Source organism: Parasteatoda tepidariorum, chromosome 3 (assembly GCF_043381705.1).
Source record: "Parasteatoda tepidariorum isolate YZ-2023 chromosome 3, CAS_Ptep_4.0, whole genome shotgun sequence".
Classification (NCBI taxonomy): Eukaryota; Metazoa; Arthropoda; class Arachnida; order Araneae; family Theridiidae; genus Parasteatoda; species Parasteatoda tepidariorum.
In genome coordinates this window covers 46,688,302-46,760,390 of record NC_092206.1, presented here as the reverse complement: position 1 = coordinate 46,760,390, position 72,089 = coordinate 46,688,302, and the positions used below count along the sequence as shown (strand labels likewise).

Genomic DNA, 72,089 nt, shown 5'->3' with positions numbered 1-72,089 from the left:
TTACAGTCGGAAAATATAGTTTTGGAACACCCTATGCCCAAAATTGTAGCAATACATTTGCAACAATTGTTTTGTTTATTATATGTGATAAGGGGCCGTTCAAAAAGTACGTACACAAAAATTGAGAAATTTTAACCCCCTCCCCCCTTAGTACATAACCGATAGTACGTACATTTTATTAGTCTACCCCCTTTTTCATAAAAATTTAAATAATTATGTTTTAAATAAAATTAAATATTTATTTAATATAATTTATTAATTTAAATTATTTAAACAATAACACCCAACTTTATGTACGTACTTTGTATAATACCTCCCCCCTCCCCATCATACAAAACCGTACAAAATAGCAAATCCCCTCCCCCCCTTCGGGATGTACGTACTTTTTGAACAGCCCCTAATTCAGGGGTTGCCAAACTTTTTTGATCATCGACCCCTACATAATTTTTCGAAATCTCCATCGACCCCCATAAAAGTAATTTTCTGTTAATTAAAATAAAACTCTATTAGATACTGTGTTTGAGCATTTTTTTAATGATTTTGAGCATTTATTAAAGTAATAGTACAAAGTGTAACAATAGTTTTATGAAAAATATATTAATGTTGAAATATAAATACCTCAATATTTATGAAATAATAAGTAATTATAAGTAAGTAGAAATAATAAGTAAAGTAACTACGGATTTATTGCTTCTTAATCAATGACATGGGTGTGCCTGGTGTTTTTTTTCTGCAAGATTCGTTATATTGGGTTCAAAATTGGTCAATTTTAATCTTAAATCCCCTCGAAACTCCACATTTAATTTATTTCTGTTCTTAGTTAAGATTGAATTTACGTGACTGAAACCGGCTTCAACCATATAGGAACTTGGAAATGCTATCATAAATGGCTGAGCTATTTCGTAAAGTCTTACATATTTTTGCATTATATTTATATTTGTCCAAAATTTGCCTATTGTTAAATTTTTAAATTTCTAAAAATTTTTATTGCTAAATTTTTGCTTCAAATCCCCATAATAATTCAGCAAGCTCATCTTACAGGTTGATGTCCACGTTTTCAATTTGAGCAGAAAATGGCACAATAATCCAATCAGGGATGTCAATGTTTTCCAAATCAACAAAACGCAGTTTAAAATCGTCGCTCAATTTTTGAAGATTACCTGTATATATTTCCAAGTCTTCTTTTATTTCTAATTGTCACATATCTGAAAAATACTGATAATCCTTCGACCAATCGACCCTTCCGGTTCGGATCACCGACCCCCATTCGACCCTCTGACTCAGATCGACCCCCGCTTATGTTAAATAGACCCCTGGGGGTCTATATAGACCACTTTGGCGACCTNAAAATAGCAAATCCCCTCCCCCCTTCGGGATGTACGTACTTTTTGAACAGCCCCTAATTGCACAAAATTTCATAAACCTAATCTGCATATTTATGGAAATTTGGGCAGTTTTGTAAAAAAAATAATTTTTTTGTCTTATGATTTTTTTGTTATAACTTTAAAAATTTTCAATAAAATGAAAAAAATTTTTTAGAGTAATTTCAAATTAAAACTTGAAAAAAGTTTTTTAAAATTTGTGCAAGATATGAATAATTAAATTGTTTTTTCTATACTGTGCATGCAAGAGACAAATTAAAATTTGTTTTTTCTTAATTTTGTAGCAAATCATATTTGACAACTAATAAAACAAAGTCAGGTTTGAATATCTTAAAAATTAAAGAAGTTTCAAGCAATTTTCTAATTTCGTGCTTTTTAAAACGATATGGTGTGATTTCAAAATGATCAGGTGTTTTCTACAAATTTTGTTTTGCATTATTAAACTAGATTTATTAAAAATGATTCCAGCATTGTTGGGGATCATCCCCCATAAAAGTATGTTTTCGCATTTTTTCTTTCTTTATTCAATCATATTTCGGTGTATAAATGTTTATAGTAAGGTATTATCATTTGTTATTTAATTTTGTCTAGTGTTACAAAATAATATTTGTAACAAACCCCTTGTGATTTTGAATTTCTTTTAAAAAGTACAAAGACTACTTAGAAAATTGCTTGAAACTTTTTAAATTTTTAAGATATTCGAATTGGATTTTTTTATTGTTTGTCAAATATAATTCACTACAGAATTTTGAAAAAAAAGTCTTTTTTTTCATCGTGTGCGTCATATAAAAGAACAACTGTAATTACTTATATATTGCACAGTTTTCAGCAATTTTTTTTTAAAATTTTGATGCAAAAATTTTGTTAAATTTTATTGAATATTTTAGTTACAGTAAAAAAAAGAAAAAATGTTTTTACTAAACTGTCCAAATTTCCATAAATATTTAAGCTAGGCTTACGAAATATTGTGCAATCATTGCATATAATAACCAAAAAATTTTTTACAAATTTATTGCTACATTTTTTGGCATATGGTTTTCTAAAACACTATTTTCCATTTGTTATTTATTATTGGTCCTTCAAGCCTTTAGAAAAGCTTTAAACTTCATTGATAAGTATGAAAAATCACATTATCTAAACACTTCTAAAGTTATAGAATTATTATTGAAATGTTATTTTGTTCACCCCCTTTATGTATATACATATTTCGACCATCTTAAAGCGTGTAAATTTTTTGCCTTACCAATAGCTAAAAATATTAAGCTATTTCACTATTAAAATATCAATCATTCTCCTGTTACCTTCCTTTATCTTTGTAGAGAAAAAAAAAGAAAATGATACTGCTCATGTGAAATATTTCAGACAGCAGAATCTTTTGATCTTTTCATCTGGACAACACAGGTTATAAGACCCCCCCCCCGCCCCAAGTTGAAATGACACTTTAAATTTTAACAATTCCCACTAAAAATTCCATTCTATTTGACCCATGTATTTAACCAAATCTGTATTAACAATGACAATTTTACTGTGGAACGGAAGGTTTGATTGGACAGAATGCAATTAGCTCCCTAGAGGTTTCACTATTAATATACATTATTTTTAAAATTAAAAAATGTATGACCAATCTTTTTGTTTGTTCTTAATGAAGCAAATAAAAAGCCACTCATTCATGCTAAGTTATCTGAATAAACATAGAGGTCAGGTAAAAGAATTCAGTTGTGGAAATCAGATTTGTAAGTTAAAAAATCATAGCCAAGGTTCTAGCTAAATGTAGATTAACCGTGTGATTATGAGAAATGAACAATTTTGTTTTGTAACACTTGTGTTGATCATTAGTATATTTTATGTGTATGCATATTAACTTATACAATGTGTGAGTTCCACAATATGAAGCTTTTGGAGCTCAATTCTAATTCTTTCAACTTTTGAAAAGTACACAATCCTTTTACTGTTGACTTTTTGAATGATTCAGTTCACAGTTTTCACACATGGCATCATTACTCCAGAAAAAATAAATCATTTATCAATATTTTAATTAATTTTATAAATAAAATAAATTTTAATAAAATATTAAAAACATTCCCGATTTTAAGAAACATTCTTATTGAATCTGGTTTGACCCTTCTGCTTAAAATGCACCAATCGAAGTCTCAATTTCTAAATATTTATTTCATATTATTTTATTCACGTTTACTTCACGCGTAGCGTTTTTAAAAAGTGCTTATTTTCAATTTTCGTTTTTTAAAGGTCCTTAAAGGTGCTTTTTTCATTGGGTGTTTTTAAAAAGTGCTTAATTTTCCCTTTTCCAAATTTAGATTTTTCGTTTAGCATGTTGTATTTTGCTACGAATTATGCAGAAAGACACTGTTCTATTCAATGTTTTCACAATTAATTTAACCCCAATCAGTCCGTAGCGTATGAAAACGCCATTTGATTTACATGGTTCAAAAATTTTAACAATTATCGAAAACAATGCCGTAAGTTTTTTTTTTTGACATGACTCTTAAAACCGTCAATTATCAAAAACTTTCGAACCCTACCTAATTAAAGTGCTTAAAAATATTATTTGAGTGCTTATTTTTTGTTGAATAATTATTATTAAAATAAAAAGTTTGTTTTCAAAACAATTTAATGTAAAACTTTTTTTTCAAAATAACAATAAGAGAAGGATAGAATATCTTCATTCTTGTCTTAAGATTAAAATTTTTTTGTCTGTTTTCGAATGGCAGTGTCAGAACATCTTGGAGTGAGCTTCAAAAGCACCATATCAGGAAACTCACCCACTGTTTTATAGCATTTTATTTATTCATATTTCTTACTGTTTGTTTTCAGCAAAAAGTACTGCTAAAGAGAATAAAAAGAGCCGAAGACATAAAGGAGCTGAAAGTTATTTGGGAAAATCTAGATTTGTCTGCACAAAACTTGTTACTTCAAGCTGTGACTCCCGTAAAAATCAGACTCATTGATAAAATGTTTTTAAAAGCAAGGCGAAAAATATCTGTGCTGAAAAAGTCAAGTGTCACTGAAAGTGAAAAAAAGAGTGACAGGGATAATATAATTAATCTAACTCGCTTAAAATTTGCTACATTTCTTGGCCTACTTCATCAGCCAAAGGAAAAGGTTAAAAAGAATACTGCAATGGTGATAAAACCAGTGAAAACTGAAGAAGCTTTGATTGAGCTGTATAATACTATTTATTTTAAATTACAATCCGCTCAAAAGTATGATAAATGTGCAAAACTTAAAAAGATTTTCAAAAAGAGGAAAGCTGTTATGAAAATTTTAGAGGAAAGTGGAGAAGAAAAAGTTATAAAAAAATTAATACTGAAAACTTCAAAATTGTTTATTTCTGATTTTTTGTAATTAAAGTTTTTTGTTAATAATTTTTTAAGATATTTTTCTCTGAAACTTGTGCATAAAAGTGATTTAAACTAATTTTAGGTAAATAATTTTGTTAGATTTATAAGTTGCATTTTTTTTACATCAATATTTTGACTACAAATTTTTTTAAAATTCTGATTATTATTTAATTGTTACTTCAATTATTGTATGAATTTATGTTTTAATTTTAATATTAAATTCAACGAAAATTGTATCAAAAAATTTTCACTTTTCTTTTAGTTCTGTAAATAAACAATAATAAAAAAAGTATTTTGCCAATGTAGCTAGTTTTGTGATTTTTTCTACTAGATGTGTATGTTCCACATTTGACACTGTTTTACACAGCTTTTATGTCTAACTTTTTGTTATAATGAATAATATTTATCATATGGTTCCTTCACTAATGATTATAACCTATTGGCTTATTTAAACATGCATATAGCAAAAAGATAGTTTGCATGTTAAACTTCAGTACTGTTTAACTATGCTTACCATGGCAAACCTTGAGCATTTTTGCAAATCCTTTTATATTTTCTAAAAGCTTGTATTGTGCACAGTTTTGTATTAAAATAATTTTCCAGAAGTCATGGTCACTAATGTTGTGTAACATGCAGAATCTTGATCTTAAATAGTGTTCTCCAGTCCAACATTTTTAATTTTAAAATAAATCATTTTTGTGCAAAATTGTATGTTATTAAAAGTTGTATGTTAGGATATATGATTAAAAAAAAACCTATCCAACGTTATAGAATATTAAATTTATAATCTTATAACAAAATTAACAGTTAATGTAGATTAAAAAAACACATAATTTGAAGAGTCCAGTGTGTTGCATGCTATATGGCTCTGCATTTCCTCCAAATGTTTAAATTTTAGAGTTATTTTTTGATTCATTTAATTTCCAGAATTTTTTTTTTTCTGGAAAAATTCAGTTTTGTCTCACCATAAGATACGTTGACCCCCAAATGTTAGAATATGAAGATTTCATCTTCATAAACAATGAAAATAATTGAACAATAATATTCATACATATTTAACATAGCTAAAAAATTTTTATAATTTATCTTAAATCAAAACTTATTCTGAACAGAAGGTGTGAAATGGATTTTTTGTTTTTCTCATATTTAACGGTAGTCTTTACCTTGGTGTTTGCTAATAGGGGACTGAATATAGATTTAAAATATTCTAGATAACATTATTGGTTTTATAATTTGTACCTTCAAATTATCTTCATCAGTGCCGAGACATGAAATGAAGGGAAAAGAAGAAATTTTCCGGTGTAGGGGTGTTTTATCATGCAAACCATTATTACTTGTTCTCAACTTTTTGATCATGGGAATTTTTTTAAAAATAATTAACCTAGTGTATAGATCTATTACCGGTGTCTGAGACTGGGAACCCTTAGGTAAATATTTCCATCTTTTTCTACCAGTTTTTATACTACAGCTTCATTATTTTAGTTTCTTTTTTGTATGGTCTAAAGGAGGTTGAACAAAATATTTCCTGTGTAAAAAAGTGCTGTAAACTATTGATATTACTCATTTATATGTCATTTTCCTCCTGTTCAACACTCCTATCATTAATTCAATTTCAATGAATTTGATTCATCAGGCTCTACTTAATATTAATAGACAACTAAAGTAACTAATTAAATGTCTATTGGTATACATAGAAATTGATAATATAATGAAAGTTGCATTATATTTAAGATAAATTTTTTTTTAAAAACTGGTAAAGAATGTTTAGTTTTAAACTTTTGATTATAATTAGAAATATTTTTAATAAAAGTACTAAGGAAGAACTGTATTTCATAAATTTTTATATTAGAATTTCATTCATGTGTTCAGAAATTTATATTTTGTTTTGTGTTAGTTCTTTGAAATACCTATTAGAGGTTGAACAAAATAATGTGAATATTGCTATGTTAATTTTCAGGTACAGTATTTCTTCATAATGCAGCAGCTTCCAAAATAAATTTGTACATCAAAACTTGCACTAGCTAAAATATTTTCTAGCTTATGTGTCTTTATCAACGTTAAAATATATTTAAAAATTGGGTCCTTTTTTAATAATAGCCGTTGAGTAAAAATATTTATTGAATTCAAAATTAACAACTAAATAACCAAGTTTTCTAATTATGCAAATAAAGTGAGAACAATATGTATAGCATATTGTTTAAAAAAAGTTGCTCATTAGTTTTGAAATTTTTTTTAAACCTTTGAAAGCGAAGAAATCTTGGGTAAAATTTTACTGTCATGCATAACCTTTTCATAAAATAACTAACCACCTAAAATTTCGAAAAAATAAAAAAACATTCAGATGGTTACAACTGAAGTTTTAAATTGCTTTCATTAACTTACATTCAAATACTTCCATTTTACACAGCTTTGATTAGGATCTTTTAAATGTATGCAAAAAAATTTTATGGCATGAAAAAATACTATACAAGTATTTACACAGTTATATCCATCCTGTGAACAGCCCAAAAAATGTCAAGTTAATGAAATAAGGAGGCAAGACAAATTTATAGTGAATTTCTTCTATTGCTTTCTATAATACACTGCCACTTTAAGGAGACAGGCTCTTTTCTTATTTGTACAACAAAGATGACTGTGATGATGAAGCACTTGGTCATTAGTTAGGAAAAGAAGGCGAGCCTTATCACGCAACATACATACAAATAATTAGCATAAGATGATAGGCGCTCTCTTCACTCGAATGAGGGTGATTCAACTTTCATACAACTTCTACGAGACAAAAACTTGCTTTGAACAAATGCCAATTAAGTGTACATTCAGAGTACTTTGACAGTTATATGACAAAACTACAGTCACTTATCAACTATAGGATATCAAGTTTAAATAATGAATGCCTTTCTGTACTAGCTATTTTATCCCAGAGTCAAAATTAAGTGGTTAACATAGTTGTTAAAAGATTAAGAGTAGTCCCTCTATAAAATGAGGCTTAAGTGCTTGAAAAGAGTCGAGTGTGTTCATCCTTGAGTTTCATAGAATTTAACAAACAATGACAATATAAAGAATGTTATAGTTATAATTTTTTCCTTCAAATTAATTAGTTGCCGATCGTGGTTTTAAATAAGACATTTTGTGCAATTTAAGTGACATGAAATCTATAAATGATTTGTTAGAAGCATTAGGATAAATAAAAATTAGGTATTTTCTATTACGATAATTATTTTGTTTTGTAAAATTTTCTCATCTGTTAGCTTAATCGCAATAACATTTATTGTTAAGGTTTATGCTTAAAACTATTTTGATTTATTTTAAAATTCCATTCACATTTATTGAGGTTTACAGTTCCACCATGATGTATAATGATATCCATTTAATAATGTAATATGATATGAAAGCTACAAATTGCATCTAAATATAACAATGAATCTAGAATGAAAATTTAGGTGGCAAATGTAAATCTCTTTCTTTTATTTTGGAAATATTTACAAAAATTAATTTGCAAATAGTTTTAACTTATATGGCCTTCAGCAAGAATAAAATTTTTCGCAAAGATTATACTACAAATTGAATTATATATTACGATTTCATACTAACATAAAATAATCTCTAATTTATTAATGAAGTTTCATATATATGCAACAAATATTTTAAGTCTTTCTTCCTAAACACATTAATATTCACAAATATTATAATTAAAACATGTAAATAAATTGCGTTATGTTAAAAGGAAAAGAAAATCTTATTTCAACATTGACAATTCAGTTGTTAAAGAAATTAACTAATTTGCTAACCTTTGTTATACCTGATTTATCTCGATAGTTAAAATTTCCCAAAAATAATATGAGATTTTAATAGGAGCTATTTCTTCATTTGTAGAGAAAAGGGATTTTTTGATTTGAATATAGTCTATTATTATTTATCCCTTCTCGAAAAATATAGTGATACATTTTAGTTAACTTTTTCTAGATCTGAACATTATATATATATACACACACATAAATATGAATTCAATCCCATAAATTATATTTTATTTAGATTGATATTTTTTCTTTTATTCGAATGAGTTAAAGCTGGAATAAAAATTTTTTTGATTCAGCATCATAAATATCATTATTCATTTTACACTTAAACAACTTACAATTAATTGGCAAAGTGTGCAAAGCAAATTTCTTAACAGCAATCAAACTTTTAATATTACTAAAACTACTATTTCTCTTTTCAGATATAAAGGCAACAAACAGAGCATGATATGCATGAAATGAAGTTTGTGCAACACTTTTAACACATGGGAATGACAAGAAAAAGCACAGAGTTTTTCGATCCCTTGGGAATTGGGGAATGTGTGGTTTCTTTCAAATCTTTGCATTTCAATGCTCTTTTAAATATGAGATTTGGCAGTGGGTATATCTGTTTCAAAATCGCACATTAGTTCATCACAACAGTTCAAAAACAATGCAATATAAATATGAAAATTTAATGCACATATTAAACCAATACAATAAGAATTTGATAGTTGGTTATGAGATGAGTTACAACCCTCTGGTTGTACATAAACAATATTTTGAAACAAAATTCAACGTAGATTAATTTGCTATAACTAAAATAGAGTGTTATCAATATATAAAAGAAAAAGAATGGCTGTTAAATTACATTTTTCTTGGTTAACTGTTAATGTACAGAAGATTATATTTAGTGCTTATTTTTTCCAAGCTTATTAATTTAAAATAATTTGATTTACACTATCAACTTATTTAATTTACTACTATATGAATAAAACAATAAGCAACTGAAAAATTAATCTAAAAATAGTTATATTGTAGTCACTATGTTTGCTGTAGTCATAACATAGCTAAAATTACAACAATAATCTAATCTTCATTTGTAGTAAATTTTAGTATTAAGAGAGAGGAGAAATTTGTTTTTGAAGTAAAGAAATATTTATAACCTCTCATTGCATTAAAATGCTTAAAAATAAAAATTGACAAGAGTATAAAATAATGTAAAACCATAATAAAGACAATGTTAAGTTCCATACAGGAGCATGATCAAGTTTCATTTGAGTACATTCATTTATAGGGAATATTTGGAAGTTATTCATATTTAGAAGAGGTTTATTAAGAGGTCTTTGCAAATATTTGATCCATCAATAACAAGCTATGAACAAAAGTTGGTTTAAAATCAAAATCAAGTACAAAGTTATCTACTTGTCATGGTCCGCTTTACATTTGATTATTTTCAGAGAAAATTTTAAAGCTAAAGGATTTGATATTAATTAAATCATTAAAAAAATGCCTGCCAATGAAGCATCTTTATTTCTAATTCATTTATAAATATTTTGTAATTAGCCCGCTTTTTTAGTCTAGAAATTCAGGACTATATATTTTTGCAAATTTCCTGTATTGGCTACAACATGGTTTAACTATTCAAGACATAAAATTTAGATATAAAGCAATATATAATAGATATACAGTATATAATTATAAAAGACAAATACAGCTGGCGACTTGTTATTAAATTAATAAATCATCGATATTGGTCATCCCACTATCAATAAATGTAACAGAAAAAATTGATTACATTTTAAATTAACTTTTACAATGAGAGTTAATCTAATGTGCAGATAAGAATTCGGGTTATTAATTAATAAACCATCGATATTGGTCATCCCACTATCTATAAATGCAACAGAAAAAATTTATTACATTTTAAATTAACTTTTACAATGAGAGTTAATCTAATGTGCAGATAAGAATTCGGGTAGCGTTTGCTTAATATCACACACTTAGTAACATGATAAATCATATTTAAAAATTGACTATTTCATTAATGTTTATTTAATATTTTACAGTTGCACTATTTTCAATATGTAATTAGTATTGCAAATTTCTGTTCACAAATGCACAATTTCAGTTGCTTTTTTTTCATACAGCAAATTAAAGAAGAATTTCATTACTTAGCCAATAAATAAATTTTAAGCAGATATAAAAAATATACAATATCTATGATTTAATTGTTTATAACAGGAACAGTTTATACAATCAAAATATATATCATACTATAAAAAAATATCAAAAAACACTTTTTCACGATGGCAATTTTAATATAACAGGTTTTTATTAACAAGTAGGTTTTTGAGAGGCATTAATTTTAGCATAACAGTAAAAATAAAAAATTTGTTAAAAAAGAATTTTTTTTCCTCCCTAAATTGCTCAGATTAATATAAATTTAACCAACAAAGCATTTTAAGCTAATTTTATCTGTTTTGCATACTTCACCTTTCCATTATGACTAAACAAAAAAAGCTTTTAATCACTCATGATAAACAAACAGACTGCCATTATGTGTATGTCAGACACCTGGTGGTGTAATTTGTGTATGAAGCTTTAAATATCCTAATTTAATAATTTGGCTAATATGTGTGAAAATATGACTTTCTAATAAAGTAAAAAGAAAGGCAAAATATATTTTGTGACGAATAAGAGAATTATTTGCTATAAATAATTACTTCTTATAACAAATTTGATAGCATTCACTGTCAATGGGCTAAAATTACAAAGTTAAACAATTAGAAATAACTTTTGAAAAATTACATATTGAAATTTTCAAAATTCTTAAAGTATTAAAACATCACTGAAGAAATATGAAAACTGAAACAATTAGGAAAAAAACAGTAGCTTTCAGAAAATATTTACATATTGTGTTTTAATTTTATCATGATTTATTTTCTTTCTTTACTTTAAAGAGTAATTTAAATCTTTGAGTAAAGTCATTTATTTCTTCGTTTTTACACACATAATAAAAGTAATTAACCAGCTTCTTGAGCTAAGTTTGATAGATGCTTACTTTTTAATATGCAGTAAGTTTTGTGAATAAAAATGAATTTACAATTGTTAAAAAAAATCATATTAAGCTAGGCATACTTTGATTCTTTCAGAAGATTTTTTAAAAAAATATTATTCTATCTTTGATAAAACTATATGTATGATTTAATTTAATAAATCATAAAATCAAATTACAATAAGCTTAAATAAAACTGCAGCAGGTTAAACAAGTTTTTAGCATTTTTGTAAGAAAAAAAAGTGAAAATAAGATTTCACTAATTTTATTATACAACATTAGTTAAAAAAAGCCAATAAAAAAAAATTAATACTAAAATGAACATTTGACTTTTATTCCGAAAATACTAATTCAGTCAAAATAAAGCTTTAGCAAATGTACTTAGTATTTTCAATGAAAAACACTTATTTAGAATTATAAAATTTAGCAGTTTATTATTTGACTGAAGTCAAAGTGAAAAATAATTTTATAAATATTTAACAATTTCAAAATTATTAATGAGTTTTGCTAAGACAAAAACAAAAAAGCGAATTTTTAAAAAAGAGTGGGGTAAAAATAAATAATGAACCTCAAGAAATTAAGTTTTGTTTACTTTGCATGACCAAATAACATCTAAAATGAACTTTAATAGTAAAACATATTTACAATAAAGGTGAACTATGTTGATATAATTATCTAAAAAAACCTTTCATAACTGGGACACCTAGATTAAAGTAAATAGCTGTATTCAATTTGTTCCTTAAGAATAATGATGATGAGTAAGAAAAAGATTCATTAAAAATAATATGCACATTTGATACACAAATTTGTGAAATAATTAACTTTAATATATAGCTGCTTTTATTATAGGGTATAATACAGTACATATTAAAAATAATTTAAGTAACATACAAGTTGAGGGGATGCCAACATACATATTTTTGTCTGAAGGAGACAAAAGATTTTCATTGTTCGATTAATTAAAGTTTAACATAGTTTTTAAGGTGTTAAATCTTATCGAGCATTAAATTCGTGTTTATATAAATGAATACAACTATCTAAATTGACAAGTATTTGAAAAACTGATAAGATACTGTCATTAATATAATTATTTCCATACCTAATTGTGTAATTATTTATTTAAATAGAATTTTACCACTTTAAACATTCTGATTGACTATCATGTTGCTTTTTAAAAAAATTTAAACATAATTGATTTATTGTTAGATTTAATTTAAAATCAACTATTGTGCATACAAAATTGAGAAACGTTGAATTGAGTAAGCACACAAACTTTTTTGTATAAAAATTGGAAACCCTTGAAATCACAAGTTTTGTTGAATACTAAAACAAATTAACTCATATAGGGAACATACACACATGCTAAAATTTCAATGCTTACAATAAAACAACTATTTAAATAATATTTAGTTAGTCCAGTATACATAGAAAATATAAGACATAACAATATATGTAACAATGCTCTTTCTTAAGACTTTTCCCAGTGGAAAATGAAATTCCATTGTTACGGTAGAAAACAACTTAGTAGTTGCCATCCCCTTGATTCCGATCTTAATTATTTTTAGTTTTTTTTTTCTTTCTCCCATGCAAATACAATAATAAATAAAAAATCACATAAAGGGAACTTGGAAAACTTTCAGAGGTATCTTTTTGCCGTGTTCTTTGGTTTATCTTTTGGCATATCTTGGAGCTTCGATAGGCACCACAAATAAAAAACAAAATCTACAATCACTCCATGCTTTGAATGCCGGCACTCTACACGTTTAGGTAGAAATTGCACAGCCCTTGTGTTTCTGTCCGATTACACGGTAATGTCCTTTGTACATACATACATGCATTAGACATATAGCAGCCAGCTGCTCGAAATAACTGTTGACCAGAATATATTTTACAGTTTTTGAATTATCATTATTTATGTTCTTCTTCAAACAAGGCGATCACCTTGCACACTGTGATGTACTGCCACTGTATGGGTAGGGTGTTTGGCCGCCTGTAAATGGTAACAGTGCCGTCACATTGTTACATAATGATTGGAATTGAGGCACAATATGCATGCAGCAATAAATGCAGCCCAAAATGAGACAGCAACATCAAAGAGGTAATGGCTAAATATCAAGAATATGCAAGTTGTCTTTCCTAGAAATAAGAAAAGGATGCAAAGCCATGCAATAAAGAAATGAAAACAAACTACAACTTTAAATACATAGTTGCCAATGCTCTGAATGTTGATAAAATCACTATTGATTTTAGTACTGGTGATATGGTTGGGTGTTTGGTTCTTTAGAACTACTTGATGCAGCAATTATGGTTTTTCAAAGCAACATATTTATGCTTTTGCAACAGAAATTCTCAGTTGCCAACGCTCTGAATGTTGATAAAATTACTATTTTATTTATTGATTTTAGTAAGGGTGATATGGTTGGCTGTTTGGTTCTTTGGAACTACTTGATGCAGCAATTATGCTTTTTCAAAGCAACATATTTATGCTTTTGCAACAGAAATTCTCCCTCTTGAATTGTAATTAGAAATCAATGACACAAATTTAGCAATTATATTGGAAAAAAACTACATGTTTCAGAGTAAACTCGCATTAACGCTGTAACAATTTAAAAAAAAAAATCAATTTAGTACAGTTCAGAGCAGAGTTGCAACAGGTACAGAGAAAAAATATACTTTTCCGTCATGTAAAGATTCTTTAATGAATTTGGAGCACCAATCTGTGTGGTTTTGTTGATGGCAATTTGGCTAACATTGCTTCAGAATAGTTTTTAAAACCAACACATAGAATTTTTTGCAGAAATAATTTTTTAATATGATAAATAAATATGCACAAATATGCTGTGGTGTATGTGACAGTGTGGCATAACAAAACTCATGTATGCACAAAATCAACCGCAAATGAAATACTTGTTGGTCCGCACGTGCGTACACTGAGCTGGCTTTGGTCGGGAAGGTTTCTTGCACTCCCACGTGTAACCCTGCTGCATTTTGTAAGATATTCTCGATTTCAGGTTTCATTTCCTGCCCTCTGATTCTCCCTTAAAAATTTTTGCTGATCATGGGGACCAACTACCATTGCCAAATTTTTTCCCTTTTAGTCAAAAGAAAATTTTATTTCCCTTGTTACTTTCATTGCTTGGGAAGCAGTATCATCTTTGTTACTGACGGGCTAATGGCCTTCAGCTGTTTGATTTATAGATCAGTACCATAACCCTTGATTTTGATTAATTGAACTTAACATTTGGATCATTCAGTCATTACGTATTTTTCATGTTGGTTCAGAGCAGTCAACATTCACAAAGCGTAATCACCTCATTTAATTTAATAACAATAAGAATTGAAATTTTGAATCATAGGATTTTTAACTGAATAACTTTCCACCATTTGCATAAAAAATTTTAAAATTTTTAGTGAGAAGTTATTTTATTAAAAAAAAAGAAGTAATATTTGAAAGAAGTGATGTATTGAGTGATGATTTGAAAGAAGTGATGTAAGGAGTGAAAGAAGTGATTTAAAAGAAGTGATGTAAAAAATTCAATAATCTCAGATTTGTTAAATATTATACTTGTAGGATCCATATGATTATCATTTACTTCTAACAAAAATGTTAAGCTTCAATACTCTTTGTATTTACTTTATAGAATTATTTAATTTTTCTTAATCTATTCTTTTAAGAAATACTGAACCAAGCTACAAACACTTAAGAGACCAACTGAACTTGTTTGAAACTATTCAACTCCAATCTCTAGGTCATTCTAATTGCAAATTGTAAGATATGATAATTTTACTGCAAAAACTTAAAATAAAGAATATTGGCAACCATGTTGACTTAAAATGACAGAAGTTTGGTCTGTAAAAAGGAGGGAAAGGTTCTTATTTATTTAAAAAAAATTCTAAACATAAAACTACCACAGGAAAACATTCAACATCAAAAAAGATGAGAGCTATAGTTGTTAAAACATTTAAAATGCTCAAAGAAAAGATTATTGATAACATAAGCTAAATTTACAAGCATACAATATTTATAATTGGTAGAGGAAATAAAGCTTTCAATGATAAGCTAAACACATAACAGCCAACATTTAAGCAGATCTATAATCTTAAAACATAAATTAATCAATATATTATACCTCATCTGGTCTTCTTTCAGTGCCTTTTAACAAAAGGTTGTTGAATTCTCTTTGTAAAATTTGCCTAACCTAGAAATAATAAGTGATTAAAATGATCAAACATAAATGAAAAAGAGTATCTTTAATTTAAAAAAACAAAACACTATTTTTATCTTTAAAAAACCCCGTTTAAGATATTTAAGAAACCATGTTTTCGATGAATAAATTATTCTTTTATTACATTAAGAAATATTAAAGAAAAAAAATATTTCAAAATTCATGTAACCCTTTAAATTCTTCGAAACATTTTGCTATTTGTTGAATAATTAGTGTGTTAATAAGCCATCACTTTATACATCATATATAATTAATAGAACTGCTTAAAGTTTATAAATATATACATACATATGTTTTTAGCAATATGCTTACTAGATCTTAGAAATTATTCAGAGTTAGTACAATCAACTCTTGATATTTTTAACCCCGGCTATCATAGCTTAACTGAAACGATGGAACACTTTTAAGAAAGTAATTCCAAACGAAGACTGGATTGCCACTTATTGCATTTTGAAGATTACTAAGTTTTAACAAATGAATAAAACGGAAAATTGATTCTCCTTGAGAGTTATTGCACAATGAAGGTGGGCCATGCAGGGGAAAAATGGTTTCTGTCCATACGCAAACCAGAAAAATAAAAGTATAGTGAAAAAGATGATGGGAATATTAGTGAGGAAGCAATGTCTGGAGACCAATTTTGAGGAAGAATACAGTTTTTGTCCAACAAGATTTTCAAAATTAAAAATTGTAAAGTTTGTTTGTTAGGGGATATAAATAAATAATTGTAACATTTGTGTATACAGTAAGACCTCGATTATCCGAGCTAATTGGGACCGCTAATACCTTGGATATCGGAAATCTCGGTTAATAGGAACCATGTATAAAAACCCTCCGTGCTTGCGAATTTAACTACTTTTAGAATGTACAATGGAACAACGTACAATGGAACGTTTTTTAAATGATAAAAAAGTAAACATATATGAACTTATGTTTCACAGCTAAAAAGACTTATAAAGGAAATCAACTCTAGTAGTAAATTTTAAAAAGTAAAATGGAATTTTTTTTAACTATATTTAGTTAAATATCGAAAGACGCATTTTCAAAAATNAAAAAAGGTTGCAAGACAGAAAAATATTGCTCGCTAAAACCGGGTCTTGCTCGTTAAAAGCGACTTCTGTTCCATAGACTTAACATTGATCCAACCAAAAATTCTCATTTCCCTCGGTAAATCCGAGCTCGACTGTACTTTTATTTTTATGATTTCAATCAAATGCTTGCACCTGAAAAATCTTAACATTGAAATTAGTTTTCTCAAAATAAGCTTTTATGAGCTTAAACTGTTTCCCCCTCCCTTGATCTTCAAATATTAATTGATGTCTTTATTTTGTCAACTGAATTCTAGCAAATATTATTTTTGAATCTCAAGATATAAAAACATTATCATCGTTTAAATATAAATAAAATTTTTTCACAAATGAAAATAAATCTATGCTTTCTAATTTGTTGTGACAATAATAATTACAATTATTGACAATATTCAATCATGAAGCAAACAATTAAAAAAATTACTTTAGAACTTCATAATTTAATAACTTTTATCTAAAAAATTAATATAAGTCTCATTTATATTTGGATTCGACTCTGGCTAAACATAGAAAGTTCAGTGCAAATCACTAACTTGTGATAATTATATAAAATAAGTTAAAAAAGGAAAAACATGCAAAATATCTTATACACATATGCACAGCTTAAAATTGCCACTTATTAAATAGTTTATTCACATTTCAATTTTTAATTTACTATAAAGATTCATCTAGTAAAAACCTGAGTATTTTGAGTAGGTATCTGTAGTGCCAATCCCAAAGCTGCGTGGTCAAAACTTTCATCCAAGGCTATCACAGATCCATGAACCCCACTATCCATTAAATAAGCAGAATAGTCTCGAAGTCCAATACTATCAAGCCATTTTATAACTCTGTCATTAGACCAGACTAAAACATCTGAAATAGCGAACATTTAATTAAAGTGAACAAAAATTTATCAGTTGACAACAGATCTGAAAACAACGCAGCTCAAATATTTTAAACAAAGAAGAAAACAATGAAAAATATGGGGAAAAAAAATGAAAAATGTAATAATGTCAGCCAAAGTTGATGTAGTCAGGGGATATCAGCCCTGAAGTCAAAAGAAAAATAATTTTTAAAGAACCTACTTAAAAACATATTCCTTAGCCAAAACCAAAAGCACACCACATTCAGAAAATCACAAAGAAACATCAAGTCCCTACTTGATGCGCAGAAAGAAAAAAAGTAAAGCAAGAAAGTTGTTGCCATCTGTTAGTAGAAAAGCTTAACTGGGGCAACTCAGTTAAGTCTCGATCTAGCCCTTATTAAAAGAAAGAAAATAAAAACTAATAAATTTTAAACATTTCTTCAATCTTACCTTCAATATTCTAAAAATTAAGAGGAAAACCATTACTTTTAAAAAAATTACGAGTAGCCTCTTGAAAGTATTCAACATTATTGCAAATTTTATTAATTCTAGATAGTGGAGAAAAAAATAAATTTTTGAAAATATTACTACACAAATTTGAATCAAAATTATAGAAAAAAAATAACTCTAAAATTAAAAGCTTTCCTTTTATCATAAACACCAATTTCATTTTGATTATTAGCAATATTAATTTCAAAATCGAAATATTCAACATTTAAGCAATTATCATTAGTTTTCCTCAAAACAAACTTCAGGAAAAATATTAAAAATAAAATCATAATTTTCACAATTAAATCATCAAAATATTTAAAAGCTATAAAATCATTAAACTCAAGAAACTTTGCTTCAAAAAAAATATTAGCAAAAGCTCCTGAAAAAGAATTTCCGTATGGTATTCCTATTTTCTGTTTTTAAAAATCAATACCATTAAAAAGAACATCTTCAAAAAGATTTACAAATATCAATCCAATAACTTTTATCAACATTTTTATTAATTAAATATGTATCATAAATGCAACAACAAACAGAGTATTTGAGCATGAGGTATACTGGTATAAAGATTTTCAAAATCAAATGTATTAATATTAAAAACCTAATTTTTTTTTCAATAAAGTTCAAAACATCAATATTACTATTAACAACAATAATTTTCTCAGTTTCAATTTTAAGTAAAATAATTTTTAGAATATTAAATAATTTTTTAAATTGTAACTATTAGTACTATAAACCTGAATTTAACTGGATTTTTATGAAATTTAACTATTGGAAATAATTAAGGATAAGTAATTCGATTCAATTTAAATTTTTTAGTAAAAGCAATAATCATTTTACCAATTTGTTGTCATCCTTTAATTTATATTCCTTAATAATCAATTTTTAAAAAAAATATTTACACATAATACAGCTTAATAGAAGCTTTATCAATAACTGTAATAATTAGCTTATTTTAAAATTTTCTCAAACATATCATAATCAATAACTGTACCACTAGGATAAAAATAAAATTTGTTTAATTTATTTTTCACACTTTCAACAATCCTTGTTTTCCATTCTGTAAAACCTTCAATGGGCCAATGATATTTTCTGGAAACCATAGCAATAAAGCAATTTAGATTCCTTTTTAACTAATAAAATAAAAACCTCATTTTTCATTCTTAACCCTGTTCTAAATTTAGATTCGCTACTCAAAATTTTACTTTCAAGAGGCTAATAGTAATTTTTTAAATTATCTTGAAAGTAATGGTTTTCCTTTTAATCTTTACAATACTGAAGGTAAAATTAATTAAATGATTAAAAATTATTAGTTTTATTTTCTTTCAGATCGAGACTTAACTGAGTGGCTGAGTTAAGCTTTTTTACTAATAGATGGCAACAACATTCCTACTTTCCTCTTTTTCTTCTTTCTGTACACTAAATAGGGGTGTGATGTTTATTTGTGAATTTCAGTTTGGTTTGTGATTTTCTGAATGTGGTGTGTTTTTGGCTTTGGCTAAGGAATATGTTTTTAAGAAGGTTTCTTGAAGTTTTTTTTCCCTTTTGTAATTAGCTTATGTATTTTACTTTTGTATTCTCTTTACATTTGCCGTGCTCTGGATAGAAAAGTTTTAGCACTATTTTTATGACTTCCGGGGCAGTTACCCTCTGACGACGTCAACTTCGGTTGTTATCATTATATTTTTCATTGTTTTCTTCTTTGTTTACAATTTGCTATTGGTTTCAATTTTCTGCTGCATTGCACATAAAATAATGCCTTTATAGGTATAATTTCGTTATAAAATAATGTCTTAAAGAAAACTTTTCCTCTCTTCCACATAAATTCCAAGTTATTCACACTAATAATGCTAAAATCACTTTAATGGCACAAAATTTTGTTCTAAAATAATGTTTTTTAAACAGGAATTAAATTTTGAATAACTGTTCAACATTTTCACAATCTTTTCTTCACATGGAGAATTCTTAAGATAGTTAATCATAAATTGAGAAGCTCAACAGTGAAAAGACAGTTCAAAGTCATAATTTTATACAATTTTTTCTAATGAATATGATTAAAATTATTTTTACACATTCATATTTGGTACAAGGATATTGCAAACATAGATAAATTTTTTCAATTTCTTTTTAAACAATTATATAATAATTTCATGCTATACATGCAGAATAAGAACACAGTTTATTGAGTATAAAACACAGATTAAAAAAAATTTCCAACAGTGCAAAACACAAGATAAAACTACATTTAGATAATTTAAAACTTTTTTTTAGTCAAATACAGTAGAGCACTGATTATTTGGATTAAACCTGACCAGGATAACCAAAAAACTGGATAAGCACTTTAAAAAAAAAATAGTTATGAGAATATTTCTAAGTAACTTTCCTTCATAATTTTTTCAGGCTTAAGATTGGCGATTACAGTAGTACCTATTATAGCATATTACAAAGTTTAAAAGGTTTAATTTTATTAGAAACCTGCTCACTTGCTCCCTTATTAGAAACTTCTTGAAACCCACTTTGAAACTGGACCGAAAGAACGTGAGGATCTTTCAAAGAAAAAAAAAAGAAAGATTTTTTTTTTGGACCCCTTACAGATATTCTTTTTTTCTTCTGAAGAAGAAGGTGGGAAAAAATACACGGTCTTTGAACGAGCCGGATAATTGGACAATCAGGTAAATCAACATTCAGATAATTGGCGCTCTACTGTAAATTGTAAATGACAAAACTTGATCAAATAAATGAGCAATTAAGCAAATTCTAGTTTGCAAGGTTTAAGACTTCATATGCATAAAAAATTATATATTTTTAAAAGATAATTTCAATTATACTGGGGAAAAAATGCACATTTTACAGCTTGGTAGGCAAGTTTAACCATTACCTTTGATTTCATGCTCACTAAGTTTTCTTCTGTCTTCTAAAGCTTCTCTATTATAATTTAACCTTTTTAAGCAATTTATACCATATTGTAGACTTGTCCTAAAAGTGCAAAAGTAAACATTGTGTAGATTATGATAATAATAAAATAAGAAGATCAAAATAGTTAAAGCTTTTACCTATGAAAACCATCAACCATTTTTAAATGCTGACGTAAGTCTCGCTTTGTTAAGTGGTCTAACATTCTAGCATCAACAAGACATTCCATAAAAGTTGATCTATATTGTGCTAATCCTAAACTAGGTAACCATTCATTTCCAATCCATTCATGATTCATTTCCCCAAATGCTAAACTCTGAAAGAATTTTTAATGATTATTTTTAGGATATTAGAACAGTTTAAGATTTTTAAACAGTTAAGATTAGAACAGTTAAGATTTTTTTTAAAAAAATATCGATTAAAGATGTCAAAGTGATATTTTATCTATACACCGTTGTAGAACAACATATGTTAAATTACAATAAAAGGAAGGGTTTATATGCATGTGTCTATCTAATAACGGCTTGTGCAATTGAACTAAGGGTCAATTTTAGCTTGAACCCTAAAAATCGTTAATTTTTTAAAAATATGCCATGCTTAAAACGAATTTGTTTACATTGAAGAAACTTTATGAATTTTTCAATTATTTAAAAGATAACATCAGTAATGCTTGTTGGTTTACAACTTTACAGCTTTGTTTAATAAAAAAACCAGTTCCATTGGGACTTCATCGTATGTTCGTTTATAATTATTTATCTTTTATATAACGAAAGCATAAGTAATGCACTGAAAAACAGAGATTATAGTTAGCTGATGATCTCTAAATCTAAATAATGTAAAAATACTATTCTATAAATTCAAATAATAATAATAAAAAAATATTATTAATGTTTGTTGGTTTACAGCTTTGTTTAATAAAAAAACGAGTTCCATTGGGACTTCATTGTATGTTCGTTTATAATGATTTATTTTTTATATTACGAATGCATTAGTAATGCACTGAAAAACAGAGATTATAGTTAGCTGATTATACCATGATCTCTAAATCTAAATAATGTAAAAATACTATTCTATAAATCCAAATAATAATAAAAAATATTAGTAATGTTTGTTGGTTTACAGCTTTGTTTAATACTAAAAGGAGTTCCATTGGGACTTCATTGCATGTTCGTTTATAATTATTTATTTTTTATATTACGAAAGCATAAGTAATGCACTGAAAAACAGAGATTATAGTTACCTAATTATACCATGATCTCTAAATCTAAACAATGTAAAAATATTATTCCACAAATCCAAATAATAATAAAAAAAAAAGTTATGTAGTAAAATGCTAATTTATAAGGAAAATTGCTTGATTATGGTAAATGTTGACAATCATGCTTTAACAACCATCAATAACCAACAACATAAATTTTGGTAAGCATTCATTTCTAAATGATACTGAATATAGTTAATCTTTATTTTTACTTTAATGAGTTGCACTCCTAGTTTGATTATAAATACAATTTGGACAAGGATAACAAATATTTACATACGACATAACAACACTCGGAATTTGAATCACGCATTTGATCATTCAGTTTGACCATTTTTATGACTGATTTGTCGGTACTGTTATAGATCTCAACATATTTTTACAAAATCGGCTTTTGGTTTTTTATCATAATTTTCATGCTGCATCAACAGGGTTGCCACAGAAAAAAAATGAACAAAATAGTTGTTTTAAGTTGCCTAAAGCAGGAAAATAGTTGCCTTAATAAGAACAAAAATTCATCAAAAGTATGACTAAAATTTTGTTCATGACTTAATTGTCATATACCATGATCCATTCAGTCAAGTTGTTGGCAAATATGATAATTTTTATATAAACGTTAATGTTTATATACATATGAAAAGTTATTACTAAAATTTGAAATTCACGCATCGTAATATCATAATTAATTCCCCCTCCCCTCTTTTTTAAAATCATGAGGAATTTCATAGCAATAATCATTAAAAAGGCGATTGAGAAATGAAATAGACTCACAATGGAATCTGTGCAGATTGAACGAATAAAAAATATGCCTTAAAGAAGAAGAAAAAAACATTTCTAGGAGTACAGAAAAGTCTCCAAATAGTCTCCTTTTCCTGAAAATAGTTGCTTCTTTTAGACCTTTTCCGGTAAAAAAAAGTAGCCATAGTCGCCTCATGCCAAAAATAGTTGCATTTTAAATGCCTGTAGTAACCCTGCATCAATTTATGCTGTTAAATAAAAATACTATTTTCTGTTATACTAAAATAAGCACAAATAATTTCGTATGTAGATTTTTTTGATTCAGTTTGAATTACCTAAGTTTATGAGTGAAAACTTTAATTAGTATTTCTATATATTTTGAATTTTATTATTTTTAACACATGCATTATTTTATTCAAGAGTTGTGGAAAATAAAATAAATTTTTTCATTGCTTAAGAGATAATTATTATCAAAATATTTTGACAATATACAAACTTCTTTCTAAAGATAATTTGAAAAAGTTATAGTAAAAAAAAAAAAAAAAAAAAAAAAAAAAAAAAAAAAAAAAAAAACTCTACAATTTTGGGGAAAATTTCAAAATAAAAAAACTATATTCCGGGGAAATATTAGGCTCGGAGAAATTTCTGCACCTCTGGATTTTTATAACCTATTATATAAAATAAATACTTACTGTTCTAGAGGGTTTTGGAGCAGATGGACTAGTCAATGCAACCATTTCTTGGATTGCTAATCGTAGTTTCAGACGATGTAATGGATTACTTATTCCTATTTCCCTCTGTATTTCAGAATCTGATAAGGCAGACATAATGGCACCACTTTTTACATTTGCCCGACAGGCTGCAACATACCAGGCAGGCATACCAACCCACAACTAAAAATAATAATTAATTTTTTTAAAGTTAGATAAAGTAGTTTCATCAATGTTTTTAGAATTTTATGTAACATTTAAAAATATTTTTCTTCCTTTTTGAAAGAGAACAACCAAGATTATTAAAATAATTTCTTTTCAGCCACAAAAATTTTGCAAGTGAGAACTTTGTAAGTGTAATAATCTAAAGGGAAATTTTTTTTATTTCTTTTGCAAAATAGAAATAGAATCCAGTATATTTGGTTTACTTAAACGTGTATTCAGAATTTTCAAAAAAATTATTTACAAGCAATTTATACTCAATCACACATAACCTGTAATTTTTTCAAATAAATATTTAAGTAACAGAAAAAATTAAATAACATTTAAGCATTGTTTAAACTGGAACCTTATTTAGGAAACCCTTCCCTTGCATGTGATTTGCTTTCTAGCAGATTTAAAGGTGCTAACAGATTCTCAGCCACTTTTCAGTTCTAACAAGGCTCATTTAGACTTCTCTGCACACTTGAAAATGTTTTATTTAAGACTACTCCAGATATTTGATAAATCAAAGGCATTGAACCAAGGTTCTAAAGAACATTTTGTATTTATCATGATTGAAAATTTTATTGAGAAGAATAAATTGTTGCAAGAAGAGTCTATTTGGTATTATTCCAAATCCATAATTGTGGAAAATGTCAGAAACTTGAATTTTTTACATTACCTTTATGTACATACTGTTGGCAAAATAACTTGCCAGAGTAGAGGGAGTGTAAATTATAGGCATCCCCTTGGATATTCTTAGGTCAACTAAGTTTTATATAAATTTTCCAAGGATTCCTTTATAATAGATAGATTTAGCAAAAAAGTATCATACTGTAAGACTTTTGAGTAAAAATAAGTTCAAAAATTTCGGTTTAAACTGAGAAACATTAGAAAACATAATAATTGAAAATAAATAAAAGGAATTCTTTTGAAAACAAAAAATGTATTTTTAAACAATTGTGCAAGATTACCCAACTATATATTTTGAACTTCATTAAATATTCACTTCTCACGAAAAATTTAACAAAAAGTTGGATTCTTTGTAGTGTGTGGCTTATAGAAAATTGATTTATAAAGTTAGATTTTAATTTTGTATAATCTTCAAATTGACTAAAATTAACTGAAAAAATTTATATTTTGAAAATATAGTAATTTGTTTGACCTTTACACTAAAATTATCCCACAGTTAAAAAAAAAGTTAATAATACATTAACTATGGAAGATCAGATTTTCAAGAATTGAGAAATTACATAAAATCTTTAACATGAAGATAGCTTGCAAATGCAATGCCTCTCTATTGGAAAGACCAGAAAAAATGGCTCAGTCACGTTATCTCATTATTTATTTAAAATAGGTTCAGGAAAAAGAAGAAAAAAAAACTTAAATAATAATCACACCTCTAGCCAAGCAACTATTGTAGGGCCATTCCATAGAGCAAATGGTGTCCCTGCTTTCATAGATTCTCCTAACAATTCATGTCTGAAACAGAGAAAGAAAACACATAATTATAAAAAAGAAAACTAAAAACTTTTCAAGAATACAACTGATACACATATAATAAACACATTTGTTTTATAAATCTATAAAAGCCCATCTGTGCTTTGAATGTTCAATTATAAGCTGAGTTTTACATACATAGAAAGAGAAAACTAAGCATTTATGTCTGACTTGGTAAAGCGATATCTGATGAGTTGGTAATTACTTAAAATGAAACCAAGTTCATAAACATACATAAGCAAAAAAAACAGTAGCAACTTCTAATTTATTCAAGCACCAAGAACTATTATGAATTGTAAACCCAGATCCAGTTAAATAAGCTAAGATTAAAATTTTTTAAGAAGGGGAAAATACACATACACACTACTTTGTTAAAGAATTTTGGAAAAAAATTCTTTTTCAACCAATCTGTCATTGCATTTAAAAACGAATATTAGCAATTAATGAAGATACTATCATGCATTTCACTACATGATACGTTGCTATACAAAACTATTATAGAGAAATGACTCTTATGGCAATAAACAACAATAAGTTATACACACCAGGGGTCTGTTGAGAAGAAATTTGGATTCGTTAACACACCCTTCACAAAATATCTTTTCATAAAAACGGACCCTTCACAAATTTGTTTATGTTCATTATTATTTTGTTAATCGAATAAACCCTTCCTAGAGCAGAAAACAAGAAAGATGGATGTAAACAAATTAAGTTTTGTCTTCGGCAGACGTTTCTTCCATCATTCGTCCGAAATGAATATTCTGTGTTCAGCAGTATAGGCTAAATACCAAATATTTGTATGTTGCATCTCTAATTTAGTAGCAGCAATGGCTGTTTATTTTTTAAAATTTAATTATAATTTAACTGTGTTGCGCATTATCTTGTATGTCTTTACAATTTAAAAACTCCCTGAAAAAGTTTTTTTTGCAATAACGGACCTATTTGCACAAATTCACAAAAGCTTGACCATATTTGAAAGAATGTGACTTAACGTTTATTTTATATTCACAAAATACGAGTAATTTTTTTAAAATTTTACAAAAATGGACCTTTTACAAAATGTCTGGACGGACCCCTGCATACCATCTACAGGACTGTCATTTCCAGACACAAATATTATGACAGAAAAAAAAGTTTAATTTGGTCCATTTTATTCCTTTATTTCACAAGAATTTTTTTATTAGCTTCCCGTGTCAAATAAAAAATATGGTAGTTTTTTGTTTTCGAAACAAAGCATTTACATTACTTTTTCTTGGTTCTACGATCATGATCCGATTTTTGTCCTATTCCACCAGTCATGCCAACAGACTCCTGAACAGTTGCTTCAGCATCAATATATGAAACACCTAAATAGAAAATATATTAAATAGCATAAAATTGAGAGTGTAATTTCTAATTGATAATATTAAATTTCATTAAAATAAGATTTAAAATCCTAAATGGAATTTCTTATTTTCATTTATTAAAACCAATACTCGTATCAGTGCTCCAACGGCACACATTCATCAGTAGGAAAAATGGTAAGGATGGTAAAACAGAGATTACTTCATATTCAAGAGTTAAGATTTCAAACTTTATAATAACAGAAAAGTAAAATAGTAATTATTTAAAAATATTTGATAAATATGGGTTAGCAGCATCATTAACAATAACATTTTTGATCTTGATGATATAGAAACTCTTCTAAAAATCCAGGTCAATTAATAAAATATATTTATGAATGATATGAGGTGAAGAGTGAAGCTTTAAGTTTGATTTCTCTTCATATCATTTATAAATGCACACTGAAGAGCCAAAAAAAACTGGTACAGGCATGAGTATGCAAATGGAGTCAATCAAAGTACAGCGCTGCGATCGGCAACATGTATATAAGACAACGAGTGTCTAGCACAGTTCTTAGATCAGTTACTGCTTCTACAATGCCAGGTTATACAGATTTAAGTGAGTTGGAACGTGGTGCCATAGTCGGCGTACGGGAGATGGGACATATGAAATTTGGATTTTCACGTGCGACCACTTCACGAGTATACCGTGAGTATCGGAAATCCCGTAAAACATCAAATCTACCACATCGCTGGGATATTTGGGATGCCTTGATCAATGTGATGTTCAGAAGATATCCCTACCCCCTCTTACTCCCACTGGTTTATGCAGGATTCATGATGTCAATTATCTCCAGCACTACTTCACACATTGATTGAATGCATGCCATGTCAAGTTGCGGCATTTCTGTGTGCTCGCGGGGGCCCTACACGATATTAGGCAGGTATACCAGTTTTTTTTTTGGCTCTTCAGTGTATTTCATGCCTTAACTTGAATTTTTGAGGAAAGTTTCAACATCGAAAACCTAAATTCTCTTACTATTGATGTTGCTTTAGTCAAACATTTGGAAATCATTAACTTTTAATTTTCTGTAATTTTTATATTATAGCTTTAACTGTAAATTTAAATATTTAGTATGATGTAACCTCTGTCAAATTAAATCCTCTCAACCATTAATCCAACAGATGAAGGTTTAAAGCAAAAGGTTTAGTGAAGGTTGTGACACCAAATCATGTACAGGTTTCAATAATAATTTTTTTTTTCACAGTTTGCTGACAGTTCACAGTTGTTTTAACAATTGAATTGTTTGAAAATTAGAAATAAATTGTGAAGCTTAAGTATTCAGCAATAGACCCTATCTTGTTTTACTCAAGTGTGTATTTAGTTATCAAATTACTAATATTTTTTTTAACATAAACTTTTTAACTTCAAATGTAAATCTAACTTATTTTGCTTATTAAAATAAACAAATTTCAAATTTGAAAATAATTTAAATAACACTTTAAAACTTAAGCTCAACAAAATTATGCTTTTACATGGTGAAAAAAAAGTGATTTTATTATACAAAATCAAATTTTTTCTAAAACAGTTTAAATTTTTTTAGAAGCTTTGCTTCGCCAACTAGATTTCTTTAGATTGGAGTAGATTTAGTAATTTATACTATCAAGAATATCAAATGCATAAAATACTTTCATCTTTTTTCATGATTCTTACTCTTTTAATGTTATTACTTAAATTTTATTTTCAATAAGTTTTTACAGAAACAATGTTTTTCTAACAGACAATTTATGGTAAAAAAAAGAAAGTAGAATTAGAAAATGTTGTAATAACACAATATTAGTTCATATTGAAACTTGATAAAGATTTGGAACATAAAGCTGGCTAAGGCCTAACAAAAGCTCATGTCTCATTTTCTTCAATAAATTTAAAACATGTACATTTGGTTCTTGGGACCTTTCTGTATCAAGTAGTTTAAATTCTGACACTGAAAAATGTGCAATAAGATGCTCAGAAGAAATATCTGTTTCTATGAATTTAAACAATGAGTTTTCTGATTATAAATGTTAAGGAAACTAGAAATAATGTTAAAAGTGCTATCCAAGTAAAACTGAAAGTTCAAATTATATCGATGTATCATTGAAGCCCATTTAGAATTTTATTCTTTATGTTACCCCACTGTTTCGGTTAACTGCTTCTGCTTACTATATGTAATTCCAATTTTTATTTAAAATAAGATTTATGAATCACAAACATGTTATAGCTTAAAAAGCTAAAAAAATATTTGTGCAAGTCTTTCTGAGCATATTTTTACTAGATATGCTCATTTTTATTAATGTATAGTTATTCCAGATTTGGTAAAAAAATATAAAATGGCTTTGGCAACATATAATTTAATTGCAAAAGCCTTTTAATTTCATAACATAAGATACAAACCTGGTGAAGTAACACCATAACCTTCTTTGATCTTGACTTTATCCTTCTTACTGCTGAAGAGGCGCCCAAAAGAAGACTTGATACCTTTTTTTCTTTGTGGCGTCCTATTCAAAGAATCCTCAGATGTAGAACTATGAGAGGAGGAAGGGGAACTATGGGAGGTTCCATCAAGCAATAACCGGGATTGAGATATTTCAGGAACCAAATCGGGATAACTAAAGGAGGGGAATAAGAAGCATGTGTGCCTTAAAGGATGCATTCTAAAGCTAATGACAAGGCAACATAAATAACAAACAAGCAAACAATAGAAGCCATGTGCATCTATGATGTAACAAAATATTGAAATAAGTTAGTTTTAATTAGGAAAAACACGCTAATATTGAAAAAGCAATGACACAAGCTTGATCACAATTACTGCAAAAAAAAACAAAATACAACATGCCAAAATATAATCGCTGCTAAAGGCTCTCAACATACTTTCTAATGGATCAGCCATTTTTATTGAATTAGTAGTAAAATAAAGTCAAACACAGTGTACAACAAATTCTGGTACTAAGATATATTATACACCAGTAAAGAAATTATGCATGAAAAAAATCTTAACAAATTGTTTTAACCTTATATCATTAAAGATTAATCATTTAATTATTTTTATGTAGCATACATTAACATAAAATTGTATTCACAATTATTACTTGAGAAAAATATCCTATTTAACAGCAAATTAAGAAGCTACTAATCAGATTTTTATTTTTCATTGAGCAATAAATTTTTCTAAATACAGAAGCCAGAAAGGAATAGTTAATAGTCTTTCTAAAAAATAAAAGTTATTTCAAAGGTTATAAATAAAAAAAATATTTAAATTTTTAAAGTATGATAAATGTACTTTTTAACATTTGTTTTAGATAACAATTCGTAATTTCTAATCTTTCTACAATTTCAAAATACTTATACATAAGAAAAAAAACACATATATCTAACCAGATGGGAAAATTTAATAGCTTTGGATTTCAATTCAGAAATTTCTTTATAAATGCTATTAAGTAACTCAAAATCAACGTCTCTTAATCAAAACCTAGTATATCATTGTTCAATCAGCAGATTATTTATATAAAATTTTCATGGAGTGCTTGCAACATACAACTAAGTTTTTATCTTACTGCCCCTTTGAGTTTCCTTCACCACCACCATTAAACAGAGAATATCTGCTTTATGACTGGTCAGAAATAGTTCTATCAAACTTAGTCTTCAAAGTCAAACTATCCTGCTGGTCACGTGACATGAAACGTTCGAATCGTAACAGTTGAATCAGGGAACAGATATTTTTCGAATAAATCTATTGGAAACCAGTAGTTTGATCGAATTTTGTTTCAATTGCATAAGGGTTTAAATGTAAAAAATTGCATCTAGTTGTTTCTCTTTGAAATTTTATACCCAATTAGTTTCCCCGACAGAAGAATTTTCTAAAATAATTTTTGAATTAAAAAAAAAAAAAAAGAATTAAAAAACTCTGAGGGTAAGGAGAGGACGTAGTAAGCTGTTTAATGATGCTATAATCTCTTTCCTATTATCCAATCTCTTACTATTAAGAAAAAAATTCAATTTAAATATTTTACCAGCCATTTTATTATTTTAAATTAACACAACATGTATTATGGACAGTTTTAATGGAGGCATTTACTTCAACAATTTACTAGCTGATAAAAAACAGTGTTTAATATTAATTAATTTCATAATTTGGAAAATAAGAGACCTGCAGCAGAATTGACATGATTTTTAAAAAGAGAATCAATTTTAATATAACGCATTACCTCAATTTAATTTTTCAATTAGGCAAAATAAATTTCTCAATTTTTTCAAAATAAATTTTTTATTTTAATAGCAACATTTTGTTTCTTCATCATAAAAAATATGATACATACATTATCTCATAATATTTATATAAATATTATGATATAAAAAGAACTTTGTTATGGATAAGATAATTAGTTTTTAATTTAAATTCTGACAATTTTTGCACAAAAATTATAAAAATCTGGGATATTTGTTTTAAAAAAATTACAAACAAAAACCATTTTAAGAGATTTTAAGAGACAGATAAATCATATTAATAATATCTTATATTACAATCACTGCAAATAATTTTTTTTTTATAAACAAATGTTTTAAGTAAGAGTATTTTAATTTATTTCTTTTTAGTAACAACACATTTATAATTTCTGCATGCAATAAATGTAACATAAAAATTGCAAAAATTTCTAATGGCAATATTCACAATTAGAGCTTATGAATACATCTAAAACACAAAGACTTAAGGGGTGAATAGTAAGAATAAAGAGGGTACCCAAGGAACATATCTTGAGACGAAAAAGGCATGGGGGATGACATGGACGATATACCAAGAGAAGACTGTGGAATGTTATAACCAACGCTTCTAAAAATGGTTGAGTAAAGCATTAGAGTTTAAAGCAGCAAATGATGAAAGCAATATAACAAGAGCAAAAATTATTTTTATATTAAAATGTTATATCTATTTATTAGTAATAGTGTTATGACAGAAAGGCAGTTTTTGTTAAGCATTAAATATTAGAACAGGAATAAGAAATTTATCCTTACATTAGGAAGACATGCATGTTTTATTTACAAACACAGATTTGTGTTTTTTACACTCATTAATGATTTTCATGCAATATGTTTAAAACCAAATGAAAAGATATAAAACCGAGTGGAAATATATTTTAATACTATTAAATAATGTAAGATTTTAAATAATTCAAGTATTTAAAGAATTGTTTAGAAACTAATTTAATATATGTGACCAATCATTAGCCTTATTGGCTACAAATTAAAGATTGGCTTATTTTTATATTTCTGTTATTTATGTCAAACAATTACAGGAGCTTGAGGAAAATACTCTTAAATTCTTATTAACATATACAAGCGATATAAACAATTGTAATTTTTGCCTGAAGAAATTAAAGTGTTATAGTGGCATCCAAACTTTGCGAAGTTGGTTTAAGTTAGTTCATTTGATGAATATGAATCATTTTAAGTAATATTAATACAATGTAGAAGTTTACATACTGAAAGATACACTTGATCAATATGTTTGTTTTTAAAATATGATTAGGCAAAATAAAGAAGTAAAAAAATAAATTAAAGAAATAAATACCAATAGAATCAATACAACACAGATGAAAAGAGCGATGAGGGAAATAATTTGAATTGAAAAAACTCCTTATTAATATCATATACAATACAAATGTGATTTAGATATAGTAGCAATTTTTTTTTTTAAAAGCGTAAAGTTCTTTTTAAAGAGAAACAATTGTAATTTTAGAATTGGTAATTAATACACTAAATTTACCTTCGCAACTCTTCAGAACTTTCTGCCAATGCTCTAGCTACTCTTTCTAGCCGTACAGAACGAGGTGTAGGAGGACTAGGATCTCTTCTTAATATTAACCTATTATCTTCTTTACCATCCATCTGACTAATTGGCTAAACAATAATTTCAAACATTTAGTGTTGAGTTTTATAATAATAAGAGAGAATATTTATTCAAACCTAATTAAAAATAGCTAGTAAATAAAATATCAGTTTGCAAAATGATTGACTTGCCATCCATTTGAAAACAATTTTCTCATTTTCAATATGGTGACAAATAGTTTCCTTACAAAGAACATTTTTGAAAGAGGAAAATTTTCTATTAACCAAAGCAACTTAGGAATCAATGAAAAAAACTATCTTCAAAAATATATTACAGACATAATTATTTTTACATTTTTTTCAATATTTATTAATAATATTATGTATATTATTATTATAATAATAGTATAAATAATAATATTAATAATTTTTTTTAATATTTATTTACCATTGTACACTCAAGTTACAGCTCATTAGATGAAAGTAAAAAATTAATTACGAATAAAAGCAAAAGAATTCTAAGATATATTTTTTTTTAGAAATTAATTACAATTATCAAATAGATTAGAAGACACATATATATTTCCTCAATTCTTTAAAGAACTATTTATTTTTCCAATTCTTTAACTAAATGAAATAGTCATAACACAGCTATAGACCAGGTGTTGGCTAACATTTTGGATATAAAAAATCATATTTAATTCCAATAGAAACTGCTCAATAGTTTTCACAATGATAACTTAACAGTACTTACAGGATATTTTTGTACATAGTCTCTTTGAGGACTGTGATGTGATTTGGGAGTAGATCTACCACTTTGTGGGGGAGAACTTCTTTCAAATGATCGTCCTCTAGCTAATAGGCTAATAGTTTCTATACTTCCTACCCTTGACTCAAGCTCTTCAGCTCTCTGTTCTGTTGTATGCTTTTCTTCTTGTATTAGCCTAAAAACATTTCAAATACAGTAAACTAGTACTTAGTTAAAACAAGAGGTAAACACTTAATGCCCATAAAAATCTAATAAGGTTGATTTTCACAACCATTGACTGTAAAATAAATAAAATAAAAATACTAAATGAATATTGCTACATAAAGTAAAAACAATATTATGATTATATTAAATGTGTGGATAAAATCAAAAATAAATTGGGAATACATCAGTTATGCCCATTTAAATAAAAGTTATAGCCTCAATGCATAACATAAAATTTTTAATAAAAGAAATTGATCAATCTTTTATTTACAGGGGAATAAAGCCCATCGGCTTTTTCTTTATTTCTATGAATTAAAAGAATGAGTATTAAAATAATAAGAAAACACTGAATTTATATTTTGAATAAGAGATTTATTTTTTAAATTTCCTATTTATAATATTAGTTCCCAAGTAAAGCAATAAATAGTTAATATGATAGAGAGAAGACACAAACTATTTTAATCTTNTAGAGTAAAAAAAAAAAAAAAAGTCCAGCGTAATTAAACAACTAAATAAATACCTAATTTCATTATTTATGGCATCTAGCTGCTCCTGCAACATAAGAGCTAATGTTTGAGCATCAGTATGAGCTGATGGTGAAAGCATATCCATGGATTCAAATATACTCTCATTATCATCAGTTTGACTACATTCTGTATCACTAGCATCAAAGGCATGTTGGACATTAGCTAAAACTTGAGCTTGCTCCATTTTTTCCCACTCTTGCTCATTTAGAGTCTGAACCTGCAGATAAATTTTTGTAAAATTATTTCACTAAATATAAACTGCATAAATTATTACTTTCTTAAATAAATAAACCAGTGACTCTTAAAAAAAAATTATGAAAAGCAAAAAAAGATCTATCTCAATTTATCCTAGCTATTTACATGTATTTTTACAACATAATACAAAACTGATTAAAAAGTATGCTTAAGTAAAAGTCTTTTATAACAAAATAAGTAATGGTATCTAATGATGAGAGAAAATAGTAATATCTCCAGAATTGCTGGTTTATCATCTTCGTTATTTAAATAACTTACAAATGACAATAAAGATAAAATTGCATACAGTAATTTATTAGGGAGTTTACATACTTTAAATTATTCAAAATCTAAAATTTAAGTTTTAAATAGATGTAAACTAGTTTAGAAATAAATTAAACAAAATAAACATTAAAAAAATAAAAAGTTCAAAGTTGCATAAAAATAGATTAGTACATCTAATGACAAATCAATTATCTATTGTCACCTTCGAATAGATATTTAGTTTTCCAGTTATTGATAGTTAAAAAGATATTTATATGCAAGAGATTAAAAATAATTCATTAATGGGCATTAGAGGACAGAAATTACAATTTAAACCATGAAAAACCAACATACTGAAATGCAAGGAATCACAAACAAAGATGGAACTGAAATCATCAAAATCTTTCTGACTGTTGGAGGAAACAGGAGAAATGAAATGAGTTGGAAGGCGTGTAATAGAAACATATTCAAATTATATTAGGGGATCAGACTGGTTTTCATGATAATTATGGTTATGTATGAGCTTTTCTCACCAGTGATTCAACAGATATTCAATACCATTTTTGTTTCCCAATTGCAACCCTAATGTCTAGAGATTTTTTTGCAAGGATTATAATACAGTAGGGAACCGATTATCCGGAACGATCGGGACCATCGCTACAAAAAGCCTTGTTAAACCCAACTAAAAAAAAAAAAAGATTTTTGGATATAATCTTAAAAAGAAGAAAAAAGGATGAAGTAATACACTAATGATTATTTCCAAAATGATGGTAAGAAAGAAAAATCTTAGGAGGGATTTTTTATTTTTTTAAAAAAAAAATGGAGGGAAAATTTATCGAATTTTGTTCTGGTTTTTCGATTTCCGGATAACGGCTTCTGTACTGTACTATATGTAAAAGCCATGATTATAGAATATTTAAACCTGTATGAAGCCTGCAAATAATAAAATAAGATACCAGTATGAAGCCCTTACTTTGGTAGCGTCTTCTTCTAAAGCAGCTTGCCTGCCTCTCTGTAATCTTCGGTTAATAGAAGCATTAGGTGAAATGTAATCAATACCACTGACTATATGAAATGCATCAGAAGTATCAATAGCAGGAGTTCTGTTGGGAGATATGGTACTTGTGACAATGGCAGCTGGAGACAGAGCTGTGCGTGTTGGGAATTGAGGAGATGTTTGTGGAAGAACACGAGTAGAGCTCAACCTAAACGAATAAAAAAATACATTTAATGAAAAGCTTTAAATTTAGATACAGATCAAACAATATAAATTTGTTTTACTTTTTTATATTTCAACAACAACGAAAGGGAAAAAAAGAGACTTAAACATTAATTAATAAATGTTAAAAAAAATTAGTTTTTATGTCTACTATTCAGGAAAAAAAAATACAAATTAAACATGTAAAAACTAATTTTACATTAGATTAGGTAATTTATTTCATTAAAAAAAAAAAAAAAAAAAAATTCAATACTTAATGAAACTCAAGAATTCTTGAATTCAAGAATTTCCCTAAAATATGCAGCCAGCATGAGAATATTACACTGAAGTTTTATATATTTTAACCCTTTCTTTAGGCATTACAGCCGGTAATCGGCCAAGGCCGTCTCAGTCAGTTTACCCCATCTCGTCTATTTGATGGTATATTTCTAAATCGATTGACTCCCAAGTTCTTTAATCACTTCTCTACTCTATCTAACCATCTTGTTCTAGGTTTTCATACATTTTAACTCTTTGTTTCTTAAAATATTGTGAAAAATCACATAGAATAATTTTTCTTAAATATCGTTTAGTACTGATGCTTAAATTTTTTTAAAAACTACTTTGGCTTTCACAGTTTTCTTGACTGCTCTCTATGTGAATAAAAATAGTTTATAATAAACTATTTTTAGTCAATAAAGAGAGCTTTGAATGGTTTAGGCTTAGTTCACAAATTCTTTTAACAAAAAGGATAAAATCAGAAAAATAAGTTTTAGCAAAATATTAATTTTTAATTCATAATCTTTAAATTTTTTTTTATTTTTAAATAGAGTAGATAAAATGTTTAGGTAAAAAAAAAAATCTAGTTTTCATTTTAGTATTTAAGCATTTTGCTAAAAAATGTTACAAAATAAAATAATAATAAATGTGCTATCCAAAAATATGTCATCAGAAATTATGGGTAAAACCATTTATTACTTGTTCTTTACCACCATTCATTAAAGATATAAACTCTCCTGAAATAGTTAAATAATTGCCATTTAGTATTTATTGAATACAAATAGGCAATGAAATAACTTTGAAGTTAGAATACCCAAGTTAGTTATATAGTTTATAAACACTTTAGTATAAAAATGCAGAATTTTTACAAACCTTGCCAGGCTTTCAGCTTTAAATGCTTGATGATCACGTCTCAGGTTTTCCATTTCAATTTTTATTTTTCCTAATTCACTCAAAATCTTATCCTGTAAAAATAACATGTTAATAAAAGGAATAAAATGTTTTACAAATACAAATGATATAGGTTGTAGAGTAAAAATAATTATAGCGTACAAAACAGGAATCTATTTATTTATAATGCACTAACTCTTTAAAAAACTATTAATGTAACTTTCCTAACAAATAAAATAATAAAAAGTGTTCTAATCTACAAAAAGCATTAATATAAGAATGGAAAGAATATGAGACATAGATCAAAAATGATTGAATCAGAAAAAAATTCTTATAGCTATCAGATATTTAAAGTGCTTAATACTTGGAACTAAAGTTATATTACAAAAAGTCTTGGAAAAAAAAAAGTTCAACAGTTTATTTTTATTGAGTGGTAGTGAATTAGCTGGAATGTAATAGAAACCAATGTATTTCACCTTAGAGTCGAGTTAAGCACATTAAGGTTTAAATTTAATTACTTTTTCGTTGTGATTGTGATTATTTTTTAATTAACTCTTCATTCTATCAACAGAAAGTAGAAAAAAAAACTACAGTAATCACACAATCATTTTATTCATTGTGTGCTTACTATAGTATTTTAGTACTAAATTTGAATAATTTCTCACTTTTTCAATTGAAGTATCTTCTAACAATTTTCTTGTCCTTTCAAGCTCTTGAGCTAATGAATTTTTTTCTTCTAAAGCATGCATTCGCTCTTTCAAGTGAAGTTGAAGACGTTCATTGGATTCAGCTAATAATTTATCTACAGTAGATGATAATCTTTGGTTATGTTCCTCATTCATTTTTTCACGTTGTCTTGACTGAAAAAACAAATTATAGTATAGACTAAGGGAATTAACTGGAATAAGAGACATTATTATTACTTAAAGATCATTTACTGAAAATTTATTTGACATAATTTAAAAATGGAAGATAAATTTTGAGAAAATTATTTATGTAAAAATCAATTTTTAAATCGGCATCTGTTTATCCCACTGTTAATTAAAAAATGAGTAATTACATTACGTATCTTACATTACAAAATACATCTTCAAAAAAATTCCTTTTGACAGCATAACAAAAGTTTCATTCAGAAATTTAATTGTTTATAACTTTACCTGTGTTTATTTTCAGAATACTTTTTGAATGAATCATTATGCAAAAATTATTCCTTGATCACTAATTAACATTTTTCTGGTAAGGAGATCTATGCTGAAGTTTGTTCGTACAAGTGAATCATTATGCTGTACTGTTAATATGTATATACTAAATTTTTATGAGTTGTAATTAAAAACAACACTATTTCAAAAAATTTGAAATATTCATAATTATTAATGCACAAGCTATTTTTTAAATTTATTCTAAATCGCAAATATGTATGCTAAACGATATAGAAGCATTATTTTTTAAAACAACAACTAATAAGATGAAAAGTGACATTAAGATATCAGGAACGCTGCTTGTTTAATATTTAAATGAATGATCAGTAAATTATGATAAAGATGGAAGTAACTGCTCCTAAAATACTTATATATATATATTAAACAGTTTAATTATTTATAATAATCAATTATATTTAAAATAATAATAAAAAAATTTCAATATTAGATAAAAATTAAAATTACCCTAATTAATTCACTGCCTTTTTCTTCAAGTTGTTGTTCTAACCTTTGAATTCGGTCTTCTACACTACCATGGCGATCTTGTACCTATAACAAATAAATTTTCAATCAGTCAGCTATTTCAATGAAAAAAAAAAACATAGTTACTTTGTTGATTTTAAATTATCATTAAAAAGCCTAATAGAATACACAATTTCAATATTTAAACAAAACATAATTTTTTTTATATATATGAAAAGTTACATAATTTCGTTCGGTGACTGAAAGCTATAATTTCAAAAACTTTATTTCGGGATGAATAAAAAAATTATGATTTTCCCAACAATATATAACATACTACGATAGCCTATTAAATAGCTAGATTTGCTACATATTCATTAACTAAGTTTTTCATTATGAAATTTATAAATCTGAAGTAATTTTACGACATATTTAAAACTCAAGCATTTTATTTTAAAAAACAAATAAGTAAAACAACAAACCTGAGCTAATGCTTCTCCAGCAGCAGCTTCTGCTTTTCGTGAAAATTGGGCTAATTTTTGTTCTGCTAATTCTAATCGTTCTTGTAACGCTCTACATTTTTCTTCATTCTGTGAAGTATAATAAATTAATTAATGTAAGCAGATGGCCTTTAAATAACTGCAATGTTTTACAAAAGCAGATAAGTAGATTTTAAGTACTAAATGTATCATAATGAAGATAAAGAGAAACCCTTGTTTTTTGCCTTTTAGATAATATGAAACGACTTCGTAAAGGGGGAAAAATTGAGAGTAAAACTCTTTCTAGTGACTTGTACTAATTTTTTCTTTACATGATATTTTCAGATCAGAAATATTTTTTAAATTAAAGAGTTTTCAATATTCTAAAATTATAAATGTTGCAACTATAAATAAAATATCATTCCAATGAACTAAGTAGTTAAAATTTATCGAAGGTAAAATTGAAAGCTACGAATTGCAAGTTTCATATATTTTTCATTAGTATTGAAAAATATTAAATAATGATTTATTATTAATAAAAATAAGAATAAATCATTATTTATTATTGAGTAAAAACACTATTTTTTAAAAAAAAATTTTGCATATCAAGTAAGTTAAATCTAAATTTTTTATAAGCAATCGGTATATAAAAAGAGGAAACAGTTAACAACTCTTAAAAAATGAATTTATGTTTTCTTAAAATTATTTTTATAAATTGAATAATAGTTTTATGGCATAGACTTTAGATGAAGTTACATTTAACCAAACACTTAAGTTAAGAATCTTATATTATAATGGAAATAAAGTATTAAACTTAAGCAGTGTTAGAAATTATGTGCTATATAAGGTAGAAGAAAAAAAAGTGGAAAAGGTAATTAGAAGATTATGGAATTAGTATTTATTTTAAGATAAATTCCTCTGAGAGGTAATTTCAAAACCAAATCATACACATTTACAAAATAAGGACTTCTACTAAATATTTTACATGCTGAGTTAAATTAGTTCATTTTTTTCTCAAAAGGCTTAGTTTTACGACTACTTTCAAATGTATATTTTATTAACAGAAACTTCTACTATTTTAGACTATTTTTATAGTTAAGACGAAAATAAAGATTTCTATATATGAATTATAATTGAATACCAGAAAAAATAAACTTTGAAAATCATGTCCTTTTGTGAAATTTGTAATAAATGATCGGTAGTTCATTACTTAAAAACCTGACATACATATAATTCGCATAAAATAGACAAGAAAAAAAAAGAGGTTTAAAACACAAATTGATCGAACTGTTAAAATTAATAATTTATATAAATTTACGCTAAAATATAAGATAAGGAAAAAAAATAATAAAAGGAGAGAGAAATACCCTATTCAGGAATTATACGCGAAAAGAAAATAGATTCCTAAAAATAATTCACAATTTTCAAATGAACAAAGATGCTTTACTTTTGAAAAATTAAAATTACTAGTGGGCTGCGCCCCCTGCTCGCTAATCCCCGAAAATTGCTACACAATCTTAATCTTCACAAACCAAGCTCGCTACTAACTTAGATACATTGCAAATGCAAAATTTCTAAGAATTCAAAACAATCATTCTAATCCATATAACAACTTTCTTTTAAACAAAAATGACATCTTTTTAGTAAATACTGAGTGATTAGAATAAATTTGAATTCAAATAAATGGCATGTAATTCGTTAAACCTATTAGAAATGTGCTATAGTATAAAATCTTAAAGTGTAACAGCACGACTGAGACTCATTTTTCAATGAATAACTAATAACAATAATAAAAAAATAAATTAGTGATATAAATCAAAAATCGTCAAATAAATTTGTGAAAAAAAGCGCTTTTGACAAAATACTAAAATAGAGATCTATCGACAAAGACTACTCACTTCTGCCTAGCTCAAAAGTATGAGATCACATTTGGTGAGAATGCTCTCTCTGGTTATTTCAGTTTCCGTTTTTAAAAGCGCTATATGTTGAGCCACCTCAGCTAGATTTGGCATGTGACATTTTTAGCGGCAATCATTGGTCGATTTTCTAGTGTTGCTATGCGGGGAGTTGTAATGAGGCTTTTTTTTTGTCGCCGTGTAAAAGAAATATATATATATTGATTTTATGCATCATAGATTCATATTCATTTATAAGTAATAAAATTTGATTCATTCTGTAAAAAACTTTCAGAATTAAATGTCAGATTATTTTTAAAATGAAAGGTTAAATTAGTTTCTTTGAAAATTACCAGTTTTAGCTGAGCTTCTTTATTGGAAAGTTCTTGTTCTAATTTCTCATTTAGATCATGCAAGGATGTTGATTCCCTTTGAGCATTTAAGTATCGTTTCTCCAAAGTAGATATTCTTTCTTCTTGGTCTTCTTTTTGCGCATTATTCTAAAAAAAAAAACAAAAAACAGTTTTGTTACAAAACTATCATAGGGATAGAACTAGTTTCAAATGAAATTCCAAGACTTACATTTTTCAAAATTTGAGCAAAGTAAAGAGCTTTAATAAGTTAAAAATAAAAATCATTATTTACTTTAGAATGATATTGCATTCAATACAACAGAATATATCCCCCTCCACAAATAAATAAAAATTAGAAGTATTCTTCTATAAGTAATATAACATAATTAATAATTAAAATTCATTAAGAAATTCATATTTTTTACTTCTTTAAGATCCCTAGAAAGTCTGGCATTTTCTTCTTGCATTTTAGCTATTTCTTTTTGAGCAGCAGCTATTCCATCTTCTTGCTCCCTAATTTTGGCACTAAGTTCAGCAATTTTACTTCTTGATGTGGTTACCTCAGAATTTACTTTTTCAAGAGTTTCTTGCAGCTCAACAACACGAGCTGCTTCAGCAGCAGCCTCTGCTGTTCCATTAGAAACCTATTTTTTCATAAACAATATAAAAGATATATTAATAATGATTTACATATTTGATTATGATATTATTTTGTAAGCCATTTGATATAGATTTAAGATGACTTAAAGGAAATTTTAAAACAAATTATAAATTAACTAAAATTTAGCGAACATAAATATTAGTATCAATATATATTTCTGTTATTGTCATTATAGGAAAATTGTAATTGAACACACATAACAAAGCATGAAACACAATCAGTCCCTAGGCAGATGTAGATAAATTTAAATGACAGATACAAATAAAATTAATTATAACTCTTTTTAAGTTACACAGAATTTTAAAAATATCCTGATGGTTTATTCCTATCTATAAATATACTTTTAATTAAAAAAAAAATTATGTAAAAGAAAAATTTACCACTTCAGGAATAAATGAAATATTCTGTAAAGAATTTTTTTTTTTAAATATAGTTATCTAGGGGGAAATATACCAATCGAATGAAATAGATATAATTTTATTTTCATATAATCAAATCTAATACACACAAATGAATTAAATTGGGACAGGTTTCGAGCAAGACTGATTTTTTTGGAGCAAATAAGAGGGAATGCAGTTTCATTACAGTAATTTCTTGATTATTTGTTAATGTCAAAATTTGTCAACATGAGCTATAGCAATATCTATATATCTATCAATATATATAAAATACAAACCTTTGAAATATGTTGAGTTGTTCCCTCATCAACAGATGGTTTTTTTTCTTCTTTTAAATCTAATGTTATACTTTTGGTTTTGTATTGAGTAAGCTATAAGAAAATAAAGCAAAGAAAAGTTAAGAACTATAACATTTTAGGACAAGGAATAAGTTAATTAAAATGTCATTAACATTTACCTCTTCATTCGCTTTATTTAATTCTTCTTCTAAAGATGTAACTCTGTCTAATGCAACTCTTAATCTTTCTCGTACCTAATATAGATCGAAAGGAGTACATTATATAAAGTAGCATCAAAATAAAAATATTTTTAAGGTTCTTTTTTTAAAAAAAAAAAACAAACCATAATAACCAATTAACTTAAAGAAAAAGTTAATTCCTAAACTCCTCAGTACCAGGTATGATGAGATTAGATTAAATAAAGAGTTCAACAGCACCAAAGCTGGAATGAACTACATTGTTCCAAATGCAAATGGTATTACAAAAAATATTACTCAATCTAGGTAAGTTGATCAAATGGTGCTTGCTGTAAAACTAAAACTGGTCTGAATGAGCTCATGAAATTAAATAGAACAGTAATAGAAATAATTTAAGTATGCCTGCTCATTTAAATAATTATTCTCGATGTAAAATCCAATTAATTTAAGGAGCTGTAAGTCAATTTTTGTAAAGCCCTTTACCAAATAAAATATAGATTGATAACAAAATAATTGTTTTTGATGACATTTTAAAATGGAAATCAGATTTTTACTTCAGAGTAATTTATTTGTTGACGTAGTATTTATTTAAGTAATATATATTACATCGAGAAAAATTCAAATGATTAATATTAATTAAAACTGAAGAAAAAGCTGAAACAAACTGAGGTGGAAAAAAAATTGCGAAGAATATATTCCCGTATATGTTAGGTGGAAATGAGAGATTAAAAGGAAACAGCTTGTATGAACACATAAGCTATTCCATATTTTTGTTTTAATTATGCTTATTAATTTATATTAGAGTTATATTTTAGTTTTCAGGATGCTTAAGAATTAAAGAGAGAGATGTTTTATCAATAGAGATCAGTCAGAAATGTTGTTCATTGATCAAACTTAACTTTTTGTAAGGTTAACTTCAAACTTAACCTTTTGTTTTGTTAATGTTGTTGTAAGGATTAATTTTTACTTGTGTCATTTTTGCATATTCAACTTTTTTATTAATTCAAAGCTTTAAAAAATGTTGTTCTTCAAAATTGTTAAAAATTTTAACAATTTAAATATATATATTTAAAATCTAGCTTTAATACATAAAGATGCTGCATTTAATGTTTTTATTTTTCTAAAAAAATTGTTCCATTATTTTAGCAGACAGGCATAACAGTTTTTTTCTGTTAGTGGTTTTATCTAAGACTATACTATTTACTGTCTAAGTTAAATGCATATAATGGACATATACAGTCAACAATATAATGAGTTGAAGCATGTCCAAAATAAATATTTCAGGTTTTGCTCTTACAAGAATTGTTTTATTAATTATTATATTTATTTCAAAAAAGTTAAAATTAAATTAGAATATTTAACTCTAAATTAACTTCTTGACAAATTACACACAAGAAAAAAATAGAAAAGAAATATGCAAACATACATTTATAAAAGTAGAAGACTTGAATTTTTATTTAAATAATTTAAGTGGAAAAAAATTTAAGATTTATTTATTTTTAAAAGAAGCTTGACTTAAATCCTTACCTTTTCATCTAAAGCTTTATGATGTTCAAATAGAGATTTTAGAGCTTTTAGAACTTCAACTTCAGAAGACACCCCAGCAGGGGACTGGGCTTGCCTTTTGACAACAGTCATTCTCAAAGAACGTTCATGACGTGAAACAAGGCACTCCAAATGTTCCAAAAGCAACTATCAAATAACCATTGTAATTAAAAAAAAAAAAAGTTAAAGTTTACATTAATCTAAAGAACTAAGTATGTGATTTATTTCAATGAACTTCATTCATTGTTCTCTGTAAACAAATAATTATTTAGTCAATGCTTTTAATAATATAAAAGTAAAATTATTTTATGGAATATTATGAAATTTTTTAACGAAATAGTATTACTGAATTATTAATTACTATTAGAAGTTGGTAATTTAATTATGATCAAATATGCTTTAATTTAATTTTTTAAACATATCTTTAACAGCAAAGATTATAAATTCATACATTGTAATGGGAGAAATATTGTAGATTAATTCAAATAATTTATGAAATTAGTTTGTAAGTACAATATAAAAAAACCTATTTCTTTTAACTTACCCTAGTATTGTTTCGTTCCGCTTTGAGCTCTTGAATTTCTTCTTCCTTTTCTAATAAATGTTCTCTTGATTGATTTAATTCTTTTGTTAAAGTAGCAAATTCCTAAAATGAATGAATAAATAAATGATTGTAATTTAATGCTATTTTACTACACTATAATGACTTAAATTTAAAAATTAAAATTAATATTAGAAATAATAGGACTGAAAAAGAAATAAATATCAGTTGTCAATGACAAATAAATAAATAAAAAATAGTTAATTTAATTGATATTTACATTAATTTTTTTCAAACTACAATAATTTCATAAAAAAAGACTATATTGAGATTTGAAGAATTTGGAGACTCTGGAGATTCAATAAGTTTTTAACAGCAATTCCTAGTGCATACATTTTAGAGTTTGCCTAGTGCATACATTTAATACTAGTCAACTTAGAATAAGGAACCACTGAAAAAAAATTTATCTATTTATATTTATTAACCTTAAATTAAATGCATCACTTGAGAATAAGAAACCAACAGCATGCACTAATTAAGAAGAATTTAGTTCTAATTAAATGTACCACTTTAATTCCAGTTTTTATTTTCATTTATTAAATAGAATGTAGCAAATAAAAAGACTTACAGTTACAAAATTAAAAAGTCTTAACACACGTTATTTATAATCTAGAGACAAGTTACATTGTAGAAATAAGAATGATTATTTTCATGTTTCTAGTGATTAAAAACAAAATAATAATAAAATAAATATAAATAAAGTTAAGGAATAGGAATTTTAAATAATTGATTTAAATTTGGATACAAGTCTTTTCCCCATAGAATATTTTATACACAAAATATGATAAAATGAGGTGAAAAAGTTCTAGATAAATTAGTCACTTTTTCAAACTTTGAAAATTCAAAAAAATTTTCTTCCCACCCAGGAAAATTGTATAATTAAATTGGATGCAAGCTAAGATGAATATGAATTTATATATATATAGTTTTTACTGGGATGAAATTTACGTTCAGTGACTTCTCCAAACAGTAAAAAATTCGCTATAAAACCTCAATTTTTTTTCTTCTTCTTAAAAGTAGTGTTGGTAACTGATTAGGTGATTCAAGTAATTACTGAATTGCTTTAGTGATTCAGTAATTAATTGAATTGACGACTCATCATCTTGAAACTGATTCAAGTCGGAGATCCAGGTAACAAGATTCAGATCACTTAATCAAATTACTGTCCGTTGACAGGAACAAATTTAAATCAATTTTGATATCTCTAATTTAAAAATAATTTTATAACGAAAATTAGAGATATCAAAATTGATTTAAAGTTGTTCCTGTCAACGGACAGTAATTTGATTAAGTGAAACGCAATAAAAAATTTCCTAATACGGAATAATAAATAATCCTCTTTATTAATTGAATGAAAGAAAGTTTGAATTATGTGTGTAGTTTATTTTTTCTTAAAGAGCAAAAAACGATAAGTGTTTCTACGCGTATTGCTGAGAAAACAGAATTCGTTATTGTCGTTTTTAATATTGACTTTAGTGTAGCAATTCCGATCATTTAATTTGAACCACTGATTAGATAATTCAAATCACCTTTATTTAATTTGTCGGATTTTGAATTCGAATTTCGAAGAAAGAAGCTACCTATATTAATAATATTATTAAAATAATAATAATAATAAAAAAACAATTTTTCAATTTTAATTTATATTTGGAAGCGAGAAAACATTTTGAATTATGAAACGTTACAAAGAATAATTCAATAAAAATAACTAATTTATCAGGGTTCCCAACTCAATTTCAATAAAAAAAAAAAAAAAAAAAAAAAAAAAAAAAAAAAAATAAAAANAAAAAAAAAAAAAAAAAAAAAAAAAAAAAAAAAAAAAAAAAAAAAAAAAAAAAAAAAAAAAACGAATAAGGATAAAAGCACGAAAGTTTCACTAAAATATGATATTTTTGCAACAAATATTAGTAATTCATGCTAGAATTATTTAACTATTATTCAGAATATAACTCAATAACTGATTAGTATTATTGACGAATCTGAAACTGGTTATTTTCCAGGTATGATACAGGAATTTTCCAAGTTTTTGCAAAAAATTTAAATTTTCCCTGAGTATTCTCTACTTTTTAAGGGGTCAAGATAAAATTCCCTGATCATACCAGGTTAACCCAGTTCTCCCTTATATTCAATAAAAATACTAATTTATCAGGGTTCCCACTCAATTTCAGAAAAGAAAAAAAAAATGCTTTTTGAAATGTTTATATGTATAAAAATTTTTTTTGCTGCATTTTTAAATAAGATTTATACTCAACCTTTAAGAAGGAAAAAAAAAAAAAAAAAAAAAAAAAAAAAAAAAAAAAAAAAAAAANAAAAAAAAATGAAAACATAATAGGAAAAAAAAAAAAAGCATAAACACACAATTGAAAGAATCGTTATAGAAAAGGAAATGTTAGCTAGAGAACAAAAATGCTATTATTTTAATCAAGTGAATAACATATGACATGACGCAATCTACTGGGCGTTAAAAAGATAGAATTTCATTTTGTAACGATAAATGTCTAGATAATGTGGTACAGAACTTCAATATTAAGAAAAAAGAAAAAGAGCGATCAATAATAAATCTCGTTTCTCATACAATAAAACTGTCCCTGAAAGAAACTTACGTAAGAACTTGCGTTAGAAGAACAGAAACTGAATAATTTATGCAGAATGTTTCGGTCGAAATTAGCGATAAAATCTAATCGTAGGGTGAGAATGAGAAAGTAAGGATTGGGTAAGAATTAGAAAGTTAAAACCAAATTTATTAATTAATTAGGAGGTCTAAGTAATTAAAAATAGAGTTGTTTTTGCAAAATGAAAATAATTATTAATGGAGGTTAAACAAATTAACTTCCTTCTTCACGGATTGTTTACACGTGATTAAAAAGGAATGTTATTGCAGTTTTAAAACACAGATATATTCTTTATTTTAATCTAAAATCCTAATAGGATTAATGAGCAGAGTACGATAAAAAAACAAAATAAAAAAACATGGTATTCTATCGTAATGGTAATACATTGCCTTAAAATAATTGCTATACAAAAGTATTTATTTTAAAGGTTATTTCAGTTCAATTTTAGTTTGGAGGTACAATTCATTTATATACGCTTTATGCATTGACGATTTTAATAGCATGCATGATTTTTTCTAGTAGCACTTTTTTCTTTTAGTGGGGCTATGTAAAAAACCTTGTTTTCTAGTAATAACTGAACTTTTGCATTGATGTATGTTTTGTGATTTTCCTGTCTATGACCAAAAGTTCGCACATAGAACACCTAAATAAAACTTGAAATAAATCTGTATTTAGGGCAAACTTTTTAGGATCAAGTTTTTTGAGAATTGCTTTTTCCTTCTAACGTGCATAATTTTTTCAAAGTCTCGAACAAATAATTAAATTTTTTTAACGCTTTTCTGAAAAGGTTTGAAGAATAACATCATAAAAAACAACTAAAAAAGCCTTTTTGAATTATCTTTCTCTTTAATTATAACTATTATTTTTTATTTATTTCTAGTGGCAAGATTAAAAGACAACTACAGCCATAAATACTATGAACCATATCAGGGGTCTGTTTAGAAGAAATTTGGGTCCGTTAACGGACTCTTCACAAAATATCTTTTTATAAAAACGGACCCGTCACAGAATATTTTAACTTAAAAACGGACCCTTCACAAAAAGATTTTTTTTTAATCGAATAAACCCTTTCCAGGGCAGAAAACAAGAAAGATGGATGTAAACGAATTAAGTTTTGTCTTCGGCAGACGATTCTTCCATTATTCGTCCGAAATTAATATTCTGCGTTCAGCAGTATAGGCTAAATACCAAATATTTGTATGTTGCATCTCTAATTTAGAAGCAGCAATAGTTGTTTATTTCTTAAAATTTTAATTTTTTTTAATTATAATTTTACAGTGTTGAGCATAATCTTGTATGTCTTTACAATTTAAAAACTCCTTGAAAAAGTTTTTTTTTTGCAATAACGGACCCTATTTGCACAAATTCATAAAAGCGGATCCTGGTTGAAAGAATGTGAGTAATTTTTCACAATTTCACGAAAAACGGACCTTTCACAAAATGTCTGGACAGACCCCTGCATATAGAGAACAAACATAGAGAGGAAAAAACTTGGAGAACAAGAGAAGCAGCCAATATCGACAATCTATGAATTCAAATGGTTCCTGGTCTCCTAGTAGCGGCCCACAAAGCCCGGCAAAGGATGAGATAGTCACGATCTATGGCCCGTCCCAGATAGGACTTGAAACTATGCGGACATCTTTGTCTTGCATTCTTAGAGAATGCTCTTCCATCAAGAAATTTTTTAACCTAAGTAGCATAAAGCGATAAAAATTTTAAAAAAAATAAAAAAAATTCCAATATATACAATGAATCCAGAAGAAAGTTCCCGCACCTGAAGAGATAGCCAGAGACAAAAAGAGCTCGCGTTCCGAGACCCCAGTTGGATGAGCAGTTGGAGATGCTCGAGTTGGATGGGTCATCAATGTGTAAAGAAGACTCAACCCAGCTTCCTAATTTTCAAGGGCGGGTTAAAATTTTAAGGGAAAAAAGTGTCAGAAAGGAACAGTTTGAGAAACTTTACTTTTATTTTTTTTATTTAAATGGGAACAGGAGATTTTTATGTCACCATTAAATCTGAGATAATTTAACTTTTCATTACAGCAATAAGAATAAAATAAAATGAAATAAAGTAATTTGAATATTTTAAAAGTGTTGCTTGATTAATTAGTTCTTTAAGAGCTTTAATTAGTAACATAAGTAAATTATCAAATAATTTATGCTACTTAGGATATTTACTTGACTGTGATACTGTAATTTGGTATCAAAATGGCTTCACAAAAAGTTTTAGATACGCATTTGTACGTTATTTAAAAATTCCGATCTTAATTTATTTTTAATTTTTTATGTGTATAAAAACGGGCTAATTAGACGACCGATTTTTGTACAAGAGCAAAAACACAATAATTGTTTCCGACTAACATCAACAGCATTAAAAAATATTTTTTGTACACTTCTAATTCATTTTCTGTTTCGATGTTATATTCTCTTTATGATTTGTTTGGCATTTAATTTCTTTTTTCAAATTTATGGAAAAATAACAAAAATTTCCGTATTTTATTATTGTTTTTATTTATTTAAGATTTTGGCGCAAAAGTGACAACCGGGAACAAGGCAACCAAAGTGCTTCCCCACAGGGACAAAGCTAGGAATTGAAGAGTAGCGCTGCACGCTTGTTTCGTGATCTTACTTCCAGGTCAACTATTATCTGTTTTCATTTTCTAAAAATAAAACCAAAACCATAACTAGACTAAATGAAAAAAATATTCAGGTGTGAAAAAAGTTATTTTTAATATCATCTAATGTAAAACAAAAATTCGGTATTAAAAGACAAAAACCGAATTAAAAAAAAAATATAATAAAAGAGAGCGATAGAGAGAGAGATGAAACTGGGGGTATGTTACAGCATAATTTTCCAATCTTCTGCAAATGTAACAGATTTTGCCAGAAAATGGGTTTCGTACAAAGATCAAGTCATCCATCAATAGTTACGACATTTCTTTTCCCCACAACCAGATGTTTTAATTTTTTTTTCCCATGTGAAATACTTATAATGGTTAAGAAAGGTAGAGAGAGAGATAAGTACAATTTATTGTCCAAATGAAATGAGGAAAGGTACACAAAGCGCTATATAATTTAAATATCTATAAATATTTACACAAAATAAAAATTTTAAAATGTTTTACAACTCGGATAATTTTATTTGATTTTCAAAATATATTATTACTTTTTTTTTTAAAGGAGCTCCTTTTTTATTCTCATCATAAGTAAGAAATAAGACTGTTCTCTTGTTTTATACATTAGCACATAAAATACATTTATAAGTTATTTTCAGCCATCAGATACAGATGGCACCATGAAAATGTGATGCGCGTGAAAAATAATGAAAATGGTAGACTGAAAGGTATAAAATGGGAATTAATATTATTTACGACGAATGTGTAATAACTAAATACTTATTAGTACACGTGCTTACCTTACGAAAGTTAACTTCATGTGGAGAATAGACTTTTTTTTTCAAATGGAAGAAAAAAATGTGACTTATTGTTATTTCGTTAGAAAAATTCTTTAGAAATTTATTTTCTTTAAAAAATATACTTTTCAAAATTTTCTAAAAAAAAAAAAAAAAAAAAAAAAAATTAATANAGACAAATTAATGATTTAATTGCAATTTGTTACAAAATGTTTCCCACATTTTGGTTGCTTAGATGTATTTTATGCTTGAATTAAGGTTTTTCCTAATACAAATATACATCCTGGGGAACAACACGGCAGTGAAAATAATAAGATTCTAAAAACGGAACGGAATTCAGAAAACTTCCGGCGTATCTCTCCGCTTAAGTCATGTTAATGAGTCGATGTGTGAAGAGGCTTGATATTCTAAGAAGTTTTATTATTGAGATTTGGATTCAAAACTGTACGTGGAATTTAGCAGTCTTAAGATTTTTCTATATTTTTTAGATAAGAGGTTGTAAGCCTTACATCGATTTAAGGAAATAAATATCCCGACATTAAGTGTAAGAGTTGCCATGTTTTCAATATTATTTTCAGTTTTTTTTTATGTCTTCATCTAAAGTTAAATGGATTTATAAATATAATGGTAAATAACACAAGTCATATTGTAAACAGTATAAGTACAATAAAAACAGAATGGCGTAAAAGTAAATAGGAAGTAGTAACCCGTAACCACTGACGTCAAGTATGCTATACGGTTCTCTACCCTTAGCATAATTTTTATCCTCAGTAAAATATCTTTATTGGTTTTAATTGATAAATAAAACGTGAGAAAAGAATCAGATTTCCTTATAGAAATAGATATCTCTTTATAGAAATAGATATATATATTTTTATAAAATTCAGAAAATACTTTTTAAAAATTTCAAATTTATCGATGCTTTGAGCCAGAACGTCTTTCTGGTACTTTAATAGAGAATTTTTTTTTTTTTTTTTAGAAAACACTTTTTTTTTCAAGAAAAAATAAAAGCTACAGTTTTTGAGTGTTTATTAGAAGAAAACAAAAAACCTAGAAACGCAAATCATTAAATGTTTAAAATATGTGTATAAGATAAAAAAAGATTTCGAAGTAATCAACAATTTTTCAAAGTATATATTTTACTGTTAAGCTAGATATATATATAAATAGAGGATCGCATAGTAAGCCTAACCTAAATGTATTAATTTGACATATATGTATACAATATTTGTTAACTTCTTAGTTCTAATAAATCAGTTAAAATCCACATCAGCATTTTTAATAAGAATTCGAAATATCAGTAAAAATTTTAACACTTTACATAGATTAACTACGACAGAACGAATGAAACCGCCACAGAATAGCACAAAAAGATCTATAGATGGAAATAAAATTGCAAGTAAAGAAACAATGAAGCCTTTATCGAATATCGGAGAAATATAGATCAGTCTATAATTTAACATCCACTGTAGATGTGATACAGGATCAAATGAAAGAAAATATTTCAGATTTATCTATACGTTTTCTACGTGAGAAACATATTTTTTGTTCCAAAACTTTCGCTTCTTTCATTCTTTTCAGGAACACAAAAAAACTTTCATTTATTTTTATTTTCGAAGAAAACTTTCTTTGTTCGATTTTTTTCCAAACACAATACCTTGTAGTAGTAGTGCTACATGATATGGGATTAATAGCTGCTATTTTTTATGTACCGTTGAAAAGATTACTTGGAAATTTTATTCATTCGACCTCGAATTTGTTTTAAAAACTTCATTTTTCAAACAGAAGCAGTTAGTTTCTTTGGAGACTAATAATTCATTTTTCAACGGAAATTTTCTGTTTTACAGCGCTTTGTTTATTAGTTGTGCTTTTGTGGTACCTTGACTAACTTCATAGAAGAGAGGAAGATAAATAGAAGACCCAATAATAGGGAGGCACAATCTTTTTCAGAAGAGAGCCATAGGAAAAAAATTAGTTTATGACTAACCAATAACTTAGTTTTTACATTACTTATAAAACTAGTCTTAAGAGTGATAAGAACAATATCAATTCGCCTTAAAAATTATAAAACTAAGTATATATTTATATAGTTTGAATTAGAAAATAAATAAGGCCTTGCACTTTTTTCCTAAATAAAATCAAATGATAGCTGATCTACATGTGGAAAAGTAACTGTTATTTTTTTACTAATGTAAATTACTAAATTTTTAAATCGACTACACTGTTAAACACTAATTTTTTTAAAACACATTCTGATTTAAAAAAAAAAAAAAAAATGCCGATAAATTTAATTCGCTTTGAACTAGTGCCTCTTATATCAGAATTTAAGTTAATTTCAGATTATTTTTTTTTAAATTAAGGGCCGCAGTCTCTCCCTCTTCCTTGGATCGCTACGATGTACTTCATATTATAATTACTTAAGAATTTTTGTTTATTTTTATTATCATAAAAAATAAAAATCGAAGTAGAAAAACCTCATTCATAACGCCATAAAAGGAGATATTTATTTATCTATCAGAATTTAAATTAAACATAATATTCGAAAATATTTTCTTACAATCGTTAAACAGTATATTAAACACTAGTAATATTAATAGAAACGATAAAAACATTTTGGTAAGTTAAATTTATATTTATATGAAATGTTTTTCTCAGTACATTTCATTATTAATTAAAAATCCTTCAGAGGTAAATGAAAGACGGAATTCAATTAAAAAAAATTTTCTTATCAAACAACTGTCTAAATCATGTTTAGTATATATTTATTATTATATTTTTTAATGAAATGACTTTCAAAGACTAAATTATACTAGGAAGAGTTGACATTCATGGTTAGAGTAGCCAGTAAATTTTTCTAAAAAAATAGAAAAACAAATTAATCCGTACAATTAAAGGTTGTATAATTTATTAATAGACAAAATACTTTGTCGTTTTCAACATAATTAAAACGTTATCAAATACTATTTTTGTATGCGTCACGAAGTTGGGAAAGCTTGATAACTGAAATAAGTATAAATGAAGAAAAAAAAGCAAATATATGTTACATCATTACATAATTCCGGTAGTAAATAATCACATTATTTATAATGTGATCAACATGTCTATAATCAACATGATGTTTATAATCAACATGAATTTTTTCTCCTAGAGTGAAAAACTGTGAATTTTTGAAATAAATAATAATCATTGATTTGCATACCAATTTATATAAATGAATAAAAATAAATTTCATATAATAATTAAATTTATATTAGTTAACATCAAAACCAATATTAGCAAGTGGAATAAATTTTACATTAACTCAATGGAAGCAAAACTAAAATAGATTGCCAAAGAGCAGCATTTTTACAATAACTTCCACACATTAACAAGGTTAATGGATGCGAAAGGAGTAAATAACAATAACCCCATCTGAGCTGGAGACAAGGCGTCTAGCCAGAAGTTGCTGTAACAGCGGCATCCAAAGATATAGTTTGACCATTTCTGGCCACTGGATGCTAGGCCATTCACACGAGGTTTGGCATCCAATCCTCATCTGGAGGATGGAATGGTGGGATGATGGGCGCGACATCCCGTCATTCAAAAGAGGGAATGAATATGGTGACTGTTTTTTCAGAGAGCTCGAGTTACGCAAGATCGGTTACAATTGTGGAGATGATCGAATTTAAGTTAGAATAATGATGGAGAAAAGAATGAGCCTTAAAAGTTGTAGTAAATAGGTAAAGAGATTCGGACAAATTTGAATAATAAAATAAAATAAAAAAAAACTAAAAAAAAAACAGGAAGTTATGATAAATTTGTGTCAGAAAAACCAAGAGATATTACGAAATGGTTTAGAATTTCTTGTGACTTAATTTGATGCTAAAAGTGCATTCCAAATAAGGTAATTAAAATATAAAGTGATGTAGAAGTAGCTAAGCAAGTCCCCTTCGAAAAAATATTTTTCTTTTCTGACGTCTTATTGTTTCGCGTATTCTCACTAGACAGAAAAATGAAATGATGTTGCCATTAACAAACAAAGATCCTGGTATCTTTAATAATAATCAGCATGGGTACGGTAAAACAATTTGGACAATCGGGTGCGGAATTCGGATCAACCGCTATCTCTGCGATCGAACCCGGGTCACCTCATTAGGTGAGTGCTCTATCCCCTGAGCTATCACGGCTCTTAACATTGCCCTAAATATTCTACCACTTTTAAGTTAAAAAAGGTAGTTAAGGTAAACGCATTAATTAAGGTTATTTTATTTCAGGGGGTGTTAACTGTATTAGGGAAGAATCAGAATTATTATATTCTCAATTTTACTAGCTTACAAAATAAAATTTTTTTGATTAGTTGATGGCATGATCCTAATTTATTATTTTTTTTTGAGGTAATTGTTTTCACTATTTAACACATAATTAATAAAAAAAAATCTGACAGATTGTAAAGGCATATAAAAATTTAGAATGTGTTTTTAATGCTCCTTCTAACAAAGCTTTTAAAATAAAATAAAAAATTCTTTAAATTGTTGATTTTTAAAAACGTTAATTTATTAATTTGCATTTATCTTATTATAAACTTTTATAACAATAATCCCCCTTTTATTTAAATTTTTCCCCCCCTCTCTCGATAAAACTGTTTAATTCACAATGCTGTAATTGTGAAATAAGCGGTTTTATTATAGAATTAACTAAAATAGTATACAGGAAATTCATTCATAACTTGTTTCAATTACAAATAATGAAAGGAAATTTATTAAAAGAACTTACACCTAATATGGGTCAACACAAGGGTAACGTAAAAATAAATGCAAATACACAGTGACCTATAAGAGTCGGGTTACTTTAACAATCAAATAGTAGGAGAGTTTACTTTTGCATTTGGTTAACAGCCAAATGTGGGTTGCCATCATAGAAAAGTGGAATGCTTTTGAAAGAAGATTCATGAAAACAATTATTTCTAAACAGTGATACACCTTAAAGAAAATATATAAAACTGAACCTGCAATTTGGAAGTGACATAGGAAAAAATATAGCTAAATTAATCTAGTTACATTTGTATTAAAAAATGAAATGCTTATGACTTTACAAATGTGCCATGTAAATTTCCTTAGCATATCGTGCATATTCTTTGCATGTACATGTACTTTGCATAACTTTGGGTGAAAACTATTCGACATTTCGAGTTCGGCAACAATAAAAACTTTACCAAAATATATTTTATACAATAATGAAGTTCAAATTTTACGTTTTTTTTATTGAACATTTCTTTTTATTGGTAGAAAAATTTATGCTTCAATATTAAACTCTTGGCATAGCAAATTTGATTTAAAATGATTTTTGCAACCACAAATAAATTAGATAATAAAAGGCGCGAAAATGATATGGTAATGCTTTTGAGAATGCGATATTATTTAATAAAAAAAAAGTTCACTTAAATTTTTTTCCACCATTACTAGGAAAAATTTTCTTAAAAAAAAGGGAAGAAAATAGTTATAACTACGATTATATTATAAGCATACTGCCTAAAAATAAATATTTTTGTACATAATCTTGACAAAAACTATTTTTTAAACGGTATAATTATATATTGAAGCAACAAACTAAAATCGAGACATAAAAAATTAGTTTAAATTAAAATGGAAAAACAATACAGTTCAGAATTAAAAGAAAGAACAACGCAGCTTTTTATTCAGTATTAAGGAAAAATTTCCCCCACAATTAATGAAAGTAAATATTTTTGAACATAATTTTTTTAAAAGGATTATTTTTTAGACGGTAATACTATAAATCAAAGCAAAAAAAAAATTATTAGTTTAAATTAAAAAGGAAAAACAATACAGCTCAGGAAAACTTAAAAAACATTTAATCGCCACTACCTTTCACCTTTTGGGCAAAAGTTTTTCTATTTCCACAGAATGATAGGAGGGGTTAAATCCATTTGTCATCGGTACGTGCAAAGATCTTTTGAGAAAGGCCGATAAGAGTGTGTGGGTGTCAGTTGGGGGCAGCCTGCATACCGGAGAGGCCAACATCACCCCTGCTTGGTATTGAGGAGGCCCACAACAGGGAAATTTTTATAAATGCTTCCGTACGGCTTTCACCCCCTTCCTTCCTCGAACAGCAAACAAGAGACCCGGATGAAAAATGACGATGCAAAATAAACTTTCGATATTACGATGCTGGAAATAATCTTGCTCTGCTGAGGCCTCTGAAGAAAAACTGTCACCAGCAGGAATCGGATTTCATTTCTTTGAAAGAAAGCAAATTCTTAATGTTTGAATTTTAATTTAGAAAACTCCACTAAGTTAGGTTAAATTGTAAAATGGTTATTTATGTTCATAAATTAATATAAAAGGCTGACTTATTTCATATTCAAAGATGAGTTAAAAGTTTTTTTTAAGTTTGATTTAATCAGCTTTTTAATAATAGCAGGCGAAAAAAAAAAAAAAACTTAAAACTCAAGCTGAACTAACACGCAGTACAATTCTAAGGTTTAGTCGATTATAGTAAAGTTGGACCCAGTTCAGTTTGTACGCACAATTCTTAAGGTCAAAAATATGTTGCTGGTGGAACAGAATACAGTTGTAATGCTAATAGTGATATGTATTAAATGTGCGTACGTTTAATCAAAAGAAAAAGAGAATTTCAAAGACGCGATTTGACCCTTTTCGTAGGTAGATTCATTGAAAACCATACTTGTATTTCTTTTAAAAAGTGTATTAGTTAACTTTTCGAACATATACTCAAAAATCAATATATTTTAGCTATAATAATAAATTGAAATTAAGTTAGTTGTAAAATTTCAATGATATATGCAATTCCAGCAACGCATGAATTAAAAAAAAAATGTTTAAAAAAAGCATTACGTCGTTGGCGCAGAGGGGACACCGATGCCCCTCCCCTTTTGATATATTTTTTTTTCTGTCGCTTTAATCACGAGTGAAAATATATTTTGGTATTATTTCATTAAAAATCCTTGTTAAGATTCTAGGAACTATTTTGTTCAAAAACATAAAATTAAGAAATAAAAAGTAGTTAGAACTTTTTTTTCATACATATACAAAAATTTATCAGTAATTGATTTTGTACATCAAAGAAATTTCAATGATAAATAACTGTTTCTCTTAGATCTAAATAACTGCAAATAAGAGCAAATTTGAAAAATTACAGTTTAGAAGTGAGCTGTGTTTGGAAAATTTTACCTTTAAAGCAAAAACTGATGTCCGATGCTGTATTTCATAACCAAAAATTATTAAAATACTAAATATAATACCTTATAATATATAATATAATACCCTTATTTTGACCTAAATTTAATACAAAATAATGGAAAAAGTTTGAAAAAATATGTTTAATGCGTCAAAGGGTTAAACAACTAAACACGTTAAGCTTTATTTAACATATTTGCACAAGTGACGGAGACAATTTCAAAGACAAATAATAAGTGAAATATTAAAAATTGTCATCTGCTGAAGTATGTTATAGGAGAAACGAATGAACGAATATTTTAAGTATCAGCATCCAACAGTTTCTATAGAAACATTTCATCCCCATCATTCTAACTAGCGGATGATCAAAAAGCATTTTCCAGCTTCCAAGAAATTGCATAACTTTTAGGAACCTCGACTCTCATTGGTTGGCAAAAGCGTGCACTCCAACAATATATTTTATCTGTCAGAGAATAAAAATCGATTTTAATGGGACTTCACGAAGAAGAAAAAAGATGTTACGAGACTTTAAATACCTAAGTGATATATATTAACAGGCTGGATCATGGTTGTTAGTATAAAGCTCTTCTGGATTAATTGTTCATTACACTTATAAATTCATTCGTAGCGTTAAATACAACAAAAGCTTTTTTTATTTTATTTAATTGAATGATGAATGAAATAGCATACAGTAAATATAGCAACTCAACTTGAGTAAAGGAGGTAGAAAGAAGGAATAGCAGAACAACTTTTATTTTAGAATTTCTGCAAAAAATTGCTGCAAATCGCTGTTTTTCAAAGCTCTGTTCCAAAGGAAAATAAAAAAGCCATAGTTTAAGTGCCTTACACTTGAAGCAATGCGACTATTTTAAACTATATAATATATAATCTTGCCGTGAAGAATTATCCGGGCATTAGAACAGATAAATAACCTAAATATTTCGAAAGTTATTAAACCTTGGGGGAAAAAAAACGCCAATTTGGCGATATTATTCTAACCCTAGATGAAAATTATCAAAATCACTGCCATATTCTGTTTTTCTAAATTTTTATGAGCCCAGGTAATGCAAAATTTGAGTAGGTTTTTAAATATTAAAAAATTAGACCACAAACGCCTTTCATTTTGAAATAACTGAGACTTTTCTCCATATTAACGCTTAGCGCCATTTTCAAAATAAGCGTAGACAGCACTGGCTTTAGATAGGCTAAACTTAACCTAACTGTTATGAGTAATAGTTACAAACTCACAGCAGTTAAAAAAATAGCATATTATTCTCAAAAAAGCATTTCATAATACGATGGAGTCTTCGAAAAACAGCCTTAACCCTATGACGCAGACGGGACACCGGTGATCTTTCTTATATATTTTTTTATTTATATAAAACAATCTAATAATTATTAAAAAAAATCTGTTACTGGTCCAGCATATAATCAAATTTTCCGAGACCGTAAAATATATATTTTTAAAACTAACAATTCCAACTTCTTTTTGTTTTAATATTCAAGAATATACCTACTAATTATATACATAATAGTTACACTTTTTTCTTACTCAATGGCATATCATCTAAATTTAAGAAAATCTAAAATAATTTTATTACAGTTAGTTCCCGATAATTATTTCTATCTCTCAACCAAATGGTACGAACCTAATTATTAAAAAGATCAATGAAAAGAAAAATTTCTTTGCAATGCATTTCCAAGTACAAACATCAAAATTAATCTACAAATTTTGCTAATTTCAAAATTCATCTTTTATTTCCTTTTAGCGTAAAAGATATGGACTCTAGTAAAATTTTAACACAAACCTTACTCAGACTTTATTATGTTTTATCTAGAATGAAGGAGCAAATGGCTAAATATAGCGTTTGTTTTACTTTTCGACTGAAGGATTAAGTTAGTTCCGAAAGTTCAAATTGAGTTGGATGAGGAAGGAAAAGGAATCGATCAGATAACAGAAGTAATCGCTTTTGAAGCCGTTGAAAATTAAGATCTGGGGCAAGTTTGAATTTGCAGACGATTCCGAAATTATTTTTTAACACTTAATAGACATGTTAAAAAATAGCTAAAACCAAATAATTTTTTCACAGACTTAGTTCCATATGATTTATAGAAATGTATTAATAGTATAAAAATGCCTGTGTCACAAAGCTTACAAATAATAATAATAATAAAAAAAAACATTTGATAATATGGATTTGAACACAAGAAATATGGTTCGATATGGCTAAAAACGTTTATCAAAAGACAATAATAAAACCTTCTATTTTATTGGCAACAGGGTAGGTAATTTTGTCTGCAACAAGGTGTTAGCGGAACAGAAGCAAAAATTTGTAAAAACTGGCAAAAGCTAATGAACTGAAAATTTCTGATTATATATATTATTACATAACACTATAGATTTAAATCTATTAAAGGAATTTATATATTTAATACAACATTTAGGTATGAATAATAAATTTAAAATATTTAAGCTAGTTAATGTGCATACAATAGTGTAAAGTGAAAAATTTAACAATCAGGCTTTTAATGAAATACTTGAGTGATTTATTTAAATTTCGAGAAGTTTTATTTCTTACAATTTGCGAAAACATTTTTTCTTCTTTTTCAGAACAAATGTACGAAAGCTGAATGCTGTTGAGAAAAATGTACATTTGAAGCTTAATTTCATAAAGAAGATGAAAATTTTACTAAACTGTCTTCTTTGTTTTTTTAAAATTTTGCGGTAAGATTGGAGGGTTATCTTTACCACGCGGTAACAAAGATAACCATCCAATCGTACCGAGTAGACTTTTTCTTAAAAAAAAAAAAAAAAAAAAAAAANAAAAAAAAAAAAAAAAAAAAAAAAAAAAAAAAAAAAAAAAAAAAAGAGCAATTTCTTGAAAAAGATGATATTTTTGCTAAGCGTTAACAAAGATAACCATCCGACTCTTTACATTAAGTGTTGTTATTTTAACGCTTTAACACCAAATTCGGTTTGAGAAAGACAGACAATTATGATTTATCAATCATGTCATAATTTTCTACTTTTATCCACACAATTAAAAGATTAAACAATACTTCTAATACCTACTGATAATATGCCTAATAAAGCAATAATTAAACTATAAAGTGAGGCAGTAATGTATGTTTCTATTTATAATGCACTTATAGTAGGCGCATTTTTCCAAAACATCTTTTTTCAATTAAGTTTTTTTTCTTCTCACTCTTGACGCTTTCAATTACTCTCATAAAGGCATTGTGTGTAAACCACTTCTTCACAGGATGCTGAGAGAAAAAATAAGATAAAGAAGAAATTTTCATACCCGCACAAAGAGCCTCATAAATATAGCTCGATAAGGAAGGCTTATGGGTATACAGATATGCGCTGTTCACAATTAAATTTGAAAAAAGATATTCACGGACGAGAAGGAGAAGAATAAAAAAGAAAAGAAATACCACGTGAAAAGGAAGAACAGTAATACAATAACAATAAGTTGAATTTATTAGACATTATTCCTGATGAAACTCAGGTACATATAATGCCAGTGACAAGTGAAAAAAAAAGCAGTGTGTAACAAATATGTTCTGACAAATTTTTTTTTTGAAACAAACAATTCTTTTAAATTTAATGAAATATGAATTATGTAATTCAAGCAGGGTTGGCATTTCGTTTTGTCCAGAAGAAACGGTACTATTTCGCTTAAGAGCGCAGCGTAAAAAATATTATTGACGTCAATGATGCTTAATTAATTTGGGTAATAAACATTAATTGAAATAAAAAACCTAACCTGTACACTACTTCGTACTTATTCGTTATGGGAAACCATAAAAAGTTACCATACAATTATTGACACCAATCATACTTAATTTTGGTAAGACAAAAATTTTAATTTTTCTTTTTGTAAATTTAGTGCCCATTATAACTGTATTGTAACAATATTGTGCACTATGATAGATATTGTGGAAATAGCTTTTTTACGATCCCATGGTGAGTAATACCATGATTTAAATACCATGAGTTGCCTCGAACAGCAGTATGCAAGATGATATTGAATACAGTTAATTTTGATGGGATTAACTTCTAAATACACGTTTTGCTTAATCTTATAACATAAAGCCTCAGGAAGGAGAACAAAAAAACAAACAAACAATGGAACTATTTTAACTTTATTATTTCTGTCCGTATTTGTCTTTTAGTTTTGAGAATAATTTTGTAGTGTCAATCAATACATCAGTACTGATCTATTGATTCTTTCTTTTACACCCTGTACAAAGAACGGGTATTTAGTTAGTAACTCAATAAAAATAAATTTATTCTGCAATAAAATTAAATTATAAAATTTAAAGTCTTCGTCAATATCAAAACACGCATTTAATGTTTTTCTAAAAGGAAACATATCCTTGAGAGAGAATATTAAAAATTGAAATTCTTCTCAAATAATTTGATGCTTTACATCATGGGTGGCCAAACCAATGAATCCTCGTTTATTATAACTGGTATAGTGTGCCTGCATATAATCTTGTAAAGTTTCTCACTAATTGCGACTTTAGAAATTTTTTGTGGGTTTTTAAAGTTAACTAATGTTAGGAATTTAAAAATAATTATTTTTTCTGTGAAGAAAAATGACAATGTTGCCAGGTAAAGATGTAAAAATAAATTCTTAAAGAATTTAAAAAAGTTTACCCCTCTAAATCTAAGAAAATTTCAAGACTGAACTGATTTTTTGATCAATTAATAAGGTCTAGCATTGTTTACCAGAGCTTTCAGAAATTTACAGCCTGCAGACTCCAAAATGTACCTTTCCATGTTAATGGCTATATATCATAATCAATTAGAAATTTATCATTTCGTCTAAAAACTTTTTTTTTCTCCATTTTTTTTACAGCAAACAAGATAAAAATAACAGCTAACCTTGTACTTCTTTTTACATTAAACACTGAATAATAAACCACTAATTTCTTCATGAATCTATTAATCTCTAATTATTTTTCAGTTCACTAATATTTATATTTAGTATTTAGTCTTCTACTAAATTAAAAAAAAAAAAATCTTATAAATTTAAAAAAAATAATCCTAATTTAACTTTGGTCAGCATTTTAAAACGTTGGGGGAAAATGAAAACTTAAGCAAATTTAGATACAACAATAATACAAATTTCGCTTAAACAAGCAGGTGCTAAATTTTCAATCCTCGTGAATTTTCATGAAAAATAGCAATGTTTTGATTAAAATATAATATTTATTTTTAATAGAAAATGTTACAGTTTAAGGAAAAAAGGAAATTTAATTTTCAAAAACAAATGGAATAGAGATATTATTAATGAAATTAAGTCTACTGATTTTTCTCAAGACTAATTTCAGTCCATAAGACTGAAGAGTGGCACCTATGATATTGCCCTCAAATTCCGAATATTGCACAGGATGTGCTTTTTTAATTTCTGAAAATAATTAGCAATATTTTTGACAATATGAAATTAGTATTTTGCAACAATTAAAAAAAAAAAAAAAAAAAAAAAAAAAAAAAAAAAAAAACGAAACATATACATTTATTTTGCTACAAATCTAAAAAAAATTATATCTAACATATCTACACAAGATAAAAAGTAATTTAATTACTATGTGCATAAATTTCGGTTTGCAGGTCTTTGCCCCACAACTACAACATTTCAGCATCTTCTATCGAAAGATGCTGTGGATAGAAGATGGTAACTTCTTCAGTTTTTAACATAAAAAAATAAATAAATTGATATAAAATTTATTGTTAATTTTTTATTTATTGTATTGTATTATTGTAAATATTTTTTAAATAATTACTTTTAATTCCTAACGCCATATCGACTTATTACCTAAAGAGGAAAATACTTTTTTCTTTTGGACACAGGGAGGGGTCTTTGTATTAAATATAACACAAATAACAATTTGTTTGTTAGTTTGAGTTTCCTTTATGAATAGGACCTTTAATTTAGTTTTATAGATTCAATATATTTTGAGTTCAAAAATTGTGTAAAATCAAATAAATTTTCTTTCTTTGATAACGAAAAAATTATTATCAAAAAATTTTAATAATATGCAAATTTCACTTTCTAAAAATATTTTGAAAAAGTTACTGTAACTAAAAAAAAAAAGTGCTACAATTTTGAGAAAAATTTAAAAAAAAAACACAAAATAAATAAATAAATAAATTAAAAAAAAAAACAAACAATTTTGTTGGAAATTTTAAACCAAAAANATAAAAAAAAAAAAAAAAAATCATGTGCTTTGGGAAAAAATTTGCACCTGAGAATTTTTAGCACTCCTAGTCTTACTCTAGTTATAGACCTCTCAGAACTTTCAAAAGTAGGTCAAATCTAGTTCTTTTTTTGCTTTTGTTTTTAATACTTGGATTGACTGCCCTTATTGATTATAAATGGTTTATTTTAAGTGGTTGTGGTTGCCCATGGAGTTAGTAAAGTTAAAAATTATGAGTTTTTCTCAAGCACTGATGACACAATAATAACTCTAATGGTGCAGTTGGTTAAAGCGTCACTAATACAGCTGATTGAAGAGTTGGGAATAATGAGTTTGATCTTCACAGTCGAGAAAACAATAGCAGCAAGGTGCATGTTAAATCTGTAGTCTGGCTGAAAGTCCTCTTATTTCTTGTGGTGTTGAACTTCGGAGAGAAGGGTACCAGATCAGAGGCACTACACACATTGTATGACCAGGACGAAAATTACATGGCATTTGTACCATGGCCATTAAAAGATAGAGCCCAAAAAATGGGGATAGGTCCTTGGTCAGGGTTGGGTGATATGATGACACAATACTAAAATTTATCCCATATCAGCATGTCAGAAGTCACAAATTTATGTAATGTGATGTGCACGTAATGTATATTTCATGAAATTTTGATCGAAACAGGAAAATAGTTCGAGCAACCCTGTTTGATTCTATTTATATTAACTAACTGGTTGAATGCCCAAGCAATATACAGGGTAAAAAAAAAAAAAAAAATGTATAACACCATGCAATCATGTACAAAACTAAAAGGTTTCATTAAACTGAGAGAATATAAAAAATTAATTTTTTTCTTTTTATTTGTTGCCTTTCTTGACTTTATAACATTAAAAACAGAATTTAAATTTATCAAAAGCAAGATTATTAGCTTTACACAGTATTATTGGACCCCTTTATCAGAATTGTGGTGATACAGCAACATTGTCATAGAACAACATAGAGTTCTAGCCGAAAGATTTTTATTTGGGAAGCAAAAAAGTTTGGTTTTCATATCTGTCGAATTTTTCAAAGGAGGTTTCTTTTCCCTTCTTTTTTGCCGAATTATTTTCAAAAAAGGCCTTTCACAAATGTTAGAGGGGGAAATTCCTGATTTTTTTACTTTCCTTTGAGAATAAAAAAATTCTGCATAAACTGGTTTTAATTAGAACTTCAGAGATTCATATTATAAAAAGTAATTCCAAAATTAAGAAAATAGTGAGCTCTACAAATATTTTTTTAGAACAGGAGAATGCCAATAATATTTGAATATGTATTCTTTTATATGCCGATTTAAATAAAAGATTCGTGCATCTATAATTAAAAAAAATTATATACTGTTCTATTTGGTACACGAAGGCTCTTTTTTTGTAAACAGAAAGCACTTCTGTTACTTTAAATTTGAAATATATATTTGCTACTATGCAAAATGTCTTTCAGAAAGACTGAAAAAATTTTGCCACAAGGCATTCTAAATAGAATTATTGGTAAAAATAAAAAACATGCTATGTTTTGTATTTGTACCATACATAGTATCTAAGAAAAGAAGAAAAAAAGCTAGAACTATTTCATAGTTTGCCTTGTACTGGTGAGATGCTACTTAATTTGCTTAGTGTTGTTAAAGACTTATTTCTCTTAATTTCTGTCTTTGGAATTAGATTAAATACTATAATAAATTTGTGATAAATATGAAATGTCTTTACTTTATAACTTAATGGCTTGTTAATTTGATTAAAGTATTCCTGGAAGATTGGTTTTTCTCTAATGTTATTTTTGAAACTAATTCAAAATTACAGAAAAAAAGTAAGTAGGTTGACATTATGTGACCCACAAAACTAAAACCCATTTTGTTTTTTAATAAAGTTTCGGTTTAACAGAAGAAACTAAGATGATTTATTGTTCAATTACAAATATGGGGCAAAGTGAGCAGGTTCTGTGGCAGAAATTTTTTCGAGCGATCTGCGACAAAACTCTCTAGCCCTAATATCTTTCCGCAATATACTTTTAGGGGAAATTTCCGTATCAATATCTGTCGCACCAACTACAATCGCCTAGGTGCCAAATAGATTTTAAACTTGCAATTTTTAAAAAAATAAAATATGTATATGTTTGCCCGGGGGTGGCTACGAGTTACCGTATATTCCGACGCATAACGCGCACCCGTAATTTCCAATAACTTTTTTTAAATTTTAAGATATACTTTTCGTATAACGCGCACGAAAATTTGGATTGTACATGTGCAATATCTCGTCTAGTATCTATAGAAAACCAGAAAGCCTTTTAGTGTGGGACATGTTTTGGTCCCACCTTACAGATAATACAAATTTTTTTTTGAAAGTATGTAACACCGATATGGCAGTTATTCCGGGTGGATTGACACCATTAGTTCAGCCATTGGACGTCTGCTTAAGCAAACCATTTAAAGCCAATTTAAAAAAACAGTGGAACACTTGGATGCTGGAGGGCGATAAAATCTTTACGAAAGGAGGACATATACGTCATGCAAGTTTGGAAACAGTGGATATTAAAAGTATGGGATGAAATTAAGCCTGAGATGGTTGGAAAATCATTCAAAAAATGCAACATTTCAAATAATCTGGACGGATCAGAAGATGACTGTTTATTTATGGATGAGGGTAACACAGATGATGAAGACGAAACAGATTGTGATGACATGCCTGAAGAAATAACGGAAGATGAACATAATGAACTATTTACGTAATAACGAAAATTAATAAAGTATATAGGTAAAGGTATGTAATTTCTTTAAAATAAAAGTATTTTTCTACATTTAAATTTTTTTAATCTATAATTTTTTATATTCGGCGTATACCGCGCACCCGAAAAGTGCGCGTTATACGCCGGAATATACGGTATATCTTCCGAGTTAAACCCTTTCTGTGATGCTTTTTTTTAGTTTCTTGCGGGGCAATGCCCGGAAGTTTCCAAGACTTGGCGATTATTCTGCCACAGATCATGACACGGAAATCTCCCCTACTTTTAATAATAACAACAAACATTCAGGTATGTTACTGATTTATAATAACAATAGTGCTGTTTACAAAAAAAGAAAAAATAAATAAATATATAAATATTTTTTATAGGCGGGGTGGGGGGAGACGTAATAATTTCCTTTTTGCAATTTGTAAGTAATCACAATAAAAAAATAATTAAAAATCATGAGATCCGTAGTAGTAATTGCCTAAAAAAAGATCGAAGACGAAATCATGCGAATCCCACTTCTCAAATGCGTGTTTTATTTTGAGATTAGATCAAATGCACAATCCAAATTTTCTATATTGTTTAAAGTATAACGGGATATTTAAAAACGATGTGAAAATCAATACCAATAACCGACGTTTCGAAAGAAAAATCATTCTGCACGAAGTTTGTAACACTCTGTGACAATGTTGCCATAATTCAATTCTACGTTGTTCAATTCTGCCACGGGGTGAGCAGGGATGAAGTCCTCGATTGATATAAAAAAGGAAAATATAAAAATAATCACATTTTTTATTTGTTGTCAATCAGTCAAATGATTAAGGAAAAAGCAAGACTAATTTAAATTAAGGGTTTACTATTCTTTTTCTAATGAATCATTCAAAAGTAATATGAAAATGTTCTTAAAAATTTGAAGAAACACATAAACACGAAAAAAAATTGAAAACAATAATAGTCAAATAGAAATTTGCAGACATATTATGAAGTTAAATGAATGAAAATACTTATGAAGTAGGGAATTTTTTCAGATGATACAGTAAACTTATTCACATAACTTTAAATCCACAGGTGGTATTGGCACTTTCATTTTCAAAGCTTCTAATCGTTCACACTTTCTTATACAACTTCTAATAGGATCAGCTAATACCTACCCCAGCCCACCAATTAGAAAACTGTGGCATGAGGGGTCATTTAGCAACCTATCAAATTTCACATAGCCCCATATCCAATTCTATATAGGTGGATGTCTGAATACAAAAAAATCCGTAGCCTTTTATACGTACAGAGCCTTTATAGGAGGAAATGAAGTTTCACACATACATGATCATTTGGGAAGATAAAAATAATTATGACTTACTACATCCAGAACCGCTGATGGATTAAATCAACTCTAGTTCCCTGGCATGTGCTTAAAAATTAAAACTTAGAAAATTTGTTATAGCATACATTTTTTGATCAATGCCCTTGCACATCAAAAGCAATTCAGCACATAACAAACAATTTCAGCATACCTATCTATTCAAATATTAGATGAGTAAACGAAACAGTATGGAGCTTGTAGACTGAGATAAAATATTTAAGCAATTAAGTATGAAAAGATGAGATTTAAATGAAAGACTTAAAGACATACCTGAGGTAGATTTGCTTGCAGCTGCCTTTGAAGTGAATCTCTTTCCCTTTCAACTTCTGAGAGTTTAGATTGGATTTCTTGCATACTCTCTTGCGTTTCTCTTAAATTTTCCATAAGCTTATCCCGTTCGTCCAGCATATTCACCATTAGTTGCTCGAAATTGGATTCATCATTGGTAAATTGACCACTCCGCTGCGATATACTGTCCTCCGAAATGGTAGGCATCACGTCACACATCATATTCCACATTTTCGTGTAATAGATTTTACTTTGGTAGCATTAAATTTAGTTCTTGAAGCTAATTACAACACTGTATTAATAGTAGGTGGACCACTTTAACACTCTATTGTAAAAAGAATGTCATTAAAAAAGCTCTGTTGTGTACAAAAAAGATCGAAGCCTACATTAGTGATGTGCACTTGATATAAAGTGTTTTTATTAATGATTTATTTAAAACAGATGTATAAATGCGGTTCCAATTAAAATTTTTGCATGCTGTCTCCCATTAATATACATGGAAATAATAGTTGCAGTTTTATCCAAACTATGAGTACAGATGCTTTGTTTACCCAAAGCATATTTACTGTAGCTAATATAACGATGTTTATTTAATTCAAACATATGTATGAGCTTTAATTTACACTCACCAAAATAAAAACACCGCACACTCGGTACTCGCCCAAACACTTTCTAAGACAGCCACCATTTTTTGTTGAGAAAGAGCTGCCAAATCTTGAAACTTTCCCATGATTCAACTCACGTAACTGTACGAAATATTCATTTTTGAGGACAGGCCCCAAATTTTGTTAAAATACATAGTGATTTAGTAACTTGGCTTAATTAATATAAAATTATGGAAATTCTTGAAAAAATGTTCTTTTATCAAAGAGAAACTTATTATATATGAAAAGAAATGCCTTTATGCTTAAAAGACCAAAAAGTATTTATAAAGCTGCATTCTTGTTGTCAAAGTTCCTCGATTTAAATGCAAAAGCGTGAGCATCTGATTGGGCACTTTTAACATATCACGTGACACGCGTAATACGATTTTAAGTGCGCCATCTTATGGAGATTTGGTGAAACTGCAAAAGAGGTTTTAATATTTACATGTTTTTTACTCACTTTAAGATATTTTTGTTTCCTCAATATTTAATGTACTATCTGCCACAGTATTATTTGCGATTGGCATTGTTAACTAATCGATTTTTGTTTTAATTCACGTCTCGCTGATTCATATATGCATTGATTTCCTTTTGTCCAATTATTTGTTCGAAATAGAAAAAGAAAATACAATAAAAATGCTTTTATATAAAATTTTGACAACGAAAAGACATGGAATTTTTTCCCTAAAATAAACAACAATCAGCATTTATATAATTATTTCTTATTCATAATTCCCATAAATTAATTTTAATTAAGAAAAAAGGTTCATTATTTTCAATTTAATATAATTATGCTTTTTGAAATTGAAATGAAATTAAAAGCTCTTATTCAACTTTCAATGCATTAAAAAAAGAGTATAGTTTTTAAATGAAAGGAATGAATAAATAAATATATTCATTTATTAGAGAATAACATATTATATATGCATAATAAATAACGAATATTCAATAATAAATTTCCTGCAAACCTTAAAATGTTTTTTTTTAAAAAGCAAAATAAATAAAAACCATATGATATTAAAGTTTACAAAAATTAGAACACGAATGCTTAAAAAAATACCATAGTATAACTTCTAAAAATGTGTTTCACTATACATCGGGGGAGAATTGGGTATTTAATTTAAAATATGTGTTAAAAATTCCAAATGATATTGTTAATTAAAAAAGTAGTGAGTGTTTCTACGTACATATTATTCTCTAATTTATATATAAAAGAAATGGTATGGATTGTTGGCAGTGTAAAGCTAAGCACAGAGGGCGCTGAGGATTAAAATTTGTCGTAAGTGACTCGTCCGAGTGATTTTTAAGCCACGACTTGAAAAAGCGTGCCATCCAATAATATTATACTTCTAGTGTTCTCAATATAAAATGTTGTTTCAATTCAACTTTTAATAAAACAAATAATAAATGAATTCTGCAAGCCTGCTATGATGCTACACAAAAAATAACATCCTGTGCTATTTTATAGACAAGTATAGCCAATTGCCAAATAAGGGATAACACTCAAAACGTAGCAAACCTTGCTCTTTATATCTGCTGCCATATTAATTTTCTTAAATTTGTTTTATGCTCACGACCTGTTCGAATTTATAAATCAGAGAAAGCTCTTATGAATTGCGAAATTACGCGTACGCACATTTTAACCCACATTACAATAATAAAGCTTCATAGAATATTAAGTCTGTTTAAACATCGCCTCGTAAGCATAGCATAAGCGAAGGGATACACCAGAAGTTTTCTGAATTGTTTCTGGTTTTAAGAAGCTTGTTATTGTTTACAATCAGTTTACAATCCATTTAAAATAAGGTAAACACACAACATGTAAACATATTTTTGAAAACAGAAAATTATATCTCTTACCATCAGTCAGACGGGAAATTTGGTAATGGGAATAGAGTTTTGAAAGCAAATAACGAAATATAAATTATCTAAATTATTTTTTTATTTGGAGAAAATTTACTCATTTTGGCTTTAACAAGATCGAAATAAATAATTTTGAAGTGTAAATTAATAAAAGAAAAGTAAATAATAAGATCTTGAAGTTTATATACATCATTATTCTTAAGGGAGGAAACAAAATCTTTAATTGGTTGAATATTACAATGTTTATTATAATCTTTTGTCATATTCGAAATAAAATTTAGATTTAATTTGTCACTGTCAGGAGAGTTTCTTTTACTTCTTGATAGCCGTTCACCTTGATTTGTACGCTTATCTTTAATATGAAAAAGCGAATAATCTGAGTTATTAAAGTTAATCTGTGTATGTTGGAAGGTATCGTTTAGCCCACACGGCAAAATTGTATTGTATAAAAGCATGAAGTAATTTTCTTTTTGTAGTCAAATATAAATCTTCTACTATATCTAAAATATTAATTTTGATACTGTTAAAATTATGTTCTCTAAAATGATTCAATTACAGGATATTGATAATTTTGTTACTGTTTATATCAGAACGATGT

General features: G+C 27.2%; 2 protein-coding genes across 10 annotated transcripts in view; one reads left to right on the top strand and one right to left on the bottom strand.

The window, feature by feature from the left end:
- LOC107450158 (nucleolus and neural progenitor protein) overlaps positions 1–5,046 on the top strand; it is a 28,847-nt gene extending 23,801 nt beyond the window's left edge. For all 6 annotated transcript variants that reach the window (XM_071178551.1, XM_071178546.1, XM_071178548.1 and 3 more), the window contains one exon: positions 4,215–5,046. In XM_071178551.1, coding sequence (XP_071034652.1) covers positions 4,215–4,745 — 531 coding nt within the window. In that variant the 3' untranslated portion in view covers positions 4,746–5,046. The remainder of the gene's footprint in view (positions 1–4,214) is intronic.
- A 7,349-nt stretch (positions 5,047–12,395) lies between these two features.
- Positions 12,396–69,941, bottom strand: LOC107450141 (liprin-alpha-2). Of its 4 annotated transcripts, none has more exons than XM_016065885.3 (25): positions 68,967–69,941; positions 45,108–45,209; positions 44,546–44,710; positions 43,001–43,075; positions 42,822–42,914; positions 41,910–42,128; positions 41,485–41,631; positions 39,240–39,347; positions 38,761–38,844; positions 37,762–37,956; positions 37,079–37,170; positions 35,702–35,933; positions 34,224–34,447; positions 33,485–33,674; positions 32,669–32,802; positions 31,646–31,735; positions 29,302–29,516; positions 26,792–26,891; positions 25,446–25,527; positions 23,827–24,027; positions 21,279–21,454; positions 21,104–21,201; positions 17,566–17,741; positions 15,706–15,774; positions 12,396–13,711 (listed from the first exon to the last, which is right to left on the bottom strand). In XM_016065885.3, the coding sequence occupies exons 1-25, from the start codon at positions 69,213–69,215 to the stop codon at positions 13,688–13,690; spliced, it is 3,540 nt and encodes a 1,179-aa protein (XP_015921371.1). In that variant the 5' UTR covers positions 69,216–69,941; the 3' UTR covers positions 12,396–13,687. The 4 variants fall into 4 exon arrangements, with proteins under 4 accessions (XP_015921371.1, XP_015921366.1, XP_071034646.1 ...); XM_016065880.4 differs by having other exon boundaries at positions 12,396–13,565; XM_071178545.1 differs by lacking the exon at positions 31,646–31,735.
- Between the last annotated feature and the right edge of the window lie 2,148 nt (positions 69,942–72,089).

What these genes read in the sequence shown, in the direction of transcription:
- LOC107450141 (XM_016065880.4), bottom strand. Translation starts at nt 69,215, where the DNA reads ATGTGGAATATGATGTGTGACGTGATGCCTACCATTTCGGAGGACAGT. An exon ending in GCCATAAATAATGAAATTAG is followed by an intron (nt 33,675 to 34,223) that starts GTATTTATTTAG and finishes AAATGTTTTTAG; the next exon opens with GCTAATACAAGAAGAAAAGC. An exon ending in GATCGTAGAACCAAGAAAAA is followed by an intron (nt 25,528 to 26,791) that starts GTAATGTAAATG and finishes TCTCTGTTTCAG; the next exon opens with ACATGAATTGTTAGGAGAAT.